The sequence below is a fragment of the Spea bombifrons genome, chromosome 7, assembly GCF_027358695.1.
Source record: "Spea bombifrons isolate aSpeBom1 chromosome 7, aSpeBom1.2.pri, whole genome shotgun sequence".
Lineage (NCBI taxonomy): Eukaryota > Metazoa > Chordata > Amphibia > Anura > Pelobatidae > Spea > Spea bombifrons.
Genome location: NC_071093.1, coordinates 3,053,705 through 3,122,500, shown reverse-complemented (window position 1 = coordinate 3,122,500; position 68,796 = coordinate 3,053,705). Strand labels below are relative to the sequence as shown.

General features: G+C 43.7%; 2 protein-coding genes across 2 annotated transcripts; both read right to left on the bottom strand.

Moving 5' to 3' along the window:
- Nucleotides 1-14,070: 14,070 nt before the first annotated feature.
- WNT10A (Wnt family member 10A) lies at nucleotides 14,071-29,335 on the bottom strand. The gene is made up of 4 exons (XM_053471278.1): nucleotides 28,782-29,335; nucleotides 20,232-20,494; nucleotides 17,441-17,814; nucleotides 14,071-14,553 (listed from the first exon to the last, which is right to left on the bottom strand). The coding sequence occupies exons 1-4, from the start codon at nucleotides 28,844-28,846 to the stop codon at nucleotides 14,086-14,088; spliced, it is 1,170 nt and encodes a 389-aa protein (XP_053327253.1). The 5' UTR covers nucleotides 28,847-29,335; the 3' UTR covers nucleotides 14,071-14,085.
- Nucleotides 29,336-41,548: 12,213 nt separating this feature from the next.
- Nucleotides 41,549-67,265, bottom strand: WNT6 (Wnt family member 6). Its single transcript, XM_053471391.1, has 4 exons — nucleotides 66,967-67,265; nucleotides 52,303-52,523; nucleotides 44,015-44,319; nucleotides 41,549-42,512 (listed from the first exon to the last, which is right to left on the bottom strand). Exons 1-4 carry the CDS (start codon nucleotides 67,041-67,043, stop codon nucleotides 42,051-42,053), a joined length of 1,065 nt encoding a protein of 354 aa, XP_053327366.1. The 5' UTR covers nucleotides 67,044-67,265; the 3' UTR covers nucleotides 41,549-42,050.
- Nucleotides 67,266-68,796: the final 1,531 nt, after the last annotated feature.

The window sequence follows — 68,796 nt, the reverse complement described above, 5'->3', positions numbered from 1 at the left end:
CAAAAGTGGCTGCCATGGAATTCCATTAAGTGGTTCTTCGTCCTGCTAACCATAAATACCCTCTCTGTCTCTGACAGATGCCTCCTGCCCCATAGTGACACATATTGTAACTTTGCTGTCCTCTCTTTTGGTGCCATACGGTCAAAAGCACACTGGCATTTGGAGGGTTAAAGCAGAGGTAGCCAGTAGGTTTACATCTATTGGTTTTGAACTACAACTCTTATTATCCATGGATGTGACTTCAGGGCCTTTATCTAAAACTAGAGGGCCAGAAGCTTAGATGGAATGGAAGTTTAATTTTACTTTACTGAGAGGGCGGTAGATAAGTGGAACAGCCTCCTAGCAGAGGTGGTAGAGTGTAATACAGTGAGGGTATTAAACATGCATGGGATAGACATACGGCTCCTGAATTTAAGACGAGACCAACGACTAATTAAGGTTTGAGTCTTTACAGCAGGAGAAACGAGTGACTAGACGGGGGCCAGATGGGGCCGATCTGTTGTGTAATTCTTTGTTTCTATGTATCGCCGGGTTTCTTTAAATCATCCGTGTTTATCTGCGCGTGGACAGCGGTGGCTTTTTTATCATTGCAATGCCAGGAAGAGGTAATTCATCACCTTATACACCTGAGCAGGCAGGTAGATCCTATGCAGGGTGGGTTTGGGGCACTGGAGGGGCATGCGGGGGTGCAGAGCCGCGTCCGATGTGAGTTATTGGTCTATTGTGTACTAAGTGTTTACGGCTCGAGGAAGGGACAGGTAACTGGGGGAGGCGGGGGGGGGGAGTTTATTACAAGGTCCTCTCCTCAGACACATTGTCTGGCCGGCTCCGCGTGGGGTGCTGTGTAGCCGAGCGTGCTTCCTCCATTCATTCCCAGCAGAGTCCCTGCGTGGGGGTGCCGGGGGGGGGGCTGCTAATATTTTGCAATAAGAAACGCTTCACTAGGTGATCTATGTGAGTCCCAAAGAAATCCCGAGAACCCACGCCAGGGATCGGCAGAGCCGCGAATGCCTGCCCTTCCAGCCACTCCGCACGTTAATCACGAGTTCCTTCCATCCAGTAATTAGTCCGGGTAATAATGGATCACTCGGGGAATTCGGGGGCCAGATAGACCGTATCAGGATTCCACACGCGCTTAACGACACATACGCACACTCTACAGACCCCCCCCCGCAACCCCCCGACAGACACCAAACACTCAGTGCCCTAAATGCTCGCCTAGAGTGTTGGGGTCCGTTGTGGAGACCCCATCTCCAGAAGGATGTTGACATATTGGACAGAGTTCAGAGGACGACTAACAATGGGGAACAATTTGCAGGATAACAATTATCAGGAAAGATCTCAATGTCCGGCTTGGGGGAGAGAAGAGAGAGACGGGATGGAGAGAGGGGAGACGTTTAAATACATAAAGTAAAGGAGAAGAAAAGTTAGAAAAAGAGACAGGAATCTAACACTAGAGGGTCTGAGACTTAGATTTAGAGTAAGTTTTACTTTACTGAGAGGGTGGTGGATACGTGGAACAGCCTCCCAGCAGAAGTGGTAGAGGGTAATACAGTGAGGGTATTAAACATGCATGGGATAGACATACGGCTCCTGAATCTAAGACGAGACCAACGACTGATTAAGGTTTGAGTCTTTACAGCAGGGGAAGCGGGCGACTAGACGGGGGCCGAATGGGGCCGATCTGCCGGCAGGTTCTGTGAGACCATTAATGCTGAAGGCCCCTCACCATGCATAATCATATCTTGAGTTACTGTTTCTTTTTGATTTCTCTTTAAAGCCGTCTTGCTTTGTCTCTGACCGTTTTCCGTTTTAAGATGACTGTTTGTGCTTTGATACAACGTTCCAGTTCTAACAACGCGCCGACCGCTGACAGATCGCTCTCTCTCCACACAATCCTTTTGGGGGAGAAAATAATCCGATTCCGGCGCATGTTTGACTTGTAGCACGTAAGCAAAAAAATAAACAAAAACAAAAAAAAGCCCAGAAAAAAAGACAAAAAGGCAAATAGAAAATACACAGACACTCGAGTGCAAGAATTCATTAGTATTCGTTGTCGCACACGCACACTTTTTAATGCTAAAAGTTGCATTTATGGGTTAAATCACACTTATCTCTTTTGGTCTGTGCAGTATATATATATATATAACAGTATAGAATGTAGAGACCTAGAATGTGGATCCGTTTCCTTATTGAACAAACAAATCGATCCTTTAGTTTATGGAGTTCTTAGTTTCCAAGATTCCGTAAAGAGACCGTCACCGCCATCGCTTTTATTCGAGATAACGAAGCTGTTAAGCAATCATGCACAATGCCAGTCAGCAGCGGCAAAGCCCAATAAGATATCGTCATGTATGAAACGGAGGTATTGATTCACGAGAGGCGGATATCATCTCAGCTCTTCGCAAGGCAACGGTAAGATCTCACCTTGAATACGCAATTCCACGCACCGGCCCCTAAAAAAGACAACGTGGAACTAGAAAAAGTGCAAGGAAAGGATACAGAATGAACGAGGGGACCTGCTCATTAACAGCAATTTACAAAGAACAAGAGTCCTCTGAGACGGGAAGAGCGAAGATTTCAAACACAACAAAGGAAGGGATTCTTTACAGTGAGGGCAGTAAAGGTACGGAATCCACCGCCGAGAGAGGGGGTTCCATCAAAAAGCGTAAAAGCAGAGCATACAGGGGTATAAATGACGGAATAAATATTGTAGAGCTTCTTGATCCAAGGAGGAAGCTGATCTCCTTTTGGAGTCGAGAAGGATTTTTACCCCCTATGTGGCAAAATTTAAAAAATAGCTTCATTGTTTTTTGGGGGATTTTGCCTTCTTTTGTATCAGAAGCCAGAAGGGAAGCAGAAGGGCTGAACTGGATGGAGTTAGGTCTTCTTTCAACCAAAATTACTTTGTTACTAGTCCATTTCCCTAAATGTGCAACCGCTTCGCTCATAGGAAGGGGGAGGAGCCAAAAGCTCTGCAGAGTGTTTCACATGGAGATCATCTGCAGGTCACAAGAAGGCTTCGGATATTAAATATAAAAGAAATGACATGTTTCTCCTCGTCAGCGCGTAACATTCCAGACGTTCCAAATAGTGTCATTGTGCAGCGCGTCGGTGGCTCTAGAAGCCCCGCCCCATTCTTTTTACCTTATATGGTGATTTCGAGATGGTTGATTGACAGGACTGTTCTGTCATTAGCGAACGTGAATGATTTATACTCCGTTTCATAAATCAAAGAGATGCTTTTGGAACGGTAACCGCAGAATATTGCACCGCAGCCCTCTTGCCTTTAACGATGCATGTTTAATAGGGGGGTTAAAAGTGCTTTTAACTCTTAAAGTGCCGCAGGGCTTTGAGGAGCTGGGCCGCTCTAGGAGACGAGAGGTTAAACGCCGTGTCCCGCGCCGCCTGTGGCAGGAATCTGTCACCACTGAGTAAGATGTGACTCATGGGAATGGAGTTTAAAGCTCCCCGCAGTTCTAGCCGGAGCCGCCCAGCACACACTAGCCCAGGGGCAAAAATACACAGAGCTGCTCCCCGTGTCACGAGCCAGGCGTGTACGAGCAGGGCCAGTAGTACCGCTGGAGGCGGCCGGGACTGATCACCCGTAACTGCATTTCTGCCTCCCTCCTCCGTGTTGCGCGGTGGTGGCAGGAAGGTGAGGTCAGTCAAACATCAGGAGACGCATCTGCCCCCCCCCCGCCCTGAGCGATTCGGGGCACAGGGGCAAAATATTTAATATCACAGACTTCTAACGACTCCAAAAAGCAGTTAATTAACCCCATAATCTCAAATAACGGACAGTGCCCTGAATATGGAATTGTAAGACAGGGACAAAGAGCCTCGCCGCTCAGGACTGTCTCCTGGACACAGGTGGGTCGGCCAGTGTCTTAGTTTATACAGTATAAGCCACCTGTGCGCAATCAGTACACCTGCTCACATGCAAGAAGGTCCTGAAATCCTTGCTGCCGGGTTCCTATAAGCTTGAGAGCCCCTTATATCCCATTCATGTGAGAGAGGAGCTATCAGCAGCCCACCTTCCTATCCTGCTGCCAACGTCCAGACCCCATCACGGCGCAGAGAACGGGTAAACCCGGCGGCGGCCGGACCCTGCTTGGTGTGGGGTCTGGATATCTGTTATTATCTCTCGATTGCCCCAGCGCCACGTCTAGCCAGACACAGACTGCTGCGTTCACCGCCGATGGCTGTAATTAAACAAAATTACAATTCACCAACGGCACCTCTGAGCGCAAATTGTAATCAGTGGCCCCTCCGCCCGCGCAGCTTGGCCACGGCGCATGTCTAGCACCAGGGTGTTGTTTCTCGAGCCTCCTGACCACCCTTTCAAGACTTTGAGACAAAAAGGGACCCCCACTTTGCTCGCTGAGATTTTCACATATACCCAGCACTGTATATTCCCCTGCGCTGTATTAAGTAGACCAGCCCTTTCTGGTAAGCCTCTTGCTATTCTCTGTCGGGTAAGAGTTAATTCCATGTGTCGACCTGAAAATTGATTAAACGTGGAATTCATCGGCTCTAAAGATTTTGGGCATAAAGAGGGACTGTCCCTTCAAATCCCCTGCACTATGGCTGTTATGCCACTAGATGGCGCCGCTAATCACGTCTGGCAGGTCACCCGTGTTTATGATACGAGGCGGTCCGCACTCCGCAGGCTCCGGACCCTGTGATTGGCTGCCTGCAGAACGGTCGCCGTCTGACCCGCATTCTGAGAGCTGGTTAGGCAGGTGCTACCGCTGTCCCCAAAAACAAGCAAACACTGCCATATATCATTACACAGCTATTTAATAGCATTTAACCTCTTCTCTGCTGATATCGAAGAACAGGGGGGTTGAGGCGCTCCATTGGAGTGATAGGAGCTGAGTGGCAGACAGCATACAAATGTAACGCTGCAAAATGTAAAAAAGTGGTCTTCTCACCATAGCAACAAATGGACTAGTCCAATCAGCATGGTTGCTGTGGTGATAAGGCCACTTTTTTCATTTTTTTTTTAATTTTGCACCAGAATTAAATTTTTTCGGTTTGTGGGTGGTTGATTAATATCTGCGTTTTCAAAATTTACCTGGCGTTTTCCAAGCCACGGTGATCCTGAAAACGTGCAATTTCTGCCCATTTTAATGACTATGACGACCCGGTTAAATAGTCTGATCGCTCGCTGGGTGTAAACAGAGGCTGGAAAGATGTGGGTGTTTTTTTTCTCTTTTAAATAAAGAAATTTTGGGGTTCTTTATTAATTACACTTTTGCTGGGCTGGTGGCAGTCCGCTGACTCGATTCAAACTTTCCTAAGAGTCCCATTGACTGAAAGGGATTATTATAGCAATAAACTGGGTTGCTATGGTGCTGTCATCTACTAGAACCCAGGCCTTTCCTGGATACCACAAACACGGGGCTTCAGCACAAACAAATGGTTAAAAATAAGTGAGCGTTCTGTGACTGTGATAAATATTCTTATCTGCACTACCCATTACAGCCTCAACGCGGAAAGGGGGCGCTGTTTTGTTTAGCCCTCCAAGGACCGCCAAAGTCACGGACTCCTTGTTTGACAGAAGTGACTGAGACCTGTGATATAAACCATATTTTACTTTTATTTCTTTGCTCATAGTGGCTTCTTAATGTCTTAAAACATTCTATGTCCGTTAGATTATTTATTCCACTATTCTGTTTTTGTATCACATGGCACAATTATTCCCTAACAAAAAATGAGGAAGCGTTTCATATGAATAAACAGTTATTTGGTCCATCAGCAGTACCAGCAATTTGCTGAGTGTACTTATAAAAGTGGAACAGCACCTTTAGTCACCTGTATTCAAGCAGGGACCTCGGCTGAGGAAAGCACCAATCAGAACGCAGTGATTTCATTTAATTAAAATAAAAGGAAAGGGGTCAGCTTCAGACTGTGATACCCCAAGAATCTGCCCGTTCACCCCGAGACCCTGAGATTGGGGTAAAAACTCAGAGACTCTGGGCAAACCCTGATGGGCTCCCAGGATTGGCCCCAAATAACCCACAGAAGCCCACGCGGCAGCGCAAGTCCAAACAGAAGGGGAAATGTGCGTGCCGAGCGGGTTTGCCCTTTCTATTTGCCTGGCATTCACTTAAATAAGCAAAATTAAGCACTATTTAATCAGCTGCCTGGCAGAGCTCCACCGCTCAGGAATTTCGGGGCGTATGTTGGATGGCAAGGTGCTACTGACACGTGTGAGGGTTCAGAATGCGTTGGCATCCTGGATGCACGCGGCTGTCGCGTTATTGCGTTTCCTGCATTATTTCATCTGTATTTTGCGGCTTTTGGGTTGGCGCTGAAAATTTCTGACTTTTCCCAAATTTGGAAACAAATGCCATGCGTTCTGATAATGAAAGGGTTAATGTTTATGGTCCCGGTAGTTCTCCTGCCGTTGTACAACTCCAGCTCCCAGGACACTCAGCCAGCCACAAGCCCACTCCTTTTCTTATGTGATACTGACAGTGTATAAAGGATAGTGGGAATTGTAGTGGTTTCTGGCATTCTAAATATTGTAATTCTCTGCTGCATTAGTTTAACATCCCCCGCCCCCCCATCAATAACCAACAAGTAACTCGATATATAAAAAGTAATTAATACTCCCATGATGCTAAACCAGAATATGTAGTGCTGCGCATGATGGGAAAATCTATCGCCCTTTTTATTAATTCCTCCAGCGGCGGGGTCTTGTTAAATCTTGCAGCAGGCAAAGGGCCGTTGGTGGCCTTAAGTCAGGGAATGAAGCTGAAGGCTGTGACTTAGATAGCAGAGCCCTGCAGCTCTCCGAGGGTTAAGGCTCCTCTCCTTTCTCTGCATCGCCTCTGCTTTAATTATTCTGTTTGTAGGAAGTCCCCACGTCGGTGGCTCTGATCGCGCATGGAGTGATCTGTCACCCCGCCAGCTCGTAATGACAAGCCGGCATCATCCTCGGCACAATTACAGAGCGCGTTCTCCTCTTCATCTCTCGATGCTTTCTCGGCCGCCTCTTCCCACCGTCTGCCCGGCTCACGCTACACTCTAACCTCTTCCTTATTCATTTCAGTATCTCCAATCCCCAATCCAGAACTTTTACCAAACTTACCAGAATCTTACTTCTGAAGCGAATTAATTCCCATGTTTTATATAATAAAGTCTAGAATCGTAGCCCTGCAAGGTTCATAAAGAAAACCAGGTCATCTCCTAAGTTTGTTTGTCTTCTAGGGACAGACTGACATCCGTCTCAAGGTTTCGGAAAGTTTGGCCCCCCTCACATCTCCTGAGTTCTGAAGATGTTAATATTTCATAACTTCGTAAATTGTTACAAAAAGGTTACATTTGTAGATACAATAAATGGACAGAAGTATTGGGACGCCTGACCATTACACCAACAGGGACTTTGATGACATCACATTCTAAATACAGAAACGTTAATATGAAATTGATCTCCCCCTTTGCAGCTATAACGGCTTCCACTCTTCTGGGAAGGTTTGCCACAAGATTTTGGGGAGTTTCTCTGGGATTTTTTTGCCCGTTCATCCAGTAGAGCGTTTGTGAGGTCCGGCACTGATGTTGGACGTAACGCTCGGCTCGCAGTCTCCTTTCCGGTTCATCCCAAAGGCGTTGGATGGGTTTGAGGTCAGAGCTCTGTGCAGCCGGTCAAGTGCTTACACCCCAAACTCATCCAGCAATGTCTTTATGTCCCCCGGGGCAAAAAGGGTATTTCTATACAATTTTTTAATAACTCTGTGCACGCATGAGCTCTTCCTAGCAAAGGGTTAACCCAATACTTGCTGTCTATTCCGTTATAAGCAGTTCCAAAGCAACAGTTTTAAAGATGTTCATTGCAACATATCCCATGTTTGTAATGTCTTCTCCACTAATGCATTCTTCCGAAGTGACAGGTCCACCTTAGTAAATACCGTTGGTAATTAGGATATCTTGTTGAGTGACACTCCTTGTGCGCTGTGGTTATTGGGGATGAAAGCTGTGCGTACATGTTCTTTGTAACACCCCAGGGAAATAGCACAAAGTCTCTCTTTGTATGAGTGAGCGTGAGATGCTTGACTCAGTGCGCTGTACAAACACCGAAACACACACTCACACACACACATCCCAAACGCTGGATGGGAGTCAGCCGCTGCCTGTCCCAGACGGTGTTCAGACAGGTGCCACTGTATTTGCTCATGACAGGTTACGTTTAGATCTTTCCGATTGGTACGTCCTACACCCAAGACTTGTCAAAATACTACCTATTAGAATAAAGGGACCCGATGACCCCCCCCATCCCGCGATGAAACCCCCGCATGCAAATCGGCATGCATCACTGCGAGATGTCATAATGTAACATGTGACTCATAAGTCTTGTTGCTTAATGTCCTGTTGCGCAGATTAAAATTAAGGATCAAAAACTCAAAAAGAAGAGATAAAGTACTTGTTTTTAAACAGGTTCTGTGGTCTTGTATGTAAACAGCCTGCCCCGGCCCTTTGGACTGCCCCCAGGTTTGTCTTCTCGAAGGAAAGTCCTGATGGTCACTATGGCTGGAGGCTGAACCGAAGCAAGGTTCTCTCTCCTAGGTTCTCCCCAGTACACTTGTGCGTTCGAATTTGTATGAATTGTATGAATTCTGGCAAATTCGGCAACTCATAGAAAGCCATGAAAATTAGGCCACACCCCCTTCCCCCAAAGTGGATGAAAACAAAGCAAAAATCTCAGAATTTCCATCCGAAATTTGCAGGCCCTTTGGCTCACACTCTCTCATTCTCTCTCACACTCTCATTCTCGCTCACTCTCTCACGCTTTATATGTTTCCCTACCTTCTCTGCCAACCACTTCCCCTTCCACATCTTCTTGTTCTTTAGCGTCTCTCTTCTATCTTCTATTTTTGTCCGTGGAGATGCAGACGAAGATAAAGACAGAAGGAAGAAGATGAAAGAGGGAAGATGAAGAACAAGAAGATGTGGACGTGAACGAGAATAATAATGTGAGAGAATGAATGTGGGCACCAGGCCGCAAATTTAATTCCCAACTTTAAAATGCCCAGCGATTTTCGTCTGAACCGATTGGGCAGGGGATGTAATTTGTTGCCCGAAGACAAATTTGCCAAAAACGAACCGAATTATTTTCGGCCTTTTTACATCTTGACGTAACACAGAGTTACATTACCCAGGGCAGTTAGGGCATGAGGGCTGGAGGTACATGTTCTGTGTTTCTCCTGATATTCCTTTATTCTGTTTCACACCTAACTAAGGGAATTATTTAAAAAATGAAAAGATATTATTCCCCAACTTATAGCTTTTTCTTAATATTTAATGAAATAACATATTGTTACTATAACCATGTGTCGTGCGCTTGATACACATCAACATTCTAAACTCCCCATCCCCAACATCTCCTCCTAATCCTAAACCTTTACATTCTGATACTAGAAAAAGCACAAAAACAAGATATTTTGGGTTAAATATATATATATATATTTTATTTGTGATCACTGACCCAAAGGATCTCCTGAAAAGTATGACGGAGCAGAAGTCCCTCCGTAGAATAACCTGTTCGCACACCTTACAGAACAGAATTCCTTTCAAGACCAACATAATCGTCCTCCGAAGGGTATCATTACATGCGGGAACTACAAAAGAATATTATTTGGGTTTGGGGGCAACTACAAAACCCTCTGTTGCCCCAAACTTCAGAGCCTGTAGATCTTTCCCTAGGAGCGTATGACGGGTGTAGCATCTCAGAGGAGGAATGATGGACAGATAAATTGCACAGATGAAGAGGCAGGTGCGGAGAACTTGCCCCATGAAGATCTAAGACCTGCCGGACTAGAGAGGCACCTTGTGAGGAGAACGCCAGGTGCTGAATAGTAAATACCAGCTGATTAGCACCCAGGGGGATGAGGGAGGTGGGACGTGGGTTAATCATACGGTTCTTTGAAGGAGTTAATTACTGTTTGATGTAGCAGTCCTGTGAAATCACACCCATCTCCGAGTGCGATGGAATATTTAGTCCGAAGCATAAAGGAACATGTACGGGCCTCGACATCGACGGTAATCGCCGGCAACGCCGCACGTAAGAAAATTCAAAACAACTAAAGGGATAATCAAAGGATCCCCACAATGAAAGCGGCCCCTTTGTGACTTTGTGCGCCGTCGCCGCCTGTGATGTTGCTGGGCGTAAAGTAGGTTTTTACAAGACCGGGCAACCGAGGGCAAATGACTGTCCATCGAGAAGATGACTTCTTTAAAACAGTCGAGCCCTCCAATGCCTTTTGCATGGACGCCGATGCATTTTATTGCATGTAAATTGGCGAATATATTCTTTACTTGCTGGTATTAGGAAGTGAGATTAGTCCTCCCCGGGCTCTAAAACCAAGTCACTGAAACAACAGCCAATAAAGTGTATTCTAGTAGAACATCTGTGTTGATTGGCTGCTGCTGTGACTCTTGAATCCACTGGGAGCTTATTTCCTGTTGACTGCAGTGGGCGCTCTACTGAGCATGTGCAGGAAGCATACTAGGGTATGCTTCCTGGCTATACTAGGGGCAGCTGGAGGAGGAGTTACGTGATACAGAAGTCTCATTTTCTGACCCCAATAACTAAAGAATGCCTGCGCAGATTTTCATGCAGTAAAAAGCACCGACGTCCATGGATTCCAGGATGTATGAAACACGCAAATAGGGCCGGAGTGCTCCTTTTTCTGTTTCTCTGTGTTAAAATCTGTACGATTCCAGATACAGATGCATGCGCTTCGATTGTAAGGAAAACTACAACTCATAAGACTCTTAGCCAGCCACAAAGCGTAGGCATTGCTGCTCTGGAATTTCTAGAGGGGATCAGTGTTTGATGTCACTGTGAACGTCCTCACCGGCTGATTGGGAGTGGATAGGCTTTGATGTAAACCTTATTACCAGGGATAAATACCAGGGGTAATTATGACATTTATAATAATAACTCATTTATCACCCGAATTACCGAAATCATTTATCTTCTGTGAAATAAAACATATAAAATGACACAGAAATGGCTTATAATAAAGGTTGTGGAAAAGTACCCAAGAAAGTGTTTTATTCTTTACGTAAAGGGGTAGAGGGTAGGCGCAAGATAGGGGTAACAGTAAGAAATATGGCGGCATAGAATTGCCTCCCTGCTAGGGAACACCCTTGCAGTTTAAGGGTAAATCTTGCTGTTAAGGGTTCATTTCCAGGGCCAGAAACTATTTTAGTGGGGAGGCAGAAAATGATGGATCTGCTTAACCAGAGATACCCCATCCCATTAAGTGCACCCCCCTTTTTTTTGCTCAGCCCCATTGCCCCCCCATCTTTTCCACTGGGGGGGCACCAGTTATTTTACGGGGCCAGTTCATCAAAAATGTATCGAATTTTTCCCTATTTCATTGTAGATTGGGGAATTTACCAACCGTTGCATTTTAACCCCCCGGATGCCAGGAGTTAAATCCACAGATAAACGGGACGTGTCTCTTCTGCTGATGGTGTTTTTTCAGCAGGATCGTGGAGGATTTGGCTGTTTTGCATGCGTGGGCACGGGGTGGGGTGCTCGGATTTGGGAACAGAGGGGGTGTGAAGTGAGGAAGCATGTGAGTCATTGTGGGTATGGAGCGAATGTCACCCCGGAAATGGTCGTCTAACCTGAGAGGTCTGATGAGACACATGGGGTTACATTGTGGGTATTAAATGGGCGACAATTTACCTTCTAGAAGTAGAAGTAAGGCGGCATTATGCTTTAGCTTTATAATGTAACAAAAGCAAAGATTTAGTGTCCACTCCGGCCGCAGCATTGAAGAGGATATTTTTTACAATTTCTAGTTTCCGAATAAAAAATAAGCTTAAAAAAAATATTCTTTTTTCTTAAACCAGTTGTGGTTTTTGCCCCATAATATAATGTTTTCAGACAGCTGCATATCAGACGTTTTGTATGAGTTCTCGCTCTGTTATCTGAGCCCCGATCTACTAAACACCCCGACTCCTTATCATACAGCCTGTGGGAGACAATAGAATTCAGTATTTGAATAAACCAATAGATTCACTCTGAGCCTTTTATGTGGATAGAAAATGTTGCTAAAACTTTTTTTTCCAGGGCACACATAATTTTCACATGCTGCTGACCGGCTCATGTAAAGTGCTGCCCCCTGCAGTATGGGAGACGAATAAACGCAGAGAAAGGCGTCTGTTACTCCGTTATACCTCCAATATACTGCAGGGGGCAGCACTTGGCGGTCAGCTACATGTGATGTGCATACATGTCCTGGAAAACATGGCTGATACAGTAACACCAGTGTAAGACCAGCGACAATTCACTGGTAAAGACGGGAATGGGGGCAGAAGTGCGCCTTTCTATCCCCAAAAATGGGGACTGTCCTAAAGGGTGGGGTAAAACAGGCACTGGATTGGGTGCTGGAGTCAAGGTCTTTAACAGGTTAAAAATAAGGTGGGCTTAATCACAGATATCCATCGTTAGCAAGTTATGTGTGCGAAGCCTAATTTGCCCATCATGTAAGTATTGTTATTCTTGTTTCTTTCAGATACCTCTACGTCCCAAATATCGGAGAAAATGACAGAATTCCAAATATATAGTTTACATTTTAATTACTATTCACAGCAGGAAAATAACTTATGATAACAGACAATATCTTTATATACATTAACAAACAAGAGGTAAAAGGAGGCATTTTTTTCTACGATAGATCCATTTATTAAAATGTTTAATCTTTATTTATTTTTCGGCCCAGTAAATTCCGGTCGCTGTCACAGTCTCTATGAGGATCATGGGCATTGCAGTCCATTAGATATTGAAGGATAAATATCCAGTGACCATTTCTGCTTTTCATCCAGGAAAAATGATCATAGAACGCTTATTTTCGCTTATTTCACATGGCGTCTTTTGACCACGGAACGCCGTTCCTTCGGTTCCTGTCAGTAAATGTTACGTTTGTAATCTATTGGAATTTACAGCCAATTTGTGAATTCCATTTGTTTTCTGGAATTAGACGGATTAGAACTTTCCTTGTGTTTTTGAAAATCTAACCCTTTTTTAAAGTATTCCTTTATTTGAAACAAAAATGCCCCCCAATAAAATTTAAATCGCCCCAGAACGTTACCGTTCTTATCTCTAGATCATAATACCCTCTCAGTTTTTTCCCTTTTCTTAATTGAATTGCCCCCCATTTAGTATCAACTTTGGTAACCATACGTTAGAACTCGCCCGCAGTTTATATTTTATAACATGCTTTTGAGTTGGAAAATGTTAAAGCCAATATAATGTAAAATTGGATGTAGCCAAATAGCTCATGTGTTCTAGATCATGCAACATTCTGGTCAGTCTTCATGGTCTCCCCTTGCTGCCATGTGTTCTAGATCATGTAGCATTCTGGTCAGTCATCATGGCCCCCCCTGCTGCCATGTGTTCTAGATCATGTAGCATACTGGTCAGTCATCATGGCCCCCATGCTGCCATGTGTTCTAGATCATGTAGCAGTCTGATCAGTCTTCATGGCCCCCCTCTGCTGCCATGTGTTCTAGATCATGTAGCATTCCGGTCAGTCATCATGGCCCCCCCCCCGCTGCCATGTGTTCTAGATCTTTTAGCAGTCTGGTCAGTCTTCATGGTTCCCCCATACTGCCATGTGTTCTAGATCATGTAGCATTCCGGTCAGTCCTCAGACATTGTGTTTGATTGGAACATGATTAAGAAATGGTGTTTAGGCTACGGTCTCCAGGTCATTGAGGAGTTACCTACCCTCCAAGCAGCATCGTGGATGTTGGGAAACATGGCTGGCTGGTAGGGTAAAGAGAATGTCCACTGCGCTTGTGAACGTCCATTCAACTTCCCAGCAGTAACATAACCGAAACAATGGTGTTGGTGCAATCTTAGAACATATACAGTCGAGTGGAACTTCCACATAACCTCAGTCTGCGGCTTCTCCTGCGGTCCGTGGGACAGCTGGGGGTGAGACGCCTAGGAGCTGGGTTAATGTAGCCACCGACCGCTAGCCAGGTCTTTGATTTGTCAAAAGGATGCGGCCCCCCTTGTGACAGATCCCCCCCAAACACACACGTGGAGGGGATGTGCTATTTGCACACGCTGACCCACTCCGTGATCCGGCACTCCTCGCAAACCACGTAACAGCACCAGTGGAATTTGCAGTTGCACCTCTCGCTGCGCGTCTGCATGAGCATGTTGTGTCCTCTCCCGCAGCACAGGCTCTCGCAGTTATCCATTCCTGGGCTGGTTTTGTTGCATATCCGCCCTTGCGTTCCGGCCGAGTCCAAGTGCAGCTCCTGCTCGCAGAAGTCGGGCGACTTCTCGAAATAAACCAAGCCGCTGGCGCTGGCTTTCCTCCTGTAGGGCGCGTGCGTCTGCTCCACCTGGCCCGTGTTCCTGTTGTGTGGCTTAATTAAGGTGGCCCCGTAGAATCTGTCCTTCAGCAGAGACCCCACTACTCGGAACTCGGGGGTCACTTGCCAGCAGGTCTTTAGCTGACAGCTGCCGGATGTACCGTGGCATTTACATTTCCTCTTCATATTGTCCATCACAACCTAAGACACAAAGCACAGAGTTAGGTCAAAGTAACCCCTGGGACAAGTTCTACCCCTGGGACAAGTTCTACCCATGAGATGAGATCTCCCTCCGGGAGGAGTGCTACCTCTTGGGACAAATTCTACCCCCTGGGACAAATTCTACCCCCTGGGACAAATTCTACCCATGAGACGAGATCTGCCTCCGGGAGGAATGCTACCTCTTGGGACGAATTCTACCCCCTGGGACGAGTTCTGCCTCTAGGATGAGTCCTACCCCCCCCCTTGGACAAATACTACCCCCTGGGACGAGTACTATCCCTGGGATGACCAGATCCCTCTCAATACTTAATGCTTAACCCTATGAAAAGCTGCAGCAGACAGCGACTGAGTAAGACTGGTGGAAGCCATGATTTCCTGCCAACAGTCCCGAATCTGGTGGGACTAGTGTCTTCATCGTCACATCTTTTGCACTGATAACATTTTTTTTAGCTACTAAAATGTCATTTTCTTTTGAATATCTTACATTTTATGGTTATCTGTAAGCCGCTTTCTCTGACTTCTATTTAAGCGACGCGGTTGCCACCAGCGAGGGCAGAGTTAATGAGTGTTTTTACCGCGTCTGTCAGTATTACGCCGCTGGATGGGGGGAAGATTTATGGAAAGAAGCCCCAAGCAAACTGAAAAGTATATAGCAAAGCCCCCATGACAGGTTGTTGTCTTAAAAGACATGTGCCTCGCAGGTGACGGAGGGGGTCACAGGTAAGTCAAAGGTGAAAGGTCAAAGTATGCTCCGAACACGGCAGCTTTGGGGCTGGATTACCCGGTATTTCCATAATTGTCACTCATAAAAAAAAAATTACATTTAACCCTTAAAATGTTACACAAATCCCTTTTCCGGCTCATACTTGCTTAAGGATGGACTGGAAAGGGCAGAGGTTTAACAGCTAAAAGAAGAAGTGGGGCTGATGTGCTTTTCAAGTAAAATTCTTCCTTTTTGATTTAAAAAAAAATATTACATCATATTTGCCAGTTAAACTTCCTGTGACATCATGCTAATCACTGTTATGCATTTACTTCGAGCTAATTAGACGGGGGTCCTGCGACTGCCGCGGGTCAGGTGAGTTTAAGAACTTACTTTGTCTGTGAGAGACAAAGAACATTTTCAGCCAGCAGCGTTACGTATTCTTGCAAAAACCGATATTTAAATATTTTAGCGATAAAAACGAATGTTAAAATTTGCAAAAAAAATATTTTGCCGTAACATATTAATATTTATAGGAGGACCATCAAAAAGAAGAGGATCTGGCCATCGTAGATAAAATACCTCTCTGCTCGCTAGACCAGTAATGAGAAGGATCCCAATGTATACAAACTGGGCAAAGGGGGAATCATTATTTTGAGACACCAGCATTACTTCCTGTCTCATGGATTCTGACGACCTGACAAAGTATCCAGAATAGATCTAGAATGTGTGAGGCTTGTCTTCTGGCAGCTTCCTTAGTAAATGTGTCTCTTTAGGGGGAAATTAGAACTAAAATCTCATTTCCCATGGAAAATAGACGTGCAAAATGCCCCTGCTCAAAGGTCCAGCAGGAAGTGAGGTGTGCGAAGCAAAAAAGCTTCCCCTAGTCGGTTGACCTCTCCAGAAATGTTAAGAATGTTATCGGCGAGCATATTAACAAATCGTAAATATTGTGCATGTGACAAACAATGGAACAAAATTGCCTTTCATGTAGGAGAAACCCATTTTAGAAGTATAATTTTCCTTTAACCCTTTAGATCAGAGGTGGAAGTGCAATTCTTGTGAGGCCCCTGCAGCTAGGGGCTGTATAGTGATTTATAACAGTAGCCAAACAGGTGGTTTAGATAATTACAGATTAACATCAAACAAAGCACAAGAGATCTAATGCACAAGAGGAGCCTGCGATGCTCCTGACACAAAAAAAAAAAGATCAGAGACTTCTAAGCGAGGCCTTCTTCCCCACCCAGTGCTGAGCGCGGCTGCTCAGAAGATGAGAAGAGCCCCAATAATCTGCCCCGTTTCACCACCTGAGATCCGGAAGGGTCCGGATCAGATAAAAATCCAGATTGGTTTCCCGCAGACAAAAAAATCTCTTCCCGAAAGCCGGGGGTCTTCAAACAGGTGGAAGAAAACCCACCGCACCCCAATACTATCCTTGGGTAGAATTAAGTAGCCCCGCCACTTTAAGGCCAGCGGCCGCTAAACGACGTAGGCTGGCTACACATGGCTGCGCGTTATGGCTTCATGGAGCGCGGTCAGTCGGTGCGGTGCCCAGTGTGCCAGACTGGGTATGTGAGACAGTATACTCCTGTACGAAGAGCTGGGCTCGCCCTGTATAATGTATAATTAAAATATAAATCTCAGATATATAATGGGTGAACCCGGTTACTTTGCTGGCAGGATCTTCCCGTCATGAATTTCTAATTAATATTGTGAGATACAACGTTTCCTCTTGATATTCACCAAACGGGGAGAAAAAAGGGGGAATAGACAGCGCCATGCGTAAAAAATAGCATTTGACCTTGTAAAGAATCCGCATTCCTGCACACATCACATGAACCTCAGCCCGGGGAGCGCAGGTACAGACATATCACGGCGGCATGCAAGAGAAAACATGCGCCGCTTCGCTATAGCCCATGCCATTTTTTTTTTACAGATGTCTATTTAGATTGCAGCTGAAGAGCAGAGTTTAGAAACGTGCGTTCGGCTTCCGGCGACAGAATTCCGTTTAATTATTATATATGCGGAGAATGCGATAAATAGCGGAACGTTCAGTATCTAGAATTCTAGACCAATTACGTTTGAGAATTATATATATATGATGTATATAAAATCAGCAATACTAATAATAAGTCTGTTCTCGCTAGCAGTTTTGTTACGCACCTGTCGGCCCACTCTGTTGTTATGCAGCCTCATCCGCGCATGGATGTCTCTGTACAACTCCCGAGAGTCCAAGAATTCCCTGGAGAACCTGTCCCCATACTCCACATCCGGGCTGCAGCCCCCCCACTCCCAGGAGTCCTGAGGGCCCGGGGCATCTGCCGGCAAGTGCTCCATCACCCCATGCGCCACCCCCTTGCCGTGGTTCAAGGCCTCCAGCTGCAGCCGGTGCAGCTTGGCTCTGAAGGCTTCCTCGTCGCCTCTCCTCTTCTCGTCGCAGCCGCACGGCTTCAGCTTGCCCATGGAGCAGGCGTTGGACACGGCGTGAACCACGCCGGCTGCCGCGATGGCGTACGCGTAGGCGCTCTCTCGGAAACCTGCGGTGGACAGAGGCAGAAATCGCTTAGTTGGGGTTGTTTAGTAACTTTACTGGGTTAGACATGAGAATATCGTTTCAGTGATTAATCGCGGGTAGCAGACCGGTGCTTCATCTTTACATGCGTGTGATAATAGCTTTACAGACGAACTGCACGGCTGCGCACAAGCTCCAGCGCAGCGACTGGGCTGACAGTAAGATTCCAATGTGATCGTCACTGAGTGATCATGGGAAATAAAGGGAAATTTGCATGAAATCCAGGGTTTGCCTTTGGTGGATGATCATACCTGTGAACTCTTTAGTCTTTCTCTGGGCAGGGGTGGAGCGGCATTTGGTCACACCCACTTCCCCGCCCACTTAAGACTGTGGTGGGGTTAGCCCTGCCCCAAATATGTCTAGCCACACCCCTATGGAGAGGGAGAGCTCCGGGAAGCCTACCTTGGGAAGTTCTGGGAATGTGAATGACGGAGCTGGAAAGTATAAATCTGAATAATTCGGAATATTAAATAACATAACCGATATATTTCAGCTTAATTGTTAGCATTTAATTAATATTCATTTATTATTGTTTTTTGTTTTTTTTATATAGCTCCATCTTATTCCGCAGCGGAATTTTATCTCAGATATAACAATTCCTCTTTCATACGAGCAGAAGAAGCGTCAGTGTTTGTGAACGGACCCTGGAGACATTTACGTTGTGGCATTAAACCTACTTTACCAGATTTTGATGATTTGTTCCAGAATGTGGCAAAGGGGGGGGCAAAAACGGGACCGTCCCGCGCCAACGAGTACATGAATTAAAAAAAATAAAGAAATATATATATATATAACAAAGGTTTCTGGAATGTGAGGGTTGCGTTAGAATCCCCCATCTCTTTGAACGAGGAGATTCCCCACTGGGGGGTTTCTTTCTCCCCCCCCCCCGTGACGGTGATTTGTTTTTTCCCTTCTGCCGCTCTTTAGAATGCATTCTTTACATTAATCCTCTTCACCGGCTCTCTGTTTACCGACCTCTCTGTGCAAAGTGATGGGAGACGGAGCCAAAGTCCTTTTCTGTTATATTCTGCGAGCCTCGGCAGCCGACCGGTCTGAACTTGCCCCTCATACCCTCCGCTCCCCCCCCACCCCCCCCCCCACAGCTCCACCTCTGTTATTTTTTTTTTTAAATTAAACTGAGGATGAACCTGCCCTCGGCTTAAAACCGACCATAAGGTAAAGGCTCCCGCGAATCCCGACTTGTTCTCATCGATCTAAACACCCGTGGCCCGTCATCCTGCGCAGCCGACGCTCCTCGGGGTTCCAAAGATCTCGGCTTTCTCAGGATCTCCTTCATGGCGCGCGGGTGGATCTCTGAGCCTTTGAGCGATCCACCCCTACCCTCGGGTGAGGAGATCCTGGAAACCCAATGCGCCAGTAGACCTCGAAGACTTGGAAAGACCAACGATCGTCGATGTATCCGTCCGACTAATTCTGCGTTCCGTTCCCTGATACTAATTTTAACCCTTGCAACACCGGCGGACTGTTTTGCCCTGTTTTGGGGATTCCGTTGGGTTATGGCGGCTGCCATTATTAGCAGAATGTCTCCTTATGTATTTCAAAGTAACGACCCGGGGGGGGGCGCTTTCGTCTGTGTATATAAATATCCGCGCCACAAATAATTTACAGCGCGGCGCACGCTCGGCTGGGCTGATGGCTGAGAAGTGGGAAATAAAGATAAAATATTAAGGAGTTCTTGTCGCTTCGGATTAGCGCCGATGACCTCATGAGCACTTTTTGTGCCGCGTATCCAATGAGGCTGGGAAGTGATGCGGGGGGGGTCACTCTCCCCCCCCGAGACGTCGGGAACCATTAGCAGAAAGACGCGAGGATCTGAATCCCGTAAAGTGTTTGGAGGCTGTTAGGGCTAAACGGTGTCCCACTTCACACCTCCGCGCATCTCCTGCCCTGACCTCCAATACGTGCGCAAAACTCCCCCCCCCCTTCCTACTCCTGGTGCGATACGGCAACGCTCTAGGATTCCGAAGGTCAGCTAAGTATCGGGTTTTTTTTATATATAGAATATTGGTTTCGACGTGAATAAAGCCCTATTTAACTCTTGTTCGTTCTGCAATGAGATCCCTCGCGGAGTCGGTTAAATATTTTATATCCTTTCAGTGTCGGTAACTTTCTTTTAAAAATTACCAGATTTTTTTTTTTTTAAATCAAATCTTGGGACATTTTAATGATTTATTTATGCGACGGCAACAAGTTATAGACAAAGGAAAGCGAATAAAGGAAAGCAATAAAAATGTCGAATTATTTTGTGTAACGCTAGCCGCATGCGCAGGGTTGGATCTTAAGCCAAGGTTGAGGCTGTTTTTTAGGCGACCGTCCCACTTGGGGACCCCCCGCTGTGTCCCCCCCCAATGTTTGGCTCACCTCGGCTGAACACCGCGCTCTCGTAGGGTATTTTGTTCTTGGTCTCCAGGCTGGAGCAGTTCCACCGGTGATCTCGGAACTGGTGCTGGCACTCATGGATGGCGATTTGGATTCCCTGGATGGCAGAGGCCGCCACGTCCGGGTGGCGCATGCACACCTCCATTTGGCGGCGTGTCAAGCCTGGGAGCGTCAGACACACGGTGTTGGCGTTCAGCACTGGCTCTGGGGGGATCTTCAGCCCTAAAATTTCATTTGTCAAAGACCTGGGGGTTACAGAAAAAAAAAACGAGGGACACCCCCGGTTAGGCACACGCAAAAAAAATAGATAGATGAATTGTCAAATTTATCATATTAAAAAAAAATCATTTGCTTTATCCAACATATGACATCACCAGGCAGCACAGTCTGCAAATGTATTATTGCATCATTGTATTAAATATAATGCAGATTTAGGAAGTCACAAATAGGACACAGAGTACATGAGACTCATTTTGCCTGATTATGACGTTATTTTGAAAAAAAAATTAAAACTTTAAAAAAAACTTTAAAAAATAAAAAATGACTTTTATGTGGTCTGAGATTTCCACTGCCCCGCGCCAGGTGAGGTGTTAAATATTATTGACCGAAATTTGCTAAAAAAAAAAATATATATATATATATATATATATATATATTTTTTTTATAATATATAATATTTTTAAGTGCAGAAATCAGTTAAATAGCCAAACGTGCACAAAAAAAGTTATATATTTCAAACAGTTCTTATAATGTTAAATTTACACATAAAATGCCGCTGTTCAAATATTAACTTTAAACTCGTAGAATGTAGCATTTTTTATCTCGGATCGCGCTTCATTTTTTCCCCCGATTTATTACCGTTTCTGCTCTGTTTTGTAAATCAACTGCCTTGCACTTTTGTTATAATTTATTTACGTTTCTGTGCAGCTGGGAATTAAAGCGACCGAGATGGAGCGGACAGATTGAAACATGCGCGAAGAGATGGAAGATGCTGTTTGTGCGGCTCGAGGTGTGGAGAGGTCCAACTCCACCGAGGGAGTGGATGATACGGAGTAACCGATGCGTGAGAGACGTATACAGTAGACACTCAGACCTATACTTAGAGGTTTTCTGCTTCGTACATGAGCACAGGTGTAATGGTAATCACTGATTATGGTCTTCATTGGAGTGGTGGGCTTTAAAAAGTTTGAAGGTCAAAGGAAAGGCAGAGAGTAGGAGTTTCCGAGGGTGAGTCGAGTATGAGAAGACCTTTAAGTGGCCGTGGGAGAAGGTGATGAGAGGAGTGGGCTTCGATGATGAAATCGAGTCACAGGGCGTAGGACGTTCCTCCTCACCTAAACGCGCGTCTGTCCTCTCTGCTCTCGGTGATTGGACAATGCTTACAGCCAATCACAGCCAGCTTACCGAGTTGGCCCTGAAATGGTTTCATTGTATCAATAATTTAACGTGGAGATGTATCCAGTACGCCAAGCGAAGTCACATAATCTGCTTCAAACGGCTGAGAAGATATAGTAACAGAATGAACTCATTCTCGGCTAAGTCCTCCCCACTCCGGGGCTCGCTAACCTACCTGCCAGGCTACGAGATGTCTGGAATTTTTTTAAAGTAGCATCATCTCACCTGCTGTACCTGCCCGCGTCTGACGTTGCGCAGACCTCCTCGGCTTTCATGTACAAAAAAAAAAACCCCGAGGTATTTTGCTCCCTAAATGCCGTTTTTTGGACCATTAAAGTAATTATCCCTGAAAGTCATTATTTTCCACTTTGCAGGCTGCGCTGCGCGTCTGAAGTCGAAAAGCCTTTGGAATTACATAAGTACCCCCCCCACCATAAAAATACTCTCACTGCCCGAGTCAAGTGAAAGGAATCCGCCGACCGGCCTCTTCAGACTAATCAGTGAGTAGATGGAGATCTTGTTGGGTCCTAAAAGTAGTCTGTGACCAAGGAGCTCCTATTGGCCGGGATTTTGAGGTTCCGACAGCCAATAGAAAGCCGAAGACAACAGCGAAGGCACCGTGAACTAATAACATAGAGACGCTCAGCATTTAAATCCCCGTCTACTCCGTACTTTCATCTCCGAACATCTAATGTTTTTAAACAACGTCCCCAAATCGCTTTAGACCCCGCAGGTTTATCGGGGCAATTATTTTGGGGACAGGTAGTAGATAAGTGTTCCTTTTGCCCCTGCCCTGTAGATGTCCTTGTAGAGAAGGTCACCACAATTTCTAAAGTCTACGTTATGAAGTGTTTCGGTACTAAAATAATTTCAAAATAAATTGACAAATTTTACATATCTCTCAATCCTTTATAGACCAAGAATGATAAGTTTCCAGCGAAAGAGAAATTAAGAATTTTAGGTAACCACGGCAACTGGTGGAGCTTTACAAGATTTGTGGAGAACAAAACCAACATATTTTATATAAGACTAATTTATCCTCATTTACCAGAGCTATCGAGGGACCACCAATTAAGTTATGAAGGTCTTTAGGATGGTAGAAACGTTTTATGCCAGGGATGGGGGTCATAACTCAATCAAATATTAAAAAATATTTAAAAGTAATAAAAATATATTTGCCTTTAACCCCTTAAGGACAGCGGTTTGTCCTTAACCCATTAATGACGATGCATTGTGAGCAAGCAACACACAGAACGGTTGAATAACGTCCGTTTCAGCAATGCGGCAATAATAATTTTAACAATAATAAATGTAATATTATGAATTTTGTTAAGTGATGAGAGTTGTGTCGCTCGGCCGGACGTCCCCCGCACGTCCCCCGGATGATTCCTGTGCCGTCTTTACAGGACAGATGGGATTCTTTAAAAGATTCTATTATAAAACAGACGAGTTCTGGGTTTTCGTCCCTAATTTCTGAGCACAGTTTGTGTTTTGTGAGCTCCTCCTGCCTCGATGCGCCTAAACCTGCCGCTGCCATCGTATGGAACGTAATTCCTGACACATTCTGAATAAACTAATAATAATGTTTTGTCTGAAAATAAATCAGGAGTAATTCCTGGAAATACGTCCGGAACGTTCGAAAATGGATACTTTTTATTATCGCAAAGCTTTAGTCTAAATAAATTTTTACAGTTTCGATTTAATTAAATGAAGGGCAGCCTCCTCAACGGAAGATCCCCCTTTCTTCCATCTGATACGAAGAAAGGTGTAGAATATATGACACCAACATATAGAAACACAAAACCTGCCAGCAGATCGGCCCCATCTGGCCCCCGTCTAGTCGCCCGTTTCTCCTGCTGTAAAGACTCAAACCTTAATCAGTCGTTGGTCTCGTCTTCAGGAGCCGTACGTCTATCCCATGCATGTTTAATCCCCTCACTGTATTACACTCTACCACCTCTACTGGGTGGCTGTTCCACGTATCTACCATCTGTGCTAATTTTCCACCTTTATGTGTTCAGTACTTGGGCATCAGGTTATCGGGGGGTACAACGCATGCCATAGAGTTCATTATAGGGGGTATTCGGTGAATCCAGTAACCCCCACCCGTGCTTTCTGTCTCATTGTATTCATGGACTCCGGATCAAAGGGAGGCCGAACCTTTAAACAAAAAAACAAAAAAAAGTCAAAAATAGCCGGCGACCTCCTCCGCGTCCGGTGCTCGCTGATCAAAGCCTCTTCTCTGATATGCTTCCTGTACGCAATTTATTTCTGCCATCTTTTATTTACGCTTGGTCCCCCCCCTGCCCTCCGAACGAGGCACAAGTTCAAATTTCCAAAGCCAATTACCCAACCTGAAGGCTCACGCGTGGAGGAGGGGGAAGCGTGTCCTCCAGGAGGGCGATGAAGGAACGCCGGACCTGTTCTTCACGCGCCGGCCTTTGAAGTGGGCGACGCGTTCAGGTGGAACGCGTTCTCGGCGTGATCTACGGCCAACCCGTTTACACCTTAATTAAGCAGGGTCTGCGCCGTCAAACTATTTTCCTTTCTTCTGTGATTTATGACGAGCAGCGAGGACCCGGAGGAGCCCAGAAACCCGACGAGGAAATCTAATGGAGTTCTATTTTAAATTGCAAACTTTTTTTAAGCTGTAGTCCCCATAATTAAAGGAAAAACGGACAATTCCCAGGAAGCCGGCTTTTTTACCATTACTATGCATATCGTGCCGGCGGGAGGAGATCTTGATCTATACATGAGCTTCTAATTCACTTATACAATAAGCCATTAACAAAAATAGTGCATTTTTAAACTGGGGAAGAGAATTCTGGCGTTATTCATCTTTTGGGGTCATTTTACCCCAAACGTACACATGGGGCAAATGTCCCCTATAAACAGTCATCTGTGGGCCACCCTGCTCAGCCAAAGCATTCATCAAGTATCAAGATTATAGATTGTAAGCTCACAAGAACAGGACCCCCTTCTCCTTCTGTATAGGTTATCTATGTTTATGTTATTGTTCATGTTTTTGTTAATTTTTGTTTTTAATGTTGTTTTCTCCCTCATTGTGACAGCGCTACGGAATCTGCCGGCGCTCTGTACATAAAATGTAAAGAATAATAAAAGGCAGGCAGCTGGAATTCAGGGCTATCGAGACTTTTATATATATATAATATCTTAACAAGCGGACCCTGAGACGCTTAAAATATTAACCCTTTAATCACCCCTTGTGGAAGTTTTGTGCAGTCACTCTCCAAATGTGTCACTCAAACGGCTCTAATACATGAACCTTGACTTTATTTGAATATAGACTTAATTGAGGTACACGGAACCCGGGTCACAGCTTACTTAATACTCAGTTTACATGTATGATCAAAGTGTGAATTGTATGGGGCTTTCCCCGTTCCCTGCTGTTTCTATACACATTATCGGGGCTTTTAGGGCAGTAGAACCCTGCGATCCCCTCATACCCAGCAAACATTCTGACCTCCTAGAAAAGAGGGGCATCGGGGGAGGAGAGAGGGGCATCAGGGGAGGAGAGAGGGGGGCATCAAGGGAGGAAAGAGGGCATCAGGGGAGGAAAATGGGGCAACAGGGGAGGAAAGAGGAACAGAGTTTTGGATTGAAAAAAGGGATTGGTGAAACTAAACAGGGACAGTTGGAAGCTATGCATTGAACCATGGAATCAGCAATCCTAGAATGAATAAGCAAAAAGATACCCAGTAACGCTCAGAACAAAGCAAATGAAAACAAACTTTCAGGTGGATTTAAATCTCCCGTGTGAGAATCTCAGGTGATTGCAGATAATATGGGGAGCCCCCCCGGAACCCCCCCCCCAGAATTCCCAGAATCCCGGCTGCTTTTGTCTGGCTATTCAAGCGAAACGCAAAATATTTTGTTAAGCAAAACCTTTCATTTTTTAAAAAGCTCTTTCATACGGAGACAATATTTATATTTTCCTTTAATGCGCAAAACCAGCCTTAGGTCCGTTGCTAAATCCTATAGAACTTGTTTTCCTTTCACGTTTTTTTTAATATTAAATGGAAAAAAATGAAATTTTTACAACTTTTGACTTTTTAGTAAATATTTTTCATATTTTTACACAATTACGGTGTTATTGGGATCCTGCTGTCAGGACTGCCCCAATCAAACTGTGGCTGTTGGCACCTTGCAGCTTGCCTTTGGAATCAAGAATTAAAGAGGTGAATTAAATCACATGGAAGAATTAGCTAGAATATCTGCCAGCCGTCCTGGGTATTCAGGGACAGTCCTTTTTTATTTAAGAATTAATAAATCAGCTAAATGTACTTTCTTTCAAATATATATAATATATAATTTTTTCATACAAAAATGGGCAAAAATGGGCAAATTTGTACATTTTTTGGCAATCCAAGGCAATTCAAACGTTTGCATCCTGCAGTATACAGACGCGCATGCGCAGAAAAATATATGTATATTCAGTTTTAAAAATATTATAATTAGTTAAGTGAAATGATTGGAAATATATAAAACGAACCATTTATATATATAGAGAGTTATATTGCTTGTATTAAACGCTGAGGTCTTTGAATAACAGGTTGAAGCTCGTCATGTTGGTTGTTAATCAGTAATAATCGTGGAGTTTATACATCGTGCAGGGAGGGCAGTAAAGATTTCTGTAATTAAGAGGTAATCAAACAATTAACTCTGTGCATCAGTGAGTAGAGTATTATACGCGGTCCTGAAAAACTGGTGTGTTTACGGCCCTTAGGGGCAGTTTTGGATAGCTCTCTAGGCATAGGTGTGCTGCGTGCTGGTAAGGCAGGCTAAGGGGCAATTAGCTTCTGGGCTGTTGTGAGTTAATGCCTATGGGCCAAAGCGGTAACTTATATGAACTTTCTGGCCTGGATAGGTCTTTCTATCTACATGTTGCCCATCGCTCTGTCCGTTAAAGCCCCTCTTTGCTATTCCTATGGCCTTGTTTTTAGGGCAGAAGGGTGCTGTGTAACTCCGCCCACTTCCTATCTACACCTATATCTTTTTTAAAGCACCCCTCCCACTCTGTCCTAGCCCCTCCCACTCTACGCCCCATGGTGACCCTATGAGATCAGGTGGCAGTGGTGGCATGCAGCCCACCATACAGGTCCCTAGAGACTGACCTGGGGGTCCTATGTTAGCAGGAATGTGGGGATGAGGACACATTGGCCTGGGGCACTAGAAATCTACCAAGGGTTAATAATTATAAGGTGACCCGGGGTTATTGGGTTTTATATTGATCCTCTATGTAACGTGATCATTACTGTAACATATGCTATCCCCCCCCCGGTCTTTTAGGAATGAGAAATGGAACCTGATAAACAAAAAAGATAAAAATGTTGTAATTGCTGAAGAAACATCCAGATCGGGGCCCAATCTCCTAAAAAACCAAGCTGACAGTTTGTAAAAGGTAGCGGGTGATTATTCCACAATCCGGATAGAGCGGGAGATAAAAGCCGTCACATGCAGGCGATGTCTACGTGGAATCCACCTCACCGCCAGCGACACCTGAGAACGCGCAGGGTTTGCCCCGGAGTCTCCGGGCTTTTGCCCCAACCTCAGGGTCTCAGGGCAGATTTAAAAGGCTTTGGTTTAATACTAACTGACTTCCTAGAATGATTAAAACTGTTTATTACCCGGAGATCTGTGGCTCTGCCCATGGTCATTTTTGGGTTAAAAACACATCTTGGCCCAAATTGGGGAAATAATAAATATAGATATAGATATTAAAATACAATAAAATGAATTAACCACGAGGCATCCCTGCATATATACTGTATATATATATATAGGTTCAGGTTCTATATGTGTATATTGTATACAGGATTATTATCTTTGGTATTTGGTTTAATTTGGGTGTTAGATCAGTATTTTCATTACCCAACTGATAAAGAGGAGGGGGGGCCCCGGCAGGCAGCTATAGGAGCCCCTATACATCCAGCAGCACCTAATGCTTTTACGGCCCGGCTATTCACCCTGTTTGACCGGATCGCCTGCATTACCCGGGACAGGAACGGCCGGCAAATTACAGATTTTCTTTTTTTTCTGAAAGCTGTTCTGTTGGGAAACCTAAAACAAACCATACCCTTCCGACTATTTACTCTTTTACTGCCCATTCCAGCCTTAAAAGCGCGTCGTTATCATGGTAATTCAGTATAATTCAGTATAACTTCTAGCATTCCCCCGCGCCTGGCTCCGTATTTATCAAACTGGAAAAGTTCGAGAGTAAAGAGTTTCATTGATGCAATCACTATGGAAACAACAAAAGAATGTTGCCGCTGATGTTTCCAAATGTAGCATTTGGCTTCTGAATTGCTATAGTTCCATTCATAATAATAATAATAATAATAACAATATTAATAATAATAACAATATTAATAATAATAATAACAACAATATTAATAATAATAATAACAATAATAATAATAATAACAATATTAATAATAATAATAACAATATTAATAATAATAATAATAACAATAATAATAATAATAATAACAATATTAATAATAATAATAATAATAATAATAATAATAATATGATCTGCGATGGATTTGTTTTGTCCTGTTTTTTTAATACATTGCGCAATCTGAGGATATTTTCTCAATGGATTTGGGGTTATAACATAAATTCCCTTAGACCCAGAGAATCCTCTTTTTTTGGGGGAAATTGCGACTTTCTGCGGAAAGGTTTTTTTTATAAGCGCGAGGCAACGAATCGTTTATTATTGGCCAGCGGCTGTGTGTAGAGAATTAACGGGAAGACAATGAAACGCAGAGTGATTTGTACGATACGACGGTGACAGCAAAAAGTAAACATCGGTAGCCGGGAATTCTGCCCATCTCGGAACAACTGACATTAACCCCTTCTATTCCCAATGTCTTCTGCCTGGTATAGATCACTCTAGAATAAACAGTAACCCTTCAAAAAAAAATCACCATTTTCACTCCCATCACTCACAGGCATGCTTGAGATGTGAATGGTATCGCAGGTCGTCCAGGTGAAGTATAAAAGTATTCAATTAACCTTTTGTGAAGAACCAAAATTCCTTATTTTGGAGGAAAAACCTTTTTTTTTATCGGGGATAAATTTCAAGGATGCGACCCAAAATATTGTAATTGTTACCTTTGTACGGAGAGCAGGAGGCCGGCAGTCAGGATCAGGATGCCAGGTGGGTGCCGCGGTGCCATTCTTCCTGTGTCACCTGTCTGGGTTTCTCCCCCGGTCTGTTACCCTTCCCTGCCCGGTTCTCTAATTTCATTGATTTTTGAAGCCGTAGAAACGAGGCTCATCTTTTTCTGGTGGGGATGATGGAACCTTCTGCTTTTTTTTTTTTTAAATACCCTTCCGAGTCTTAGTAACAGCACCGTTAAGTAGACATGTCTCCAGAGTTGTCCTCTGTGTCGGACCCCCTCGTGTCACTACTACTCCTGCGGAATCTCGGTCTGTCTTTTTGACTTTCCTAGACCTCTGGACCACTTTCCAGAGTGGCTTCTGTCCTCGGGATCACTCGGGATTCCTCTGATGTCTCTCCTCGCAGGCACTGCAGTCACGGGGCTTAGTATTCCAGAGTATCCTCACTCCATTCCGTCACGTCGTCTTCATTCACCAACATTCCAAAAAGTTATCAATAACTCGCTAAGAGGTCCCGATGTTCTTCAGTCCTTCAGAGCAGCTGTCACAAGTCTCTCTTCTGCTGCTCTGAGACTGCTTGTCCCTACCTCCTTGCACTTCCCCTACTACTCTCCTCCTCTTTAAATTACCCTCTCTCTCTGTCACTACACACACCCATCCACTCCTCCTTGATCATCTGGAGACACCATGACAAGAGCAAATGTCCCGGTTTAAAGCCCAGGCCGGGTTCCGCAGAGAGATACCTTTTGGCTGCAGGCGCTGTCCTCATATTGGGGGGGGGGGGCTTGTCATGTAGAGGAGTTAGGAATACTGGGAGTTATCCTTTGGGGCATAAACAGTTCAATGTATCAATCTGATTGGCTTAATCTGAAATGATTTATAAATCAAGCCGGTTCTAGAAACCTAGGAAAACGGGTCCGGTCTGGGCTAAATGTAGCGAAATCGATCGTTTCTCAGCGTCGTTCCCAGAAGGTCAGAAGGTGGCAGGTGGCACCGGTGGGCTGCAGCATGGAGGTCTATACCGGCAGAGACGCTGACCTCGCTTTGGGCAGTACAGCTCTCGGGTGGACCCTAGGACATCTTAATGCTTGAAAGGACCCCCGCCTTGCTCTCTCACGTACCTCTAATAAGGCGAATTGGTTCCTAATCGCCAGTCCCCGGTCAGAGGGTCCCACCTCGGCCAGCCTCATACACGGCTTCTACGATCGCAGATCCCTAAACCGTTTGGACATGGGGACTTTCATCCCTTATTGTAGGACATTATGTGCTAATGCGACAACGGGGGCTGGGAATGCCAAATTGGGACTGTTTGGCGCAAATGGAAAATAACTGAACCTAAGAGCTGACCCCCAGAACAGTCAGGGGGGGAGAGCCCCCTCCTCTCCATTTCCAGCTATCGCTCCCATTGTTCCCATTATCTGTCAGATGCCGACATGATGGCGTAAACAAGAAGAGGACATTCAACAGGAAAGAGAGCCGGCATCCCTTGCCTGATGCTGGATAACAACTCCCATGATGCTGAGGCAGCCGGAATAGCGCCGTGGTACAGTTAGAGTTATTATACGTCTGTTATTATCTGTTATCCAATATTCTATATGTTTTCCTGATCAGCTTCGGTTTGGTGAAACTGATTGATGTCCGTCTTTTGCCGGCAGGTCTGTCGTTCTTCGCCGTCTCGCTTACCGGCTGCTGAGAGAAGGGCTGGAGGGACGGCAGTTCCACGAAGGGTGGGAGGGTGGCTCCCGAAAGGCCCCCATGCATTTGTCACGGACTGTTTGCTAAGAATTCATAGCTAACCCTGCGCGAGTGCAAGACCTGAGCGCGGAGATCCTGTTAACCACAACACTGCCAATGAGTGGAATAAAGAGCTGGAAAGGGCAAATCTCACAGCTTTAAACCTAAATAAATTAATTTATCAAAACCACCCATAGCGAATGGTTTTGGTCGAGGACCGGACTAGTAATGACTCGGCGGCTCTGGCCCTTTAAGGCCAGCGGCAGGCAAATGAGGCAAGTGCCGCCGGGGGGGGTGGATACGTGCCGCCATACATTCTGTTTATACGCACGGTGCGGCCCGGGCATTTAAAACCAGCGGCCGCCCGCAGCGGCACCTGGCCTGCCTCTGGAGTGGGGGATCTGCTGGACGTGGACATTTCTGGGACTTCTCCAGGTGAAGCGCCGCTTCTCCAGGTCTCCACACAGACGCTCCAGGTCGAGGGGGTTTGATAAAAAAAAGTCTTGTAGATTTTTGCAGAGAATCCCAAACTGTGTGCGGTTATAAATTTAGCTCACGATGTCTTAGAAATGGCAGACGAGACTCAACATTGATAAATGTAATGTTATGCATTCGGGTTATGAAAACACAAGCGCTAAAGATGAGCTAAATGGGTCTGATTGTCGAAATCACTTAAAAAAAAGATTTGGGGGGAAGCAGTTAACTCTTAACTTGGCCGATACGACTGACAGGTCACATTGGGGTATCAATGCAAGATCCGAAAAGTGATTATGCCTCCAATTTACAAATATATTTGCAGTTAGAGAGGGAAGAAGGACTTTTGGGGGCTAGTAAAGCTTGAACCCAAAACTAGTCGCTGTCAAAGATCCCTTCTTAGATCTCCCTCACCATGCAGTATTTACTGTCAAGATCTGCCCCCTCCTTACTCACTCTCACTCCCTCTTGCTACCTATCGCTCTGTCACTCAGACACGTTGTAACTGTCTGTCCATAAGGTTGTGTCTCTCCCCTCCTGCGCTGTTTCGTCTCATGCATTCCAGTGCATGCTGAGACTTGTAGTCCTTTAACCGTATTGACTGCACTTTAAATCACGCCTGGTATAAATGTTAGAAATGTCTTAGAAACAGACACCCCATATATAGGAACATTGAATTTTACTCCAGATATGGCGGCTCTGCTCTTGGTATGTTGCGAACGTGGAAGAGGACCCCCGGTGGGGCATCCTTGGTGTCCTTGCCGGCCCCCTTGTCTTCCTATGTAGTAGGGCCAGCCCTGTAGAGAAGAACCGTTAGGACTGTCTGATATTTCCATGTTCCTACCATACGTGGTCCTTGTCTTATGTTCAGGAGACTCTCTCGAAGGTTGTGTGTGTATCACCACTTGTCACACACGACTAACAGCCACACAAATCACACTTTACCGCACACACCACTCTCAACCATATACACCCCACTGTCACACTTTCAAACATCCATGCCTACACACCCCTCTCAGCCACATACATTTATAGCTATATTTTCTTTATATATATATATAAAATTGATAAATAAAAAAAGGGATCAGTGAAAAATAATTTGCATATTTAGAACATGTTAAAAAAATTACCATAAATCCCTGTAATATTCGGTAATGCTGAGTTCCCCTTTTTTTCGTTTTACGCACGGCCCCCCAGACTCCTGTGTTATGTAACATCGTCTCAGACCTTAATATTTCTCGTGAGTGAGTCACTCTTTTCTGAGAAGCACGGGTTACGTGTTTGGTCACATGTGTTACACGCTAACCGATACACGTTACTTACGACAATATAGATATATGGACAGTAATTTGTTGTGAGTTATTGCCCCATCGTTTTGTAGGATCATTCCTAACCAATCAGAAAATTAGATTAAAAAAGATCACATAACCAATTAATTTTCACTTAATTTTTTTTTATTTGTTATCTTTTTCTAGCTCTTAAATGATTTTATCTTGCCCCCCCCTTTAAAGGTGCCGTTCCACTCAATCTGCTAACTGTAATTATTTTTTGTATCTAAATGTAGAATTGGAAACATTATTCTAAATTAATTCCCCAAAAATATCTCTTTAATGATGAAAATCTTGCCTCATTTATAATGTTTGCCAGGAAAACTTGATTGTCATCCCAGGAACCTTCTTGGCCTGCACCCGGCAGAGCAGAGGGGGCAAAACTGCATGAGAGATGGGGCATTAACGGGTGAGAAGCAGAAAGAGTTTCCTTATAAAATATATTAGTCTTATTTTTAATTCAAAAATTACCGTATTTGGCTGTTTAAAGGTCTGGAGGTCTGACGTCATTCCTGTCCTTTGGTAATTTCAGTTTCTATCACTTATATAGAATTCTCTACGCCACTCACCCGCTCTGGATACCCATGCTGCCGTGTGCGCATGATCGGGCATTAGAACGTCGCCCCCTGGTGGTTGGATTAGGAATTGAACCAATTGGCATACTTAATGGCACTGGGGCATTAACCAAAGGGGAAAGGTTTAGCATTTACACCAGAGGGTTAATGAAGAAACGCTGCAGAGGAGCCTCGGAGGACGTCAATTACTTAAAATAAATGTGAATGAAGCCAGTTTTTTTATATCTAATTGCTCTTTTTATTCATTTTTTGTCAGCTAGAAAGCCTCATTAGTCTTTCTGCTTTGTACAGAACAAAGGGCAGCAATAAAAGAGGCTGGCGGCTCATGTGCCGGGAAATCCACCGGAGCAAACCTTTTAACCGTTGTGCATTCTCCGGATAGTCAGCGGGTCGCATACTTCAGCTCTAAGGCCTGGAGCATTAACACGAAAAAAAAGAGAGAAAACCTCACCTAAAATAAAACCCTGACGCTCCACTCGCGTAGAACCAGACTGTCGAGGCGCGCGCGGCTCCATCACAAAGCCATAAATCGTCGCTTCTTTGCAACCTTGGCATAAAGGCGGTGGATTTGTAAGCGTTTAGCTATGTAACAAAAAAAAGATCAAAAACAAGCAAAAATTCTTTCCATTTCTGGGCCGTTTACTAGAATTCATTATTTTTTAGGTAGCGGTCGGGATGCAGGAGCAGATCCCGGATTTGTCAAAGATAATCCATCAATTGCAAGATTAACGCTTTAGATCCCGTTAGCGATTAGTTAACGACTCCCAAATTTTTTTTTACAATATATCTCATTAAATGTGAAAAAAGATACATTTACATAAAGATCGGTTCTAATGGGAAGCCAAGCAATCACTATAGCAACCAACGGAACATCCCTTCTCCTTGCTCCACTTATAGCACTTTGCACCAAAGTACAACCCGGGTCGTCACGGGCAACAAAGTAACTTTATTATTATTCTGGAACAGGTTTCGCAATCCGTGGCGGTGTTCTTTCAGCCAATTCATTATTTTGCAGCCACAGAAACTCAGCTGCGGGAAATTCACCCAAAGTCCAGCTTTAGGACCAAGTCTCCAGCGTGTAAGAAGAGGCTAAAAAAATATCACACAATACAAGGTATAAATATATATATCAATCAATCAATGGGTCTATTCTCCGGAAAAAAAAGAACTAATAAAATATATCAGCATATAACATAAAATACTTTATGTAAACAAAGCAGTTCTATGTCAAAATTCTAAATGTGAAGCCGTCACCATGGGAACAAAGATAAAGTTTTCTTGTTTTAGAGTTTTTTTCATGTAGTTACATCATCGGGTCTTAGGAGTTTCAGGTGAGGTCCTACAAATCAAGTAGACCCCCTAGTGGCGAGATCTGAAAGTGCACCTCATGCATCACCTGGAAGAGGTACATTTTTGTTGAGATATCTGGACGTTTCCTGATTGAGTCTCGTGTTTCCCGGTTATTTTCCGTCCCCGGAACGTTTTTCCTTCACCAAGTGTTGGTGGATATAAGAAAAATGTCATAATTAAGATTTATATCTCAGACAAAAGTTCATTTCTGTGTATTTGCATCTGATGATTGATAAAGTGCATAAATACTGAAAAGAGGGAAGTTTATTTCAAAGGAAGAGAAAAGACCCTCATTAGAAACCTAGAGGAGTAATGTTAGGAAGTTTTACTTTACTGAGAGAGTGGTACATAAGTGGAACAGCCTCCCAGCAGAGGGGGTAGAGGGTAATACAGTGAGGGGATGTAAACATGCATAGGATAGACATACGGCTCCTGAATCTAAGACGAGACCAACGACTGATTGAGTCTTTACAGCAGGAGAAACGGGCAGACTAGACGGGGGCCGAATGGGGCCGATTTTTTTAATATAATGGCTGCTTCTTTTTAGAATCACACAGAAAGCTGAATGTAAAGATCATCGCTGGGTTTAATGTATAAGATCCGTGGGGTCGGGGCGGCTGCGGGAAGCGAGATAAAGCGTTCGGGATGCGCCGTCAGCACCGTCAGAGAGGGTGAGACAGGATCAGCTAAGTACAGCGCCGAGTGACGGCGGAGGTTTGGATGTTACTATGATTACCTTGTGTTTGCTTTGCCGTTGGAGACCTCTCTAGCTTTTCCTCCCTTCCAGCTCCTTTCTGGCAGCCGTCCACCGGCAGACAGATGCTGAAATCTGGCAACAATCTTGCCGTCCGGGAGCCGCGCGGAGCAGCCCCGTCTGACATCACATAATAGCAGGTTTTTGGTTATTCGTTGGGTGAGAGTCTCTGCACGAAGCGAGGGGTGCTTATTATCCGGGGTCAAGGGGAACGGCTGCCAAACGATCGCACGGCCGCTAACCCCAAATATTCCTTCTGAAGGCACGGAGCGGTTGGCCGTCCTGATCCCGGCTCGTATCCTTCCCACGCTCGGCGTTGGGTCCTTTTTTAGCTTCTATCAATTTTTTTGTTACCAGGGTGAAAAGAATAAAAAAAGGAGCGTTTCGGTTAATCAGACCTAAGATTATTTTCAGGGACAGGTGGCAGGTCACGGCGGTCTCCACTGCGTATGCTGGACCCCCGTATCTCTGCAGCATTGTGGTAACCTAGAGGTGAAACAACCATCTCTTTCCCATATAAAACATACACCCTCACATGATGTGTCCTTGCAAATTCGGGACTGTTGGCAGCTATGTGACGATGTCACAAACACATAGGTGTCTCTCACAGTTTCCAGTTCTCCCGGAACCTTGTAAACTTTAATATTATTCAGTATTGTTTTTATATAGCGCCATCATATTCCGTAGCGCCGTACAATCGGTAGGACATAACACACACTTTGATTTACAGAAACAACTGGTGAGGAGGCTCTGGCTCAGAAGAGCTTGCAATCTATGGGATTGAAGGTGTTGATATTTTTTTTCCCGATTAGGGCAAGTAATGTGGATTCAGCCCACGTAGCCACATTCTGTCCTTACCATGCGTTCTGTGTTTTGTGAGACAGTCCTGATTTTTGGGTGCTGCCCCGGGTAGCTACCCCACTTTCCCTCCTAGATCCATGCATGGAGATGGCGGTTTCTTCTTAGTCGTAGGGGTTCTTGCCCGCATTGCGCGGCGACCCCCGGGGCACTTCAGGGGTTAGGTTATTCAGGAAGCGCTGCCAAGGCTGTTCCCGCTTCCATTGTTTGCAAAGTGGGAGGATTACCCGTTTCCATCCTAGCTGAGGATGGGATTAGATGTACAGTATGCCTGAGTTAAATCCTACAAAGATACAGGGAAAGGCAGCCCAAGGGTTCGCCACCGGAGCCAAATTACCCCGAGGCCAGGTGAAAACTTTCCTTGTGTTTGAGGTTTAAGAGCAGGGCTCCTGTGACTCGTGTGAGTGCCGCGCTTTAACCAATTAACTTGTCAGACTATAAACGTACCCAGCACTAGAGGGTTAATACATGTCTGAATTAACCCAGGGGCAGGCAGCGCAGGATCTAAACCAGTAAAGGGGGCAACGGTCATAGAAGACAACTATGGGCTACCAGCGAGAACTACGTTACCCACAATTCTCCAAGGTGAAGTTTATACCCTTAGGGGCACTAACAGCCTAGGGGTACCAAATACTGCATTGCCTTTCAATGGTAAATAGAACAATGTATTCAATGTCATACGGCGTGCCCTTCCCCCACACCGTGGTCTGGAGTCACGCGGGATGAGGGCACATAACCAGCGAGGTCGTGAAATTTGGTTAAAATAGCATTACATTCCTTTCTTTTTCTACTTAGAATTGAGAATTATATTTGGGGGGAAAAAAACAAATAAAATGCCCAATAAGTATATAAGCCTTGGTTTTTTTTTTTTTTTTTTACATGGGGTGTTAAAGAGCAGTTTTTTTCCAATTTTTAATAGAGACAGTCTTAGCTTTATTTGCCCCCCCCCGGTAAAATATGCAGCATTTTATTAATTAATTTATTAATTTAGAGAATTAATACTCAAGAGCACCCAATGCGTTTCACCTTTGCTGCTGGGCTCAAACCAGGGATTGTATGGAATGGTTACAGTGTAATATTAATAATAATAATAATAAAATAATATTAATAATAAAAATAATAATAATAATAATAATAATAATAAAATAATAATAATAATAATAACAATAATAATAAATAATAATAATAATAATAATAATAAAATAATAATAATAATAATAATAATAACAATAATAATAAATAAAATAATAACAGTAGATATACCCCTTTTAATATAGGACCCCATTAGCCTCTGAAGGGACCTCCTACTCCCAGAAAACCATAATTAGGGCAGTTTTGTTTCCTTTGTATTTGTTACATTGCATCTTAATATCATTTATTCAGTGTTCTTTTTTGTTCCATAAAATATACAAAAGTAACAATTTACCTAACATTTCACATATTTGTTTATCTGTTTTATTTGTTGAAATAATTATTAATTTTATGGGTTTTTTTTTAAATAAATGTAATTTATAAACAAATTAATATTAATAAATTCATACATTTTGTCAATCTCTCCCATTGATCCGTATCATTCTTTCTCTAATTTACAATTTCATTTTTTTTGGCCCCACGTGCCGTTCACAAACACGTATGTGTAATAAGTTTGGGATGGGCTTGTATGGCATACTGCAGAACGCAATGTGCGGGACGCTTACTTTGGGGAGTTATGTAAGCGATTAAGAATTTGGGCGATTTTATGTCTGGAAATCCCAAGCCCATCTCCCAGGTTAAAAGAGAAAATCAATGGGACGCCCCAGCCATCCTGCACACTTTAATATACATTACAGCTGAGAAGTTTCTTTACATCTTGCTGAGCGCATTCTTGCCACTGATTGGCTGCTTCAACCAGCCAATCAGTGCTGAGAATCGTCGACGCAGGCAAAATTTAAGCATATTTATTTTTTACAAAATTTTTTTAAGAATTAATATTAAAGTATTTTTTAAAGCTGTTGATTACAAATTATTCTTTGGAATAGCTCCCTGAGACATTAACCCCTTAAGGACAATGGGCGGTCCCTAAACCCATTGAAAACAATGCATTTTGAGCCTGTACATGTACGGGCTTTGTCATTAAGGGGTTAAACTGTCCCTTTAAAGTCCACACTTTGCATATGAATACATTGTTCTTAAAGGAGCAGTAAAGAGTAGACTGTTATTCCAAATACATTCGCTTTCGGGGTCCTCTGACTCTCAGACGGGGATTTTCTCCTTTGCATTTGTCACATTGTTTCTTAATTAAGAGTTTTACTGCCCTAAAAGCCCCGATAATGTGTATAGAAACAGCAGGAAACGGCTTTATAAATTAAATAAAACCCCAATATTCTTCTTCTAAATGCCCCGCTCAGCTACACAAATACCCAGCAATAGGGCACAAGGTGACATAGAGGGTCTGGCTAAAGCCCTGCTCTTGTCCTCGCCTACAATCACACCCCCTAAAAGAAAAATGCCCCTCGATAAGCACTTCACATGTGGGGAAGCTTTTAGTGTCCTTTAGAATTGCCCGTTAATGGCCCGTCGGTGAACCCTTCCGAATCTCCGGCGTTAGATCACATTATGCAGTCTGAGCCTTCGCCGTGTGGTCCTGAACGCGGCCCACCCCGTGAGGAAAGTTGGACGGCGACGTCCCGGGTCTCTGAGCCAGATCTGGAAGGTTTCCTGAGAAGCGCTGACTGTCGCTTGTCTTATTACTGCACCGTCTTGGCAGCACCCCCAGAAAACTCCCATTTATATAAATAAGCATTTGGGTTTGTCGGTGGCGATTTGGCACCGGCCCCCCTATTGTGTAACCTCCTTTGAGTCTCCCTCCCTAATATAAAAAAAAACCCCCTCTATTTTCTTATTAAAAAATGTTTGCATTCGATACAACGCCCACAGTACGTTCTTTTGGATTCTCCAAACAACAGCTTTTAACACTTTCCTAGAAAATAAAACAGAGCAGAGTACAGGCTGCACTTTGCCCCAGGTAACCGTGTCGGTGCCAGGCTGAGAGTATAGGGTTTCAACAGAAATGTATGATTAACCCCTGTAGCACTAAAAGGGTTAAGACGTCCCTTTTGTGAATGATTATTAAAAACACAGGGTTGGGGCGCCCTCTAGTGGAATCCCCTGGAACTGACACACTGGATGCATACGGCATTTTTTTCCTAACACCAGTATTTTTTTATACTATTTTTTTCCAGGTTGTCCTACTGTAACACTTATCTATAAGTCCCATAGTACAGCACCACTGCATGCGATGGCGCTATATAAATAATAAATAATAATAACTGTATTATTAAAAACTAATTGATATTGTTACATCACTAGAAGTCACGCCAACCGCTGGTAACTTTAATTAAATCATTTGCCGTGACGATATTCCTTAGACAGAGGACATGACCTCCAGCTAACACGGTGCATGTGCGATTCTGGGGTTATTTTGGGGAGGATTTCAGCTAATTCATTGATTACCTTGAGGGATGAGGGTATAGAACAATAAAGTTTTTTGGCACGAGGCCAGATGCCATTGAGTTTATTGGTTTGTAATCTCGTTCCGTGCAAACTCTCCTGGCGCCTCGTGTTCCGGATCTAGCTGAAGATTGTATGGATAGTTAGATATTTATCACAACATTCTAGAAGAAGCCGATAAAGAACTCTTTTAATGGACCTGACCTGATTTTATTACAAAACTGTATAGCGTTCTTTCAACTCTCTAAACCGAAAAAAAAGGAGAGCGTTTACATTTTTGGATATCGCCCGATCCATCTACCGTATTCAATCCAACCGACGACATGGCGCTTGGGTTGGGTTCGGTCATTCTCCATAACCCTTTGATTGATTGAAGGCTCACAAACAAATGTATTACCCTGGAATCTGCTCTACAAATAAGAGTTCATTCATTGCCAAGTTCACCGTAGCCTATAGCCAAGGGTTTCTGGCCAGAAGAAGGCTCTGCACCAAGCATGAGAAGGTGGTAAATGTAGACCGTCACCCCGATAATGTGGGTTACGCCGGGTAATGGTGCAAATTTATTGCCCCTCAGTGCTTCCCCCTCTCTTGGTTTTGGAAGGAGGCAGTAAGAAGGTGTTTCTGGGTAAAGATAGCGAGGCTAGCCTTGTATAGCGGTCGAGATAGCCTCTAAACAATTGAAAGGGGCTGAGAGGAGGCAGGATTGGGGCAGGACCTGGGCAGGGAGTGGGTTTGGCCAAATGCCACAATCCCGCCCACTAAAGGGGGCTCTGTTTTAGATTCAGTATCTGTACCCCTGAAACCCATGATTCACCCACCCAAAAGGTCACCATCCCCCGCATGTGCCCTGTAACCACAACTGGTTCCATTGTAGAATGTCGCGGGATTCCATCATTAAAACCTTTTCTTCTCGGCGAAGCTCACCAAAAAATCATAAAACATAACACCTTAAATAACTTTATTCGTAAAAAATAAAATATTATACACCACACAGGCATATTTCCTCCACCCTACGCTGTGTGCATCTGTACAGATATCTGTGTTCGTTTGGCATTGATGGGTGAAGGGCACCGCTACGGAGATCACGCCAGTCATATAGAGCGTCATGGCAACGGCAACGACCAATCATTTCCATTGCTGGATGCCAGACTGGGGGACTGCCTCGTCCCTTGTCAAAAGCCCCCCAAAATAAAGATAAACCATCATATTTCACCAATATACAGTCGAAAAACTGAAGATTTCACAAGAAATAAAAGCGTACAATATACAAAAAAAAATATGTGCAAGATAAAGGTGCCACGAGTCAATCCCTAGAGGACCTGCCAACCTCAGGTCACCAGAATGAACTTTCCACGCCCTACAGAATAAGTGCTGAAAAAGTATAGTTGTCTTTAAATTTTGACGGTAAAGAGTTAAGAATACGGTTCAACTTTAACTCTTGCTACGCGTGTATAATCGTGGGTACAAGAGAGGTTGCATTTGTAATCTTATCATTAAATCTTATTAAAAAAAAACTGCACGTCCATGCGCAGGCTCCGCAAATTCTTATCTTTGGGTCAACTACAGTAGCCTTCTTAGGTAGGATATAAATCAACGTATATATATATATAGGAGTAAAGGTAATAGTAAGTTCCTCAAGTTTTAAAGAACTTCTATCCACTCGACGGCAACTTCTTTTTCAGTGACCCAACTTTCATCGAACCGACCCAAAAACTAACCCGGGGGGGGGTCAATTAAATAAGATACAGAATGGTTTGTTTGTTGCGTTTGTTGACCTCGCTTTATTTTGTACACCAGGCCCTCGGAATTATTTTGTAGTATTGTGTGTATGAGTGGGATTCTAGAAGCTGTTTTGTCTGCCTCTTGTCGTGTTTTGCATAGAGAAGACCTAAAATGATTTCTTAGAAGTCGCTTCATCTTCCATCGTTGCCGTTTTGAAAGTACGGCGCGATTAATTAGCCCTCGTGTTGGTAACATTGTAATTCCCAGGGCATTGTTGGCCAGTGATGACTTTGGACCCCAACAGCCACGTCTATGGCTTTGCAGCTCTTTCTGGACTACGGCACTTTTGATCCATGAGATCATTTTGGGTGAAGGTAGTTGTAGCCACAGGTAGACCCTCATTATTTATTTATTAGCCAGAAGTTAATGATCATTTGATTTAAGGCCTAGTAGCCTCTTACCGGTAGGTGGTCCTGTCTAACTGAAAAAGGGCAACTGTTTACCCTTCCTTACCTATTAATTCTGCTGTGTTGGATAGGAAAGTTATGTGTTGGTGGGGTGGGGATGGTATGGTCCATTACAGATCTTTGGACACCATCAGTTAAGCTGTGGTATGGGAGACTTTGCCCTCACCTATGGAAGAACTTCTACCTCCCAACAGCAGTCCATCTCCTACAGAATTCACCCCATTTCTAGTACAGGTTGTATTTGGTAGATGTGCTGGTCCAGCCTGTAGACCTCCTTGTTCAAGCAGAAGCCAAGATAATAATTCTGTCTCGTGGCCTCAGCTCATAATATTGAGGTCTCCAAATTCCAGCGAAGACGTCCATCGTCTGGGTCATTTACAGAGCAGTCCGTGTTTGTGTCTTAGGTTAACGATCCACGCGTAGCCCGATGGACTTGTAGCCCGATGGACTCGTTCAGGTCTACGAACGGGATTGACTAATTTTTGTCTCTCTCCGCGTCGGAGTCCGTCTCATAAGCACATGCTGAGCTCTTTTTTCACAGTACATTTTTTGCATTGTACTTCGCAACACCAGTGGAAACGACACAGACAGTTATCCTCCATCACCACAGTCTCCTCTCTGTGCCCTCTCCCGCAGCAAAGCAGGTCACAGCCCCCCACGTCCAGAGCCGTGCTGTTACACACGCGGCCCCTCGTTCCTAGGGACCCGGTTTTTCTGTTGGCTTGGCAAAAATCCGGCGAATCGGCCGAGTAGATAAGATCTTGTTTGTCCGGAGGCTTAATGTTGTGCCCTACTGGGATGATGGTTCTTCCATCGTTGCCGGCCATGACTTTGAAGGCTCCGTTAAATCTTTCCAGCAAGCGGTCACCAACTTCTCTGAAATGAGGCATCTTTTTCCAGCATGTCCTCAGCGTGCAGGAGCCAGAAAGCCCGTGGCATTTACATTCAGTTCTCATGTAGTTCTTCACAGCCTGGAGAATGAAACAAAGTAACACTGAATCAATAAATATCTTCCACGGATCCCACGCAGATCCCCTTCACTGCTTAATTCAACAGTTTTATACCCAAAAGTGGCATTAGAAACGTAATACCGCGGAATGTCTGAATTCTTATCGGAAAGATTTTTTAATGGAATACCATTTTTCTTCATTTAGGGAAAGCTTAATGGTCATGTGACACAAAGGCAAGCGCTGATAGGTCATTGCCATAGAATAAACTTCAAGTTTCTGTTTTGGTTGATGTGATGAAACCTTACAAGGAAAGAATAAAGTGGCGAATCTGTTATATTTAATGTGAAAATGGAACAGCACCTTTAAACGAAACCTTAAGCGTCTACCTGACAGCCATCCCACAATGCACTGCGCGTGTGCTTTAGGGTCGCAATATATACATGTTTTTTTTATAAAGAGTAAAGCACTGTATACATTGTGGCCACCATATTAATAAATGATATAATATAATGAAATAATGAGCAAAAGAGCAGCAAATGGCTAGTAATGGGTTAATTTGGGGCTGATCCTTCGGGTTCCAAACAGAAGCCTTAAACACACAGGGAAACAGAATAATACTTTAACCCTTTAAAAACAAACGCGCAGAAGGATTTCTTAGTTCTATCACGACTGCTGCTATTATTGTGAAAAGCTTTGTTTGCATTTCATTTCCTGGGACAGTTTCAAGAGTTAGGACTGCCTTTGGAAACCCGGAACAGCTGGCAGGTATATCCATCCACTTCGGCTGCACGGCGAATGACAGAAGAAGATAAATGTAAACAGACGTATAGAAAAAAAAAAGGGGGGGACGAGCCCTATGTGTAAGGAGACAGTAAGACGATAGACGGAGGGGGTGAGAGGGAGAAGCGGGAGAGACGGGGAGGAGGTGAGGAGATAGGTGAGATAAGGCGAGATGTTTCTTCCACGGAATGAACCTTCGTTCCCTTCGGGCTAAACCCGCCATCCCCAGGAATGCCTGTCTCTCCGATCCGACGCTCGCCACTGATTAGTTTGTGATTCATGCACTCCCCGGCTCTTTAATTAAAATACTTGTGTGAGATCCCGGATAGGAAAGTCCCGCTCTCGGGTTATTCAGCCAAGACCCAGCGCCCCGGCCTCTCCGGAGTGATGGCGGGTTATGAGTACAGACTTCCTCCTGTACTCAATCATCACTACGCGAGGGTGAACTCAGGGGCAGAGCAGGGAAAATCCCCATCGCTGGGTATTTGTGTAACTGAGGGGGGTATTTAGAAGAATAATGGGGTTTATTTACCCCGTTTAATTTATAAAGCCGTTTCCTGTTGTTTCTATACACATTATTGGGGCTTTTAGGGCTGTAGAACCCTGCGATCCCCTCATACCCAGCAAACATTCTGAGTTCCTCAGGGGAGGAGAGAGGAGCATCAGGGGAGGAGCGAGGGGCAAGGAGCAGGAAAGAGAGGCACAAAGGTTTGGATATCAATTATTGACGTATTATTCCTTACCAGTCTCCCAGCCTCGTTGTTATGGAGATCAATCAACGTTCGAATGTCGCTCTTCCCCTTCTTCCTCTTCGCGTCCATGAACTGGCGAGATTTCTCGTATCCGTATTGAACGTCGTCTCCGCAACCGCCCCACTCCCAGGAGGAGCCCTCGGCTCCTGGTCCAATGGCAAGAGGAGGGGGCGGCCCCCAGTTGCGGGTGACCTCACATCCGCATTGCAGCATCTCCCCCATGCTGCACGCTTGCGTCACCGCGTGGATCACGCCGGCAGCTGTGATGGCGTACACAAAGGCCGTCTCGCGGATATCTGCGGGGGAGCAGAAAAAAAAAGGTTAATTCACCTTCGTCGGCTCTCTCTAGATTTCCAAACGCTCCGAGAAAATATTTTGACGGGGTCCTCATCTATAACATAAGTGATGAAAAGAATAATTATACATAATTAAAACATTTTAAAAAAATGTTTTTTGGGGGGTAAAAAAAAATTCTAGCGATAACAAGGAACCCGTCCAATTCCTCCGCTGAGAGTCTACGAGACTAACGGAGACCTGGTGAGTTTATGTGGTGGCTCCGCTCCTGAATGCAGATGACAAGCTGTTGTATATTTTGGGGAGGGAAAAAAAATAAACAAAAGTGGAAAAAAAAATCAGTTGTTTTAAGGTAAAACCAGCGAAAACCTCTTAAAAGAACCATGTTGAACCAGATAGGGACCCTCCCTCTGGCAAGCCGAGGGTTAATGCAAACAGAAAGAGCCGGTTTATTGAATCCGACTTGGATTAAGGTCTTAGGTTGGTTGATTTAACAAGATTCTCCCAAGATACCTATTTGTTTAGCGAGAGCCCTTGAACCTGTCCGTAAAGCTGCCGAGTGGGGAATTCCGGTGCCAAAACCTGCCGGCGATGAACCCCGCAACCCCCCCCGAGCGATGGATCCCCCCCCCTGCGAGCGATGGATCCCCCCCCCCGAGCCATGGATCGTCTCCTCGGCATTAAAAAGACCCTTAATGTAGGATTCTATATTATAATAATAAATATCACGCTGCCTGCTATAAAGCAAGTCTAATCCTGACCTGTTTCTTTTTCTGATTCCTGCACCAGTAGTAAGTAAGGTTACATAACCCCCCCAAAAAAAATACCAAAGGGAACAGCCAATCAGAATGAGGAATCAGGATACAAGAAAATATGTTCTAGAAATAAGAGACAATCGTAAATTTGCTACTATGCAGATATTTTAAAATTCCTGCGCAAACATTATGGAATTTTAACAGAAATACAATTTTTACACGATATTGATTTATGTAATTTTCTTTTTTGGGTTTGCTTGAGCTAATGCGGCATTAATGATGCTCCTGCTTGAGCACAGGTGTGTCCATGAGTTATTTACATTATACATTTGGACATTCTGGTGCTTTTACTAAATTTAAAACATAACCCTGGCTTCTCTGATGGAACTTAAAGTAATATTTTATTCCATGATGGAATTTTCAGAAAATGGAGATATTTCTCGTTTTCTGGAGTCATCCTTCTGACGGCCGATGGGTTGCAGGACCTCGCCAATGATGTCAACTTGTGAATGCTGGCGGAGCGGTACTTACATTCCAGTCTCATCTCAGAAACATGGCGGATCTTGCCTATGGGCCATCAAGGTCCAAAGGCAGCTCTCCACCGAGGAGTAACGGTCAGTTGCGTTTTTCATTGTTGAGAATAGCTGTCCATAGCCAGTGTGGGACGTGACTTCTGTGCAATCACCCTGAATAATGATATCAAAGTCTCAGGGTCCCCATCAAACTCAACAAGTATTTACCTATAGCCGTGTGCCTATGTGATGGCCAATGGGTTATTAGGTGGCTCCAGGAACACGGACAAGAAAGAGGAGCCCCTTGTAATGGTTCTGTGGGTAGATAGTGGATGTTATTAGATACCAGGACAGGATGGACCTCGCTGAACCGATGAGTGTTTAGAGTAGAAACTTGACAGAACGAGGTAGGGAACTCCATGGCGTAGGAGAACCCAACTGGCTCAGATACATCCTGGAGACTTGAGGGCTTCAAGGGTTAGACCTGGTTTGGTCCGGTCTGGTTGCCGTATGAATAGTTTATGGTTCCATGGGTTTACTTTGTTTCTGCTTTCAAATTGAATAAAATTAATGGGATAAACCAGTGAAATTCCCCGCTCAGCCCCCACAACTCCATTGAGAGCCAATTACAATCCAAACTCCAATATAGCCTTTTTTGTGTTCTTCCGCTTTGAATGAGCGCATGTTTTCTAGACTGGTCCGTGATGTTTGAACCTCAAATTGTAATACGGTCTCCGCGAAAGTCGGAGTCGGACCCCATGCTTGTTGAGTCACCCCCCCCCCAAAACGGGCCAAACTTAAGGAAAGGCTAGAATACGAAACAAGGAGGACTCCGGCTCATACTCTTCACAAGCCAGATCCGGCTCTCCCGGCTCACCCTTGAGAAAGCTCCGTTCAGAGCCCAAAATAAAACAAATCCAGCAATTCCAGGAACTTTACGAGGAGTCTGTGACTGTACCTGTCTTTTTTTCTTAGACAGTCTGAAATGATTGCAGTCTTGCAGAGATCCTTCCATAGATCCCTCCGGGCGAGAGGTATAAGTCACGAATCAGACATACGGAGAGGCGTCACATTCCTTCCACATTGTGAGTCACTCAGAGGCCTCACTTTTCGTGTCCATCAAATTCAGGATTCGGGGGAAGAGCCGTCAGTGCTTCAGTCTGAAGAACGGAGAGAATCAAGTCTACGGCTCCAAGCTTTTTCTCAGCTCACCTTAGAGGTGCTGTCCCACTTAGACATTCATTGCGCTCTCTCTCTCTCTCCAGTATGTTAAGCAAATAAACATTAGCAGATTTCTAATTTTATTTGCTCACCTAAAGGATTAATCATATAAAAACGATACAGAAACTATGGCAACCACCGATCCGTACCTGCTTTTGAGTCACATGACACTTATTTCCGTCAAAGGTTAAGAATAAGGCGCGATTTTACATGATTAAACAATTCTTGGAAGGGTTTAGACCTTCAACAGTACTAGGAATTGTGTATACAATGTGTTACAAAAGTGTTAATTTGATCAGACTGGGTGGAACTCTTTAACTCAACATTTAATGCAACATTCCAGCCTTAATACAGATAATGATGATAATTTGTCGGTAGTGCCGTCAAGCACAACGTTTTGGGAGAAATAAAGGTGAAATTCCTAAAGGCAAGAAGAGGTAGCAAGACTTGGTCTACAGAAATAGACTAAAATACTTATGATCATCATTTTTCATTGCTTTCCCCGACTGCTCTATGGTTTAAAAATAATGGTTATATTTAATAACAATAAAAATAATAATAATAATAATAATTATTATTATTATTATTATTATTATCCAGGATAGAAATATATTGAAATGATATATATATATATATTGATATATATATATATATAATAATTTATATTATATACTTTTTTAATAATTTAAATATATTCAATTAATCATTTTGGCCAATAAAAAGCAGAAACCGTGTTCCTTTTGTGCTCTTATAATCGGTCCACAGAAGATAACTATCCTTGTTTTTTATTAATAAGTTCCATTATTAACAAACCTAATGTGAGATATCATTAGTGACCAAAAACATATTGTATTGGACCAAAAGAAGAAACGAGACCTTAAGATCTTTTATGGCTCCACATATTGTCATCTAAGTTGGAAGAGAATCCCTAAACCATATATTTTTATGTTACGGGGAAGATACGAGTTTGTGATACATTTTAGTGGCCAACAGATTCATCGAGTGAGACGTGGGGTCACACAACGATCCAAAGCCTCAGAGGTCTGAAGAAGACAACGTAGAGGTTATAGAATACTGTGAAAAAGTATTTCCCTCCTGCCTAATTTCTTCTATTTCTTGCTTATTTGTCACATTTAAATGTTTCCGATCATCCAACTGATTTATATTTTATACAAGACAGTGTGAGGAAACACAAAACGAAGTCTTTTGACTTATTGAAGGTAAAGAGTTAATCAAAACCTATATCACTAATGTGAAAAAGTAATTACGTCCTAAACCTAATAACTGGTTGTGCTGCGCTTGGCGACCGGTTGTATGATGTTGTTGTTGTGGAATGTTGTGTTCACTTTATACCAGATGTAAAGGAACCAAAAAGTTCCACTTTTGACTCATCAGCCCAGAGAATATTATCCCAAAAGTCTTGGGGGGCCATCGAGATGTTTTTTAGGTGAATGTGAGACGAGCCTTTGTGTTGTTTTTGGTCAGCGGTGGGTTTTCGGGTGGCAGCTCTCTCATGGATGCCATTTTTGCGCGGTCTTTCTCGTTCTGGAATCGGGAACGCTGACCTTCACCGAGGCGAGTGAGGTCTCCGGTTCTTTACACGTCAGTCTGGGTTCTTTTGCGACCTCCTGGTCGTGTCGTCGATGGGCTCTTGGGGGAATTTGGGTCGGGCGGCCGCTCTCGAGAAGGTGCTCCACCGTTCCAAGTCTTCTCCATTTGTAGATAATGGCTCCTTTGGGGATCGCTGAGCTAAATCAGACACCAGTTCACTCAGATACCACCCAGAATTGTCCTAGTTTAGCCCCATGTAGAAAATGAGGTCTTCTATAAACTTCAGTCTCTTAATAGCTTAAGCGTTCACATCAGGACACGGCTCCTACGTCACCAGCCATTTCTTTTCATTAAAACACTCTTTTAAGTTTGTGACTCTGTGTATGTACGAAAATTATTTCCTTTTATACAATTTACCTATTCTTTGACATCCAAATCAAATACTACCTTTGCCAAACCCTTCAGGATAAGATGCTAAAAATACCTTAAATTATTACTTGTGTTCAGAGCAGAGGCAGCGGGATGAGAGCTTCCCCCGCACGGCAGAGCCATTATAATATTTCAAGGATATGAGCGCATTCATTTCTGTCCTGGCAAATTATTGGGATTAAGTTCTTCAAGAGATTGTATCATAGTGTTACAATGTATCGCATGACGAATGCTCCAGAACACGGAATCTCTTCCGCTGTCATCACAACACTTAGAATTTATCAACACTCTGGACTCATGAGATCGAGAACATACACTCATCGCAGGCATAAAAAGAAATACATGCTGTGGCGCAACTTATATAAATATTATTATTATTACTACTACTACTTATAATAATGTTGATAAAAATAATATTACATATAAAAAATATTTAAAATAAATAAATATTAATAATGATAATAATAACAACAATAATAATTTATATTAATAATAATGTCAACAATAATAATTTATTAAAAATAATAGTGTAATATTACTATTATTACTATTATTACTTATAATAATGTAAATCAAAATTATATATATATAAATTAATTAAATAAATAATAACAATAATAATTGATATTAATAATAATGTGAATAATTTATGAAAATCTTAAAAACATGGGGTTTTTTTGTTTTTTTCTAGGATAAATTCTCTTCTATGCTTCGACGTCCTTCATTATGAGAAAAGCTGGGTCTTGCCGTGGCTGGTGGACGGAGGATAAAACAATCATATTGCGGAATTGTGAAATCTTTAGGGTTCCCTGTGGCGATTTATCTCGGGGAAGGCAGGAACTACCAGAATAAACTAATCTGATTTTTAAAGATTAAATCTGGGGATGTTTTTGGAAGTTATATATAATCCCCCCCCCCCCAAGTTCGGTATCACTAATACAGTATTTAACGGTGATGGCCACTGAAATAACACGACCCATGCAGATTCTTACAATGCCATTGACTTTTATTGCATTTAATTCAATGCAATTTTCCAGAACACTCCACATTTAGGATTAAGTGGGATTCAGGGGATTTTTCCAGAGATTTTCCCTTCCTGCCTCCCAAGCCATTCTGCCCCTGCAGAGGGGTTAATACATTTTATTGTTACTTTATATGTAACCTCAGTCATGGGGCACAGTGGCAGTCCATAGTTCTCTAGGTGTCAATGCACAGGGCAAAGCCAGGACTGGCACAGCAGGCACATTCCCGGCAGGGTGCTGGCCGGCAGGGTGCTGGCCGACGGATCGGGTGCCGCGGCCACCGGCAGGGTATGCCCGGCTGCACACCGCGTGAGCATAAACATGTTGCATGAAGTGGCACATATCCAGACGTCGGCTGCGCTCATGTCATCAGGTGGCCGCTGGCATTAAAGTGACAGACCCGCATCTTCATCACCGGCCCTGCCCATACCTGGGCACCATACCGGCTACATGGAGCCCTCCCTCCCGGGTAGACGGTCCCGCTGATGTCCGCACCAGTCCTTTGATGCCAGTGGGCCGTCTTACTGAAATCCGCCCATTTTTGGAGAGGAAGTGGGCGCGACCCGGAGAGCTCACAGGTGTGGTAATAACGCTAGCCAAAAATAACGGCAAAAACAACGCCAAAAACATGGGGCCGCGGTGCTCTCACTGTCCGAGTGGCCTGTTTATTCGCTGTTAGAAATAATCGTTATAAATAAAGTTGATCCTCAGGATAACAAAAAAAAAAACCATATTACATGTTTCCACAAACTGACAGGAATATATATGCTTCTGACATGTGTTTCTACGCCGGTTATTTTAAAACGCATCCTACGGCCACACCTTAGGCTTAGATCGGTAGCTTTTAGGCCTAACTTGATAGGAAACGCACCACTCCTGTATCTGAAGGTCAGAGTTCCAAAATAGAACGCAAAGCAGCCAATGGGAGATAAGACGGATTCCACTTCCTGCTCCATCAGTATTTTTCCCACTACAGCGCGTCTCTTATCTTTATTTCCAGTCCGTGGCGTATTTACCAAATATATCACGAAACCATCGTTTTTTCCTTAAACTGTGAGTGCGAGGCGAAGCGGTTCTTCTCATTGCAAATCACCTTTTGGACATCTCCTTAGTGACCCTGCTGGGGCCCTAAACCGCTGATGCCCCTCTCTCCCCCCTGATGCCCCTCTTTTCTAGGAGGTCGGAATGTTTGCTGGGTATGAGGGGTATCGCAGGGTTCTACAGCCCTAAAAGCCCCGATAATGTGTATAGAAACAGCAGAAAACGGCTTTATAAATTAAACGGGTTAATAAACCCCATTATTCTTCTTCTATAATGCCAGGGCCACCATGTGATCATCATTCGGGGCCTGGCTTCTAACCGCACCTCCTGTCTTTGACACATTGGGAGTTATAGTACGGCCAGCCATTCAGCGAATAAACCCCCTGTATCGCTTTCCTGTTGTTAAGTTGCTGGTTGTTTCTGATTGGTTCACGCAGCCTTTGTAAAGGTTTGAGGGGAGGAGCAGGGAGAAATATTGGATAATTGTAACCGGATATCGGCTTTAAACATTTACATTTTTTTATTTTTTTCAAAACTTTTTAAACCATTTTTTTTTAAAAAACAAGTTTTTGGCAGTTTCTACTTAAAAGAGGGATGCAGGACCCTGACAAGATGGCGGGGAGGCCGCGACTGATGCACATTCTAGAGGCTGAGGATTCCGAGAACCTTGTAATAAATCCTCAAGGGAACAGTAAATCAAGGAGCAGACAAGAAAACATTCTTTTTCTTTATTAAACCCACAGATTGTCTAGAAGCGTCCATAATTACTTCATTACAGCAGTAAAGCCCCGGACTTATGTAAAATATAGCAAAAAATCGTATTCCCGCCTGCAGGGGAGGAAAAACAAGCCAAACGGCCGACGAGAAGGAAAAACCTTCTTATCGTTTAACAACAAAATGAAGAAAAGTCTTAACCCTGTGAGCGCTGCAGAGATACACTATATACTAGCGATATAATGTTCATATATCCCACCTGGGCATCTGACATGTTGGGGGTGGTGGCAAAAGGAGTGGGGTGGGGCGTGGCCAGTGCCAAACGTGAGTGGGACCGGAGGAGCAGCCATCAACCATCAAAGACGCGATGTAGGAGCTTCAATGAATGAATGAGATGCTGAGATGTCATTAAATCTGCCCCCTCACCCTGAGATTGGGGTGAAAACCCTGTGTTTTAGGAGACCGAAGCTCATATATTTTAACGCTTTAACGTCCCGTCTCATCTGCTGATATACATCTTCCAGCATGCGCCTGTCCTGCTCCGTCCTGATTGGCTGCTCCTTTAACAGCTTCCTACAGCTTTGGTTACCTTTGCTTTTTGACTCTTGCAATATTAACCCTTTAATCACAGACTGATAGGTTGTTAATAATTAGAACAAAACATATGCATTTTATGTGCCGTTGATTTATTTTTTTTAATAAATCTGTATTTTTCACACGTTTTTTTTTCATGCGGTTACCTTGCTGCAGGATCTTCCCGAAATACTTGTTGTGGCTGGTACAGTTCCAGCGCCGGGACCTGAACTGGTGCTGGCATTCGCGAACACCCAGCTTGGCACCTTTGGCCACCTCGCTGACGATCTCCGGCTCGGTCTGGCACAGTTCAGCCTGCTTGCCGGCCAGCCGCTTGGTTTTCCTGCATATGCTGTTTGGATCCATTACCAAGGGGCTTCCAACTGCCCTGCCACAGTCACAAAAAAAGAGAAGAAGAATGAAAGGACAGAATGACGAGGGGAACATCATTTAATACGGGGAACCCCTTAATGACAAAAGCTTTCTATACCTACATGGGAAGTCCCATGTTAAAAAGCACAACCCCCAGCACTGTATACAGTAATATAACCCCCCAGCGCTGTATACAGTAATATAACCCCCCAGCGCTGTATACAGTAATATAACCCCCAGCGCTGTATACAGTAATATAACCCCCAGCGCTGTATACAGTAATATAACCCCCCAGCGCTGTATACAGTAATATAACCCCCCAGCGCTGTATACAGTAATATAACCCCCAGCACTGTATACAGTAATATAACCCCCAGCGCTGTATACAGTAATATAACCCCCCAGCGCTGTATACAGTAATATAACCCCCCAGCACTGTATACAGTAATATAACCCCCAGCGCTGTATACAGTAATATAACCCCCAGCGCTATATACAGTAATATAACCCCCAGCGCTGTATACAGTAATATAACCCCCAGCGCTGTATACAGTAATATAACCCCCCAGCGCTGTATACAGTAATATAACCCCCCAGCGCTGTATACAGTAATATAACCCCCAGCGCTGTATACAGTAATATAACCCCCCAGCGCTGTATACAGTAATATGATCCCCCAGTGCTGTATACAGTAATATAACCCCCAGCGCTGTATACAGTAATATAACCCCCAGCGCTGTATACAGTAATATAACCCCCCAGCGCTGTATACAGTAATATGATCCCCCAGTGCTGTATACAGTAATATAACCCCCAGCGCTGTATACAGTAATACATTTATCTGAATAAATAATAATGAATGCATATAACCAGGGCTTGAATTTATGTCACAGTAGCCATTCAAACAATACCCCGATTTTCTTTTTTTTTTTTAAATTACCCCCAAATTATATTTTTCAAGACACAAAAAAATTATTTTCATAGCAAAAAAAACTTTTTTTAAAATAACAATACCCCAAAGTAGTTAGTAATAAACAAAAACTATATTAAAAGAAAAAAATATACTAATTTCTTAAGAATATAGAACAAAATCAGCATGGACCCGTATCCCCCCCCCCCCCCCCCGGAAATTGTTTAAATAAACTCCATGGAAATATTTGGGATTTTTTAAAAATACTTTAACATGATTGCTACACAATTGTCCTGCAGGCCTCAGAGACCACCTGTAAGAACGTAATCCCACCTTGGGGGATGTTTGCAGTGAACGTACCAGACGCGCAGGATCCGTTAATGCAGGTAACTTAAGTGCCACCATTAGTGGAATTATTTTAACCCTTTAAGAACGACGCTGGGGGGGGGAGGTCATGTACTGGAAAGTAAGTATCTTTACCTCTCGATTTGTACGATACTTGGAACCATTTTGGTTGCCAACATTATCGATACACTCGGGCGTTTCTGAGAAGGAGCCGCGCGGGGCCACCCGGGTCGTTGGCGGTGAAGGTGGAAGGTGCTGCCAATCAATGATTTCACATGGTGACCCAAAATTAGGCATCTACCCGGTCCCAAAAAAATGAGTCAACTACATTCACCTGACAGCTAAAACTAGAGGCTTAGATGGAATGTAAGGAAGTTTCACATTACTGAGAGGGTGGTGGATAAGTGGAACAGCAACCCAGCAGAAGCGGTAGAGGGTAATACAGCGAGGGTATTAAACACGCATGGGATAGACATACGGCTCCTGAATCTAAGACGAGACCAACGACTGATTAAGGTTTGAGTCTTTACAGCAGGAGAAACGGCAGACTAGACGGGGGCCGAATGGGGGCCGATCTGCCGGCGGGTTCTGTGTTTCTATGATAAATACAGCTTTTGGCAAGAAAAAACATCTTTCTTTTCCTTCCGCTGCTGCGGTGGTGAACGGGTTAACGACACTGTGCAAAAACCTGTAACAACAGGGAAAATAAAATGTGGGAGCGATTTTGGTGCCAGAGATAAAGAGCTCCCAGTATATTAAAAACAATTTATTTTCCGGAGTCGGTTCCCCTTTCTCTGAACTCATCCTTTGTTCTGTATACGGAGTAATAAGTAGCCGCGCGCTTAACCCCTGCGGTGCCGGAGAGAGAACACAGAGAGAAGCCTTGGCTCCTTCATCCAAATTTCATTTTGCCAACGACCCCCCCCCCCCCAAAAAAAAAAAACACGCAACAAATTTAACAAAGTTCCTTATTCTCAAACTTAATCTTTTATAGAACTTTAGATACAAACTGATTATTGTTGGAAATCAACTCATTCCAGAGAATACCTGAACTTTAGAATGTATATTTTTGTATCGGAATCTCCCGCACGGAGACGTTTTGCTGTAAAGCAAGATTTTAACAGATTTTATTACTTTTTAATCCCACTTCCTTTTCTCCGTCCAAAGAAGTCGTTCTTCCTCAGTAGGAACAAGTTTCTTTCTTTTTTTTTTCTCTATTCTGTGATTATTCAAAGAATTAAATGTACAAATTGTCTATTTAAAACAAATATATATAATAATATTTTTTTTAGTTAGTGGGAACTTTCTAAATGAGCGGACCCTGAGAGTCTAGAAATTAACCCTTTAATAACCCATTGGGAAAATTCTATGTAGTGACTCACCAAATGGCTCGCGGTCCTCATGGAAACCATTGACACTTAATTCAGTCACCTGTATTCAAGCAGGGATATCAACCATAACATACTGGGAGCAAAAGCACCAATTGGGAGTCTTATATATGATCCCAGCTGGGGGGGGTAGGAAGGAGTCAGTTCCAGACTGTGTGACCCCGAGAATCTGCCCCTTCACCCTGAGACTGGGGCAAAGAGCTGAGCGTTCCCAGGTGTGGTCATCATCCATCCTCTACCTCATGCAAGCCGGCTACCAGACACAAAACGCTAAACCTTCCGCATTTAATAAAAACTGTTTTCAATACAATTTCCGGCACCGTTTATTTGCTCGCAGTAAAAAGAAGATGAGAGTGAGGTTTCACCTATACATTTGGTCATGTGACCCCCTAGTAAATGTATAGGTCGAATCATACCCTTACCTAACATTTTATTCTTCTCTCGGGCAGAGAGTGCCCGCAGCGAACCACTTCTCACCCTGTAATGCGTCACTAGATTGTAAGCTTGCAAGCCGAGCCCTCTGACTTTACACAATGTAACAGTTATGTACAGTAGCCAGGAACGTGGCCAGGAACGTGGCCAGCACAACGCAGAGAGGACGTTTTATCATCATGGCAGCGTTTCGAATGGAAAGCAAACCCAGGTGATGTCAGGTGACCCAGGCAGGGATTCTGGGGCTGATTATTCACTCCTCTGGATTACAAATCTCACTACGCACAGCCGGTATACGGTGTATACAGTGCATGCCATGTATGCATGCAGTCACTCACGCTGTGGCCGGGCGCGCTGCCCGCTGCATAATAACCAATGCGTCTGTTTGCACAGTCTATTAACCCTTTTGCTGCCGGATCCATGGTGTTTTTTATGCTTTGCATGCAAGAAAAATATCAACCCTTCCATGGACAAAGTCCAGGTCCACCCAGTAAGCCATTAACCCTTTCGATTTAGATCTATTGACTCTTTCACTACAGAACTCACAGACCCACTCATCAAGTCATTAACCCCTTCACCGCAGAGCTCCTTGATTCGCTTAGCCAAGCTTTAACCCTTTTCGTCACACAACTCCCACATCTGCCCGGGAAACGATTAACCCTTTCGGTTCTCCGGAGGCACTCAGTGTTAACATCGGGGAGACCTTTAACGCCGTGCCCTTTAATGTATATGGAGCAGCTGTGGGAACGAGTCTTTCATGTCCTTACATGAGTCTCCATTCCCTGGCAGTAAAACAATGAGGATAACCTATCTACTGTTTAATAAGATTAATGGCATGTTACCTCTCAGCGGAGGCAAGCAAAGCTGGCATGAAGAGCAGCCGTTAGCCGACGTGCGGGATAATAATTACCCTGAGACTTGTGTTTGGTTCTGCAGCTTGCAAGGAAAGCACCTTCCTCTATAGCCAGGGGCCGGCAATTTACATCTATTGTCCAAATCCCATCACTCTCATCCTTTGCCTTTACTTCCAACCGATAACAAAAAATAACCCCTATTTTTCTACCCCATGATAAACCCATTATGTTATATCTCCTTCCTATGAAAACTATGACTTGTCAAGAGGCTAGGGGCAAAAATATTCTGAATGAAGTCACCTGTATTCAAGCAGGGATTTCGGATGTGGGGATCCTTGTAATCATCTTAACTTAAATCATCCGCGGAAAAAAATTGCCACAAAGGTAACATTAAAAGAAGAAGAGTCAGAACGTGCATTGTGACGTCACCGAGCGGATATTTTGTTACTATTTCGAATAATACGTTTCAGAAGAGGAAAAGGGGGGCTCGGGGGGGGGATTTGGGTACCAAAGAGGGACTGGCCAAACTAAACAGAGGCACTTGGCAGATATGTATGACGCATACATGGATCTATGCATTTGTATCTGTGCCTGGATGGGTATATCTGTGTGCATGCGCGAGAATGGCTGATTGTATGCGAGCGTGTGCAGCTGCTGTACGTGTGTAACATGTACATGTATGTTCCGAGGGGGGGGGGACCCAGGACAGCTGCCAACTTCTTCTTTCTTACCAGTAGCTCGGGGTCTGTCTAAGCTTGTTCTCTGCCACGATTTTAGGAACCATCCAAAATCTATAATTATCATGACAAGCCTGTCTCAACGCCTCCCTCGCTGAGCCTTTCCACCCTTCTAATAAGGAATTAACCCCTTGCGCATTACAGGTGGCGCTGGGGGGGGGTTATTCCAAAGTGGATTTATTTTTTGGCTTCGGACCCACTAACCATTTCAGCTCCTGCTGCAGCGCAGTCTGGATCTGTCTCCTGATAAAAACCCTTTAAAACAGTTTTTTCATATATATTCTGGCATTGGAAATATATCTAACATTCCTCCTCTATTCATGAATAAATAATTACAAAATAAAACACATAATTCCCGCTTTCTGATGGCCGCGACTTGACTTTGGCTTCTTTTGAAGAAGCCCTTAAAGCTTTCAGAAAGCCGCCCGCACTTTAGAAGTTTCACGCTGCTTTCTCAGGGACGCTGGCACTGCATGCTGGAAGATCTGGTCGCCGACCGACGCTGTATTCCCTATACTATTTGTGAGTGGAACTGAAGCATAATGGGAGAGTCTCCACTGATTGGCTGAAAACATGCGCTGACATCATCAGCTGTCAGTCTTACGACTACAAGAAACAAGGTGTATCTTATCTTACTCTGAAAATTCTAACAACAATTGTAAAAGAAAGGTTTGGTGGCTCTCGAAGCTTTTCAGCTGGGATCCCACTAAACGTTTAAATCCCCTCACTGTATTGGCCCCTACCACTTCTGCTAGGAGTCTCTTCCACTTATCTACCACCCTCTCATTGAAGTAAAATTTCATCTTATTATAAAACTTCCTTACAGACCCTTTCGTGAACTTCTCTAAGCTTTGTGATGAATATTGCGGTCTGGTGGACACCTTTCCTCTTCCTCGATGGGTTAAAAGTCTGGATTTAGAGGGTTAAAAGTCTAGATTCCGCATTGGACAACCGACCCGTTCTTTATGTCTTAACCATTAAAATGACAGCCGACTGGAGAAGGATCAGCCGCCCTCTGTCTCAGCACAGAGCTGTTTATTTAAATAATAAGTGAATTACATCGGAAGCATCGATACGACATAAATTAACGCAACACATTGATGGCCGGTTTGTTTTTGTCTGCTTGGAGGAATTTGTGAATTATTAGAGCTTTCCTCGTCCCAAATCCCCCCCCCTCCTTCAAACTAAGTGCCTTATTCTCGCCCCTTCGTATTTTGAATGATTTGCTAGGACTTTGCCAAAGGTGACTGATACACCTCTGAGGACGGACACAAGGGAGCGAAGGGGTCGGTGACAAATTAGCTGGAGGTTTTTATCACTCCCATCACTCCCGTGTTCCAATGGCCCTTTCTCACTCCCATCACTCCTGTGTTCCAATGGCCCTTTATAACTCCCATCACTCCTGGGTTCCAGTGGCCCTTTATCACTCCCATCACTCCTGTGTTCCAATGGCCCTTTCTCACTCCCATCACTCCTGTGTTCCAATGGCCCTTTATAACTCCCATCACTCCTGGGTTCCAGTGGCCCTTTATCACTCCCATCACTCCTGTGTTCCAATGGCCCTTTATCACTCCCATCACTCCTGTGTTCCAATGGCCCTTTATCACTCCCATCACTCCTGGGTTCCAATGGCACGTTGTGTTCGCTGATCCAAGTTTAAGTGTAAAAGGCTAATTGATCGTCAGAAACCCTTTTGTAATTATGTTACAGCTAGAAATTTGAGTGACCCCAAACTTTTGAACAGTGGTAATAACATTAAATAAATCATTTGGGGAGGAAAGTCATGTAAAAAGGTTTAGCGGTTTTATTGGGAAGGGGGAGCGCGTGGCGGAGCCGGGATCTGTAGAAGGAGATAATGCATCGCTGGAGTATCTTGGAAGAGCGGCTCCAATTCTCAATAGATTTAAAGTTTGCAAGTTTCGACAAATGCCCGTTACCGGCGCGGCGCGGCCTTTTATGACCCTCGATAAGAAACCTCTCTGTCTTTTAGGAAAACTTTCCATCTCTCCCTCTTTCCAGCGGGGATTTAAGGCAGTTTCTCCCGCTTTTAGCACATTAGCGTTCCGCTTCGCGTCGGGGAGGCAGAGAATTAACCGAAAAACACAGAATTTGATAGCAGATAAGAAGAAATCGCCCCACCTTGTTTTTTTTCCTTATTCCACCTTGGGCTCTGCTGTTGACCCGATTTGATCTCTTTGCTCTTTTGTGATGAAACTCTATCCATATTCTATGCATTTTTTTAAATGTATTTATTTCGGCACCTCTACAGGGCAGCTATTCAATGTATATACTACAAAGTAATAGTATATTCACTATGAGACCTTAAGTGTTGTTAATGGGTAGGGGTTACTACATCGAGGGTCCTCATTGGATTAGCACGTCGGTAACCCGAGCGCGCCCGACGGGGTATAAACTATAACACAGGCGCTTCCATTATGCTGAGCGTTACCTCTCGTTCCAGGGTTCCTATCTTGTCATCTTTTCCCATCCTTCTTCCAAGCTGCGCATATTTATGGCTGCCAGTTATTCCTAACAAGTTCTTTCCTGCTGGGGTCCCACCATGTCAGTAACACTGATGACCTTTAGATATAATGTAAGGATGTTTTACTTTATTAAGACGGTGGTGGATAAATTGAACAGCCTCCCAGCAGAAGTGGTAGAGGGTAATACAGCGAGGGTATTAAACATGCATTGGATAGACATACGGCTCCTGAATCTAAGACGAGACCAACGACTGATTAAGGTTTGAGTCTTTACAGCGGGAGAAACGGGCATTTCCACATTATTTTGCATTTCCACGCCTCTTTCGATTTTCTTAATGAATATTTAATTTTAATCACTTTACTTTTCAATTACATAATAATTTGCAAAAAATTGACAATTTGCCACTAATCATGTACATATAAAAAAATATATATTCAGTGTCTGCCCCAGTCAGTGAATAATAATAATAATTATTATTAATTAATTATTATTAATTATTATTATTACATTTTGTATTAAAAAATAGCATACTTAGTTGAACACCACTTGACATTTTTACAACTAAATCCTAGATTAAAAAGCCTCATTCCTATCCTTCCCAGTACTGAGCGTTCAAGCCCTTCCTAGAAATAATTCTTTAATCCGGTCAACTTTCCTCTCATTCATCATTTTCCAGGGAATGCTTAATTGTCATGTGACACAAACCCAGGCGCTGATAGGATGTTCCATAAAAACTGTAATTAACTGTAATTAAATTAGCGTTTACTACTATTTTCAATAAAAATCCAACAAATTGGGAAGACGTGAATAAGTGATTTTTTTTCTTCCTTCTCTCTCCTCTTTTTGAATGATTATTTGCATCTTCCCAGTTTAAGAATAATAATCTAATTATGTTTATATAGCGCTGTCATATTCCGTAGCGCTGTACATTCTAGCTATATTGCAATTCTTATTATTATTGATATTATTTAGAATTGAACCAAATGTGAAGATTTCGTGGCTCGTCATAAATGACCTTTCATTTTTCCTAATTGTTGGTTGGATAAAAACATTTAATTGGAATTTTAGAGTTAAGAGGATTCTAAAAAAAAATTCTAAATGGATGCAGTCACCATAGAAACCGATGCAATGTCCCCTGCTGATTGGTTCACCCTTTATATTCCATTTTAAGTTTTTCCCCCCAAAAGGAATGTATTTTTTTTTCTCCATAGAGTCTCTTTTCAAAGGTGAATCCCTTTCCATAAATAAAAGCGGGTGTCTCTTTTTTATGTGTCTGATTTGCCCTCTAGTAGACCCACCGTGCTTCAGAACGTGACCTCTTATTCCAGCAAATTCCTGCCGTGACCTTGATGAACCGTAAGATTTGGGTGAGTGACAGTTAAAGCCCTTATTGAGAGCTAATATTCCTTCTGGTCACCGCACTCCTGCCCCTGCCTGCGCCCTGCGGGGTAACATGTGTCTCCCGCAATCCATTAGACCGCTTTTTGTTTTTGGGTGGGGGGACTTATTTCGTAAGCCATCAGGTATGAGTATAACTGAGGATACTTTGGTGTAATGCCGACGACGGGTACCCAGAACAAACCTCGGGTGGATCGCCCTCTATGACCATACTTCTAGACGGCCGCTTGCCATTTTTTCCCAGTAACGCAGGGCTTTAACTCGGGGTAAAGGGGCAGATTCTCTGGTTCTATCACCTGTAAGCATTCTCCGTGCCCTCTGCTGATTCACCGACGGGGGGCATTTCTAGAAACGCTGCACCATTTACTGGAATTTCACAGCTCAAGTCCCTACTTGAACACAGGTGACTCAGGGGATAGTTTTAATCCTGAAGATCCTAAGGTTTCTTAGTCAGAGGCGAGACATAGCACGGGAATCTCAGATGAAACGTAACTCTCCTAAGGTCTGACTGTCAAACACGTCGGAATAAGTTACAGGGGGATAGAAACATAGACTCTGCCGGAAGATCGGCCCCCATCCGGCCCCCATCCGGCCCCCATCTAGTCGCCCGTTTCTCCTGCTGGAAAGACTCAGACCTTAATCAGTCATTGGTCTCGTCTTAGATTCAGGAGCCATATACCTATCCCGTGCGTGTTTAAATTCCCTCACTGTATTAGCTTGTACCATTTATATTGGGATGCTACTCCACCTATCTACCACCCTTTCATCAAAGTAATACTTTCTTACAATTGGACAGAGGGTTAAACTTATAACATTATAACAAATATCAATTTCAGAAGCAAACCCATAACAAAAAAAATGAATTAAAAAAATATATATATTTACATACAAATCGCATTTTTGTGCATGTATAGATGCATATCCACTCTTTATGTGTCCTAAAATTTATTTTTTTAATAAAAATAATAATAATTACAATAATGATAATTCTGCATATTATCATTGAGGTTTTATATAGAAGACGTTTTAATCTCTGTGGATGGGGTGGCAGAAGAAGAAGCCCTCTAGTGGTGAAAATGTGCAGTTGCGCTTAACACAGTCAGACCTTTTATTTCATTATTTTTCTCCTTTTCTTATGTCTCCCATTTGACGGAATCTTTAGATTAAGAAGGGAATTGAACGTTCATGCCAAGGAAGTGATTAGTTATGCAGGTTTTACTGAACTCTGAGGTTAAATAGTCCCTTACCTTTAAACCAAGTATCTCTAAAACCATTACACTGATTAGGAGTGTAAATTGTGCCTCCCCTTTTAGGAATAATCATAACTCCTTTGGATTATTTATTGAAGAAACCTTTCCCATAATTCCTGAGATTTTATTTCACCCCACATCAGTATGGAAGCCATGGTTTTTTTTTTGGCAGAGTGATTTTAACCCTTTAACCCTTCAGAGGAGTCAAATAAGTACTAGTTTTGGGCCTTAAGATAATGATAACGTGAAGAATTATGATTATACGTTCCCTGCTCTTCAAAAGCCCTTTCCAGTGTTGCGCTCCCTCCAGGCAAAGACTGGAAAGGGTCATTAGTCTTGATAACCACAAGCCCAAGGGTCAGTAAAACCCATTCCACTGGCCACCTGCCTTTCCCATTTGTTTTTATTTATTTGAAGGGATTGGAATGATGGTCCATGACCTTCGGTCCTTTAACATTAATTTAAACCTCCCTTCCGTTACTACAGTGGTCCTAAGACGATAGGGTTATTTATAATGAAGCTTTGGATCCTGTACTCTAGTTTTTCTCCATTGGCCAGCTAAACATGAATCAGTCCACGGGAGCTCCGCTATTTGGACTACTGTGAACAACTCAGCTGATGGCCATCCAAAGCCTATTGACTTTCCAAATAGCGCCCCCACCAAACACGAAGGCTGTGAGGTGTACTGCACCCATCATCACAATTAAATGACATTTATCACAGCAGTGGGAATACATTTCCCATTTGTTCACAAGGAAAAGTCTTAATTAGTGATTATTTCCCCTTTTCACATTCCCTGAAGATGTATTAATGTCAGACACAATGGAAATGTTGTGTGAGTCACGCTCTTTCCAGCTCAGAAGGAAACTAATTTCCCAACTCGGTTCTGAGTCAGCTTTCTCTCGGGAGGACCCCGACAAGTATTTCATAAACTTCAGTAAATAAATATACCTATATATTTTTTTTCTAGATTACAATAGTAAAAATACAAGGATCTGAGCATTAAATAATCATGAACTATTGAGGAATTGAAGATGAGGCTGCTTTAGATAACTTTTGTAAGCGCAAAGACACATTTTCACCACTAGAGGGTGCTGTGGCATAGAAGTAGGAATCATAACTTCTGGTTCTAATTTTCGGGATTTTGCACCCCCCAGTTAAGTTATTGCTCCCCTTTGGTTAAGTTCCTGTGCACGTTGATTCCGACAGCCTTTAAAAGGGTTGAGTAATCAGAAATATGTGAATTAATATTAACTGAAAATACAAATGAATGACAGCATACTACATTTTCAAGTATCTGAATTCTGAAATACAAAGGCTCCTTTTCATTAAATACAGATGCGGCTCCTCCATTCCAAAAAAATGGTGTGCAGGGCAGAGGGTGAGAGTGGTTTGGGCATATGGTGAAAGTGGGCAGAGGATAGAGTCGGAGTGGGCATAGCATGAGCGTATGAAGGGCATATGGTGGGAGACGGCAGGGCATTGGTTGGGAATGGACAGGGCATATGGTGAGAGACTGCAGGACATAAGTTGGGAGAGGGCTGGAAATAGTGTGAGAGCGGGTAGGGCACAGGTTGGAAATAAATGGTACATAGTAAAAAATGGGTAAAAAAACTCAAAAAAGAGTCTAGAGCTGTATAAAATACCCTCACATGATACAACAACATACATACCTTAATCATACTTAATACATTCAGGGTCATGGCAGGCATCAGACGTGTCTCTATGTGATATATTCAGGGTGGGGTATCCTATGGGGCTTTACACCCCTAGGAATTTGGGGGTTTCTATGACCCCGGATAATTGATAGTGTATTTTCTTCCATGCTTGTTAAATCATACATAGATCTACGCCAGGAGCAAGGAATAAAAAATGTGCTTACAAGATGTTTTTAACCGTGTAATTAAAAGGTTTTTTTTTTTCGAGGTATTGCGCACGAGTGATCCCGGGGCTATGATTTGTGTAATCTGCTTTAATTTCACATTCTTTAATGGAATTCTCAGTACCTGAGACGGGACAGGTAAATAAAGGAACAGTCATGTAAACTTTTTATTTCCTTTATTCTTAAATCCTAACCCCCCCTAGCACGTCACTCTGTTTTCACAAAAACCTACAAATTTAACTTAAAACTATGAGATCTTTTCGGTTGGATACATGTTATCTAACAACCGATTGTATGCTCAGCGTCAATATCAAAACGAATGCGTTGTAATAAAATTCACCACCTGGGCATTTGTATCTCCGAAGAGTTAATTAATACATACAAAGTAGCAAAAATTCCACATCTTAGATACATTTAAAAATGCTGAATTTTAAGCCACAAAACGCATGGTGTAATAGCAAAATGCACAAAGGGGTCCCAAAAACATCCCACCCGAGTGTCTCCGTTTACCTTGGGCAGTCCCTCTTTAGCCCCAAACCCTTGAACCCATCTCTCATCCCCTGAGACCCCCCTTCTCGAGTTTTTTGGGGTATGAGGGTATCGCAGGGCTCCACAGCCCTAAAAGCCCAACAAAAAAGCACCTTAAACTTAATACGTTTTGCTTACCCCATTGGCTCTCAAAGAGTTAAACATGGACCTTGGAAGGGCATGAGTGAATATAAATGTATAAAAAAGTTTAAAAAAGTATCTTTTTGTAGAAAAAAGTTCTGATCATTTGTTTATAGCCACAAATAGGAGAGCATCAAATGTAAGCTCTTGGGGTCAGTTTGGGGGTAAGTGCATATATTGCATTTCAGAGAGGTTATAGAGTAAAGTGTCACATACACCTGCGATAGGCAGGTTCCTGCATTCCTACTGCTGGGGACTCCAACTCCCATCACGCTCATCCATAATCTATGCGCTCCGGAATGCCCACCAGTAGCTCTGGCAGAACCAGTCTCCAGGATTTTGATTTGCAGCCTCCTTGGATTCCTCTCTTTTTCCTTCCCAAATGAAGACTTGCTGATTGAGGAAGAGACCTGTCAGGGGTCATCCACAGACACTGCTGGGGCTGCCTTCTCCCAAATCATTAACCCACTCCCTGCCAAAGCCCCCCAGGGCACTACTGCACAATGTAACCCAAACTGGGGCAGTTTGTAACAAAGATGTGTAACCCCTTCCTCCATCCAGTCTGCGGGGCTTGGCTGCCTCAACTATCCTATTGTTTATGTTTTCTCTTTAATTAATGTTACTTTTCTGAGAGCAACAAAAATGTTACAAATTAACAAAATCATTTATAAAATTATATATATATATATACTGTATCTTCCTAGTACCAAGGTAACAGTAGAGTATAGAGGAGTATTATTTATTAATACAGAGCTATGCGCATATATATATATATATATATATATATATGTGCGTATACGTATGGTGTAATATAGAGTACCGTATGCATGCATGTGCTTGTATGCATGGATTAGTATTTATGCATACATACATTTATCAATAAATCCCAATTTTCAATAATTCACATAATTTTATTGCAGAAATAAATAAGTGAAAATAATACTTAATAATACCTAATCATTCCTGCATGCATGCAAGTGAACATAGACATAGGGACATATGCATGTGTGTATGTATATATGTGTGTGTGTGTATATGTATGTGTATGTATGTGTTTGTATATGTATGTATGTATATGTATATGTGTGTATGTGTGTGTGTGTATATGTATGTGTATGTATGTGTTTGTATATGTATGTATGTATGTGTGTATGTATGTATATGTGTGTATGTGTGTATGTATGTATATGTATATGTGTGTATGTGTGTGTGTGTGTGTGTGTATGTATGTATGTATGTGTATGTATGTGTGTGTGTGTTTGTGTATGTATGTAAACTTTTAACCCTTTACTGTCAGTCCAGAGCATGCATAAGATGTGCAAACATTGCTCTGCACAATGTTGGTTTATTTCCATCAACTGCAATCAGCTTGTTGTCTTTCTTTGCCCATCATATATAATCCCAGGGCTGTCAAAAACCCCACCGAGCCCTGCTCCCTGAGTCTGTCATCAGACAAATGTCTGGTTGCATTTCAAGACTGCTTAAGAAAACATCTCCGAGTCTCTGGTGCCTTGTGCTGGGGTCTGACACCCAGCTACTGACTAAACACTCGGGACAGGGCTGATACCTGCCTGCTGCCCCTGACAAGCAGCCCCCAAAAATCCTGGGCATGTGCATTTGGCAAGTGGGAGCTTGTGGGACAAGTCAGCCAGGGGTTAGCATGGAAGATTAAAGGCATTAGGCAGCCTCTGGCAACCCAGCTGCTGGAAGCCAATGATGCTTAACCAGGCTGGGGAGATAAAGAGTCCGAACTCTTAAATCAAAGCATGGCTGAGAGTGATGGGAGGCGTAGTCCACAACAGCTGAAGATTGAGTTTGCGAATGATGCAGAGAATGATACCCTTTTAGTTTCAAAGACATTTAAAGAGACAGCTGCGCTCGCACGGTGATTTACACTATTACTGTATCACTATTACTGTATCACTATTACTGTATCACTATTACTGTATCACTATTACTGTATCACTATTACTGTATCACTATTACTGTATCACTATTACTAGTGAAAGGAAAGGCTTAATAAAGTCAGATTCCTTCTGCTCCCCCCGATTTACCCCCAAAACCCTTCAGAAGTACCCCTTGGTCAGGGTCAGGGGCTGAGGCTACTCACCACCACAGTCCTATGATGTTTGCAGGGCACAGGAGGATGAAGAATAGCCCCAGCTGCGTCCTGGCCAGGGGCATCATGCTTGCTCTGGGGAGGTGAGGCAGATGAGTCTCTGGAGGCAGCCAAGAACACACAAGAGAGTGCAGTCAACAGGTAGGAGACTCCCGGGAGTGCCAGGAGACCTCACTCAGTGGGGAGGCAGGAGCTTCCCCTGGGCATGTGCTGGGGGGCAGGTGGGGAGGACAGCTGGGGGCATCAGAGCGCAGGCAGCGGGCATGGACTGTCGTGCAGGCTGAGCATAGACAGGGGGAACCCGGCTGGGAGGGACACTCAAGGGTCGGGGGAGGAGTGAAGGAGAGGAGTGGAAGAACAGATAGAGGGAGGTGAAGGAGGCAGAGAGGAGAGGCAAAGTGCTGAAGGGAAGAGAGAGGTGACAGCGAGAGGACTAATTAGCCCATGAGGGCAGATGATGGGGAAGAGTGGCCAAGTACCTTCTTTTGCACCAGAATGCCCCTCTCTACAGACTTATTCCGCCCCAGCAGCCACAAGGTGCAGGAATTACACTGAAGAGATGACCTTGCACCTGATAAATATATATTGGGCTGTGAGTCATGGTGCACAATGCACATCAGCATTATATGGGGGTATGAGGGAGGAAGCAGGGGGCAGGTGTGTGGTGTTGGGGGTATTAGTCACTCATCCTCCCTATGTCTGAGTCACAGGTAAAGGGACCCCCCCACACACGTGTGTTTTTGGTTTTCTACCTTTAATTTTATGCTTTATTCTTTCTAGAATTTCGAAATTCCACAAACTTACAGCTGCGTCTCAAAGTCTCAAATTGATTGAATTTGCTTGTTTTGCCACCTTTTGCCATAAAAAACTATATCCATGCTATAAAATAATCAAAATATCTCCAAAACCATTAAAAAATCACAAGCTCTAAGTAGGTTAAGGATTGTTACTGAAACAAATACAGTATATATATATGTGTATGTGTGTGTGTGTGTGTGTGTGTGTGTGTGTGTATATATATATATATACTGTATATAATGAATGCAGTGGTGGGTGTAAGTGTGTATATAGAAACCAATGTATAGATCAAGAGGTTTTTTTAACCATTTGGTCCTAGCTATGTTGGTAAGAAGCGTAAGTAACCTGGTCGCATGCTGAGTTCAGAAAGACGGAATAGCTGATTTGATCTATACATCCGCTGGTACTTGTGCGTAGGTTTTATTTAATGCTATGCAGAAACACATCGCTACAGAATTGCGAGGCAAATTCCTTTTGGGAAGGAAGTAGAAACATGTAACATGTTAGATCGCAGATCTGAAATAATTGTATGTTAGAGGACGGGGGGGGGGGGTAGGTACATGTTTGGGGTGGGGAAGAAATGTCTAAGGAATGAAGTTCCTCCAGGTGGCTATTAACTGATTGAGGAGGGGAATGAGAGATAACAGACAGGATATCGGAGACTTCGAGCAAAAAACATAGAATTTCCAGCCGAGGAAATGAAGGTTTTTATTCGCTGAGCAAACACGAGATGAAAGAAGAAGCCCAACCTAGCGAGGAGGATCCAGGCGCGGGAAGCCATGAAGGGTTTTAGAATTTAGAAGCCAGACAGGGATATTTAGAGGCCAATCTGATCGTTCTAGGAGCCCGCGCCAAGATGCCGTACATCCATAAAGTTAGTTCTAGGAGCCATAGGCATACCTGCGAACGCTCAAGGTTCGACCCTGAGTCCCAGGTTTTTTTGCCCCAATCTCAGGGTGAAGGGGTAGATTCTGGGGGTCACACAGTCTGGAGCCGAGTCCTTCCTATTCTCCCCCAGGTGCG

Coding starts and splice junctions, on each gene's coding strand:
- WNT6 (XM_053471391.1), bottom strand. CDS start 67,043: ATGATGCCCCTGGCCAGGACGCAGCTGGGGCTATTCTTCATCCTCCTG. Junction 52,524..66,966: donor AACATCATAGGACTGTGGTG/GTGAGTAGCCTC, acceptor TGACTGTGGCAG/GGCAGTTGGAAGCCCCTTGG. Junction 42,513..44,014: donor ACAACGAGGCTGGGAGACTG/GTAAGGAATAAT, acceptor TTCATTCTCCAG/GCTGTGAAGAACTACATGAG.
- WNT10A (XM_053471278.1), bottom strand. CDS start 28,846: ATGGCACCGCGGCACCCACCTGGCATCCTGATCCTGACTGCCGGCCTC. Junction 20,495..28,781: donor CTCCTGCTCTCCGTACAAAG/GTAACAATTACA, acceptor TGTAACCCCCAG/GTCTTTGACAAATGAAATTT. Junction 14,554..17,440: donor ACAACAGAGTGGGCCGACAG/GTGCGTAACAAA, acceptor TTTGTGTCTTAG/GTTGTGATGGACAATATGAA.